The sequence below is a fragment of the Nanorana parkeri genome, unplaced genomic scaffold, assembly GCF_000935625.1.
Source record: "Nanorana parkeri isolate BGI_ZX_2015 unplaced genomic scaffold, ASM93562v1 scaffold8, whole genome shotgun sequence".
Classification (NCBI taxonomy): domain Eukaryota; kingdom Metazoa; phylum Chordata; class Amphibia; order Anura; family Dicroglossidae; genus Nanorana; species Nanorana parkeri.
In genome coordinates, this window is record NW_017306276.1 from 614,296 (window position 1) to 686,384 (window position 72,089).

Sequence of the window (72,089 nt, forward strand, 5' to 3'; positions counted from 1 at the left end):
TTAAATAAATAAATTAGTATTATAAAGGAAAAGTGGCAGTAGCAGTCCAAAGCATCCAAATGTATTGCATCATACATTTTGTAAGGCAAATGGCGCAAAACTGTGTCAAATTGCCATACTACATCAACACTAATGGATAGTGGATAAACCGGAAAATTCTACAGCTCCAGCTAATGTAAATAATAATGACAAATAGTAAAGAGGTTTGTTATCCAACTGGGATTCTGATTTTTCGCCCATTAAAAGTAAAAACGCTTGGCACAGTTCAGTATTTCCTTTTATTATTATACAGCATTTATATAGCGCCCACAATTTGCACAGCGCTTTACAAAATAAAGGGAAACAGTACAGTTAAAATACAATAGGGATGGGAAGGCCCTGCTAATGAGAGATTACAATCTCAAAGGAGGGCCAAGTGATACAAAAGTGTTAAGGATGAGTTGATGGAGAACCTAAAAGATAGGCTTCCCCGAAGAGATGAATTTTCAGAGATTGTGCAAAGTAACAGATTACTCTGGAGAAATCATGTAGGCAAGCATTGAAGGAGATGATGAGGGAGCTAGAGAACAGGAGGTCTTGGGAGAAGCAGACAGGGTGGTTTGGGTGACATTTTGAAATGTGGTTGGTGATATACAGTAGTTTGGGGCAGAGTTGTTGATGGATTTGTTTCTTGTTGTCGGAAATTTGAATTTTATCTGTTGGGCGAGCAGAAGCCTGTGGAGATTGTCAGAAAGGGGCGGCAGACACTAAACAGTTGGTAAAGTGGATAAGTCTGGCAGCAGCATTCATGATAGACTGAAGGGGTATAGCTTGTGTGAAGAGAGGAAAGAGGAGGAGGGAGTTGCAATAGACGATGTGAGAGGTAATAAGATAATTAATTAGTAGCTTTGTAGTGTGGTTGGTTAAGAAGGGCCATATTTTGAGAATATTACAGAGATGAGGGCTGCAAGATTTGGACAGACATTGGATGTGGGGCCTAAAGGAGAGCTCAGGAATACAGGATTACACCTAGCACCTTGGCATGTGGGAGGCACTGATAGTTGTGCTGTTGATTTAGTTTTGGAAAGATTGAGTTTGAGGAAGTGATTTGACATCCACACTGATATGTCAGTTAGTAAATTAGTGATGCACAAGGAGACTAAAGGGGTGAGCTGAGAAGTAGAGAGATAGATTTGGGTGTTATCAACACAGAGATGACATTTGACTGACCCAGGGAGGAGATGCAGATGGAGAATACAAGGGGCCGAGGACAGAGCCTTGAGGGACCCCCACAGAAAGAGGAAGAGCAGAGGAGGAGATGGAGTTCTAGGTGACACTGAAGGGGTTCTTAGAAAGAAGGAGAACCAGAAAAGAGCATAGTCTTGCAGGCCCATGGAGTGGAGTTTTTGGAGGAGGAGAGGGGGCTAACTGCATCAGAGAGGTCTAATAGTTTGAGTACAGAATAGTGGCTATTGGTCTTAGCAGTAAGTTGTTAGTAAGTATTAGGAGGGCAGTTTCTGTGGAGTGTTGCAAGCAAAAGCCAGACTGTAAGGGCTTGAAAAGGTTATCAGTGAGGTGTTATCTCAGATGGTTGTATGTAGACTAGGCCCTAGAGGTCTGGGAGGGGCTTTTATAGGGGGTGTATAAGTATAGGGGGTGACAAGCGCATGTTTTAGAGGGGAGGGGAAGTGTCAGTGGAAAGGAGGAGATTGAAATTGATGTGACAGAAGTAGTTGTGAGGAAAAGGGGCCCAGGGGACAAGTAGGTGGGTGTCAGAAACAAAGTCAAGCAGCCTCCTCTTTGGCAACATAGTCATAGTATTTGAGGTTGAATAAAGACATTAGTCCATCAAGTCCAACCTATTAGGATCTCCTTCTAGGAGTACCTGTACCCCTGTATATTGCGGTCCCTTAAGAAATCGTCCAAAAGTTTCTTGAACAATTCCACATTATTTGCTGAAATCACCGCCTGTGGCAGTGAGTTCCAGACCCTAACTGATCTTACTGTGAAGAACCCCCTTCGCCCCTTGTGCTGGAATTTTTTTTCCCACCAATTTTAGGTGGTGGCCTCTAGTTTTTGTAATGGAGTTAATTTTAAACAGTTTATCGCTAATGTTGCTACCACCATTGAACATTTTGTACATGGAGATCATATCCCCCCTTAATCTCCTCACTTCCAATGTGAACATGTTTAAATTTAGTAGCCTTGTCTCGTAGCTCTTTTTTTTTTAATTATTATTTTTTTTTTCACTTAACTTTATTGCTATCACACAGGAGAAAACAATTCCCTGTGTGATAGCAATTGGAGGTGACAGGTTCTCTTTATTAACCCTGTCACCTCCAAAACAGGAGTTCAAGCACAGCACTGTGCTAGAACTCCTGTCACAGCTGAGATGGGAAGAGCACAGCTCTCCCCTCTCACTGTGTACATCGGCGGCAGGGACAGGAGATAGACTCGGCGGCCGGGGGGTGGACGGAGTCCAGAAGACAGAGCCAGCAGAGAGAGGTAGGTAGGTGGGGGGACTGCAGCACACATTTTACAAGTGATTGCGGCGACATCGCCGCAATCACTTGTTAACGAACGAGCGGATTCCCCACACTACATTTAGTCCTGCCTTCCCAAAGCAGGACTAAATGTGGAAGGCAATTTATTGCCCGGCCGCCCCGAAGCCTGGCCTCGGTGACCTTGTGGGGAATCCGGGCCTGCACATGGTATGTTAAAAGATGGCAGGAAATCTGTACAGTGGAGATCTCAGGGGAATGGAAATGAGAAAATGTTGATTGCAGATTGCAGCTGATGTCGGGGAAGTAGGGTGTCTGGTGTGGAGGTGAAATTCAGTGGAGGTCCTGGTGTAGTTATTAAAACCCAGAAGTATCATCCCATCCACGTGAGTATCATTAGGGGTGCCGCTCTTTGCGAATCTGCCGCTCCATGCAAACGCCTTGTTTGCCTCTCGGCAGATACGCCCCTGAGAAGCAGGAGGGTGAGGGAGGTCAGATAGGAGTGAGATTTTTATGAAGGCACAAGCCCCAGTGTCCTGAACGTGATGTTAACATGTGAGTTTACAAAGCAGGAGGTGGTGAGTGCAGTGATAGGGAGAGGGCAGACATGAGTGTGACATATATACTGTAAGTTGTGGTGTGGAGGAGAATTTGAGGAGAGATGACACTATTGTTAGCAGTGTTATAAGGTGGTGAGATTAGGAATCAAACAGGAAAAGAAAAAGCTTGATGGAGAAATTCAGGTTTACTTGCAGTTTGTCTGGAGTGGAGCACTGTGGTTTGTAGATGCTTTCTTGTTCTGCCTTAGTGGAACTGTCATGTTGAACCACCTTGATACTCGTGCAGATATTAATTAATATTTCTGCCCAAATAATATTTGGGCAGAAATATTATTTGGCTGGTGCCTCTGCCCCTGCCTGTGCCTTCCCATAAAAGTTGAACTTAATTTATAAGGAGATGATGGGGGAAAATATTGGTCAATTATTAAATTTAGATCTGATAAAAGACACGTGGATGAAAATTATTTTTTACATTATTTTTACTTTTTTTTCAGCAGCAGGTTATTTTGCTGCGTCATTGGTATTCCCCCTTCTGTGTCGCAGGTGTTCCTGTTTTTTTAAAATTTGTTATAATAAGCCATTGCACAACAGTTCATAGTGCACCAAGCGCCACATTCGATTAAGTATTGCACACAAGCACCAATTTCCCATCCCAGATTCTCTAATAAAATTTTACAATAAGCCCTGCATCATGTCTGAAAGACCAACAAGGAGTGGTAAATGCACCCATGCAGCTATAAAAAGGCAAGCATCCTCTCTGTCCACAGGCAAAAGTGGTGGTCGTGGACATGGTCCATCCTCTGCAGGCAGGGCATGCTTGTCCTTTTTTTCTGCTGCTGGCCATGTTATTCAGCCACAACATGCAGAAGAGGCGGTGGAGTGAATAACTAAGCCATCCTCCTCGTCCTCTGTCACCCAGGCTCATACTAGTTCTTATTGCACCGCAGCTGCCAAAGCGGCCTATTCTGCCTTGTCCACAGCTACTCCTGCTGTAGCCTCACCATCATGCATGTAGGAGTCAGCTGAATTGTTTGAACATAGCGTCAGTCCCATGTTGCTGGAGGATGCGCAGCAATTACAATGTTGATGTTGGTCTGATGTTGGTTCTGAGGTTGAGGAAGGTAGTAACCTGTGTGACGGGTATATATAATTAGAATTTTTAGAGCAGGGCCTAATCCTGCACTCGTCAAGAATAACTCTGAAGGGTTACGGTGAGAAGGCACCACCAACACTAAAGGCCAAATTTTAAAGCACCTGTTGTTACTTCTAGCCAATGTCTGCAAACAGTGGCGGACCTAAGGAACAAAGGGCCCTGGTGAAAGATTTTTTCTCAGGCCCCCCCCCCTTATGGAGCAGGGGGCAGATGTGGAGGACAGAGCAGGGGCAGATGTGGATGGAGCAGGGGGCAGATGTGGAGGACAGAGCAGGGGCAGATGTGGATGGAGCAGGGGGCAGATGTGGAGGACAGAGCAGGGGCAGATGTGGATGGAGCAGGGGGCAGATGTGGAGGACAGAGCAGGGGCAGATGTGGATGGAGCAGGGGGCAGATGTGGAGGACAGAGCAGGGGCAGATGTGGATGGAGCAGGGGGCAGATGTGGAGGACAGAGCAGGGGCAGATGTGGATGGAGCAGGGGGCAGATGTGGAGGACAGAGCAGGGGCAGATGTGGATGGAGCAGGGGGCAGATGTGGAGGACAGAGCAGGGGCAGATGTGGATGGAGCAGGGGGCAGATGTGGAGGACAGAGCAGGGGCAGATGTGGATGGAGCAGGGGGCAGATGTGGAGGACAGAGCAGGGGCAGATGTGGATGGAGCAGGGGGCAGATGTGGAGGACAGAGCAGGGGCAGATGTGGATGGAGCAGGGGGCAGATGTGGAGGACAGAGCAGGGGCAGATGTGGATGGAGCAGGGGGCAGATGTGGAGGACAGAGCAGGGGCAGATGTGGATGGAGCAGGGGGCAGATGTGGAGGACAGAGCAGGGGCAGATGTGGATGGAGCAGGGGGCAGATGTGGAGGACAGAGCAGGGGCAGATGTGGATGGAGCAGGGGGCAGATGTGGAGGACAGAGCAGGGGCAGATGTGGATGGAGCAGGGGGCAGATGTGGAGGACAGAGCAGGGGCAGATGTGGATGGAGCAGGGGGCAGATGTGGAGGACAGAGCAGGGGCAGATGTGGATGGAGCAGGGGGCAGATGTGGACGGAGCAGGGGGGTAGATATAAATGGAGCAGGGGGTGATATGCTTGTGATGGGATATATAAGAACACAGAACAGAACATAGTTGTACTTGAAACTTTCTCGTACAGCTTTGTTCTATTCCATGTTCTAACATGGCAAGTCACCTCTCCTCTCCTCAACTGTCTGATAACATCCTCCTGACTGGTGTCAATTCACACAGCCGGAGGAAGCACGGGGAGAGAGGGGAAAAGCTTTGAAAGGGAAAGTAAACTCATCGAGCAGCCAGACGCACTGCGGGTCTCCCTCTGCAATGTCAGGCGGCAGCTGCTCGCTGGGTCCTCACGCCCGAGGCCCCAGGGCTGCCCTATTAGCTGCCAATCTTGTGTTCGCCGCCCGGCCTGCTTGTCACTGCCTGGCGCCCCCACACCACCACTCAGTGGGCCCCACCACAGCCGAGGGCCCCGGGGCGGTGGCACCGGCTGCACCGCTGGTAGTTCCGCCCCTGTCTGCAAAAGAGACACCAGAATTTATCAAAAAAATCTCTAATCGTGTTCCAAGTGTCCTAAAATGTAGCCTCTTTATACAGGCTGCCTCCCCAAGCAGTTGTTTACAAGATTAAGGGAAAATCAATTACCGGCAATTTAAATGTCATTTTATTCTTTATACTTTACAGGCAGTTTAAGAAGACCCTCAAGGCACGATATTTAAAGGAATTTTTCATTTTTATTGTTTCATTTTGAGCAATGTTAAAATCAGTGCTCCTTTAAAACGGTATTTTTTTAAAGCGTTTTTTTTCATTGATACATGTCCCCCAGGGCAGTACCCGAATCCCCATACACCTTTTATGGCCAATAACTTGCATATAAGCCTTCAAAATGGGGACATTAGCATTAACCTCCCTCTCCAAGGCCCACAAAGCTGATGTCCACTCCAGTAATGCAATGCTGAATAACTGTTATTAAACATCTTCATACTGGGAAGAGAGGGTATAGGGATCCTAGACATCCAGGGTGTAACAGACATAGACTCCAGACTCACCAGACCTTTCTAGCATCTCAGTGTAGATCCACTTTGAATACAGCAAATAGTATTTCAATTATCAGATGAGCAGGAGATGAGTACAGATCCTCAGCAGGAGAGACACCAGCCATGCTCCAGAGGTCCTCTATGTCCCAGGCACCTCCAACAGACATCAGCTTCTCTGGTTATCCTCCTCTGGCAAACAGCACAGGCCTCCACCATACTGGAGGCCTAGGGGAACACTTCCCACACTCCAGCCTATGCCCACCCACAGGCCTCAGGCCTAGCCTGGGGGGCAGCTGGACAGCATCCAGCCCTAACCCATGGCTGGTCTCAACTAGTCTCAGCACAAAGCAATTCCCTCCAGTATATGTACCCTATCACAGCATGCACCACTGGTTGAGAGAAACCCAGTGATTGGCTGCTGCACTGGACATACACTTACAGTGTCCCTCATTGGCTGTCCCACAATACAGCAGAGTCACACTCAACCCAGAGGGGTACAGTCAATGCCAGACACCTGGAATTACCAGATAAATGCCACTATAATCCAACCAGGCTGACTACAACCCTAGCAATCACATGTCTAGTAGCCGCCACACAGAAGGTGATGGCGGCTACACTAGTCATGTGATTTCTGAAATTAATAACTTCTTTCTGCTCCTGCCAGATATTATTGTGTCTCACACAAGATTTAAGATCTCAAGATTTCACAGGCAGTCAGGGCAACAATAACAATTGAATTAAGCAAGGTAGATCAGTAATCCTATCTATGCGGTCTAGACAGTGGTATTAGCAATGCTGATATGCAACTGGGATATTATTTACAGACAACGACCTTTAAATGTGATGACAATCTTGAATGGAATTTGTGAATTGTTTTAAAAGTGTAGCATTATTTTCCTTTAAATGATTAGTCAATTGTATTTATTTTTACTTGTATTCTTCCTGCCAGGAAGTGCAAGGCTGAGTGTTAGGCTTGGAAGCCCTAACAGAGACTTTTCGGGCCTGACTCTCAGGGGTACATGAAGAAAACGGAAGTATTTTTAAAATACAGTTTCCGGCTCCTGCTTACATCCTGAGGTAAGGCAGGTGATGGGTCAGCATCTACTCTTTGCCTTACAGCCTAACACTGAGCTTTCAGCGCATACAGGGAGAAATACAATTACATAACAGCATACACAATAGTCCCTGAGAGGTCTGCACTATCATTACAAATTCAGAATGGAGTTTTAGATGTTTACAAATGCCAATTCCTGATTGGTTCTTTGCAAGCTTCTTAGAGACTGAGGCTGCGTTCATACCTGGGCATACTATAGGCGCGTTTTTTCTGCTTGTTTTTCAGCATGTTTTTTGCGCGTTTTTTAGCACGTTTTTTTGTAAAGTGAAGCGCCCGCTAGACGCTCGTTTTTATACCTCCCTGGCGGTATGATTTTTAATTTTTTTTCCTTTTATTTTCTCTATCTTCGTGTTTTTTTTAAACTTTCAAACTTCCCGCCGGTTCCGCCCCCCTGCGACACGGACGCTCGCAAGGGACAGAACCCGGAAGCCGGCAGCGGCCGGAGGACACAGCGGGGATCGCGGACAAGGTAAGACCTACGCTGTATTCCCGAGTGTGGCTTGGGGTTACCGATTTGTTAACCCCGAGCCACACTCGGGAATAACAATGGATACGTGCTGAAATACGCCCCAAAGAAGCTCCTGTACTTGTTTGGGTGTAGGGCGTTTTTCAGCGCGTTTCCACGAGCTGAAATACGCCCAGGTGGGAACCATGCCCATAGGAAATTATTGGATTTCACTTGCTGAGCGTTTTTCATCACTTCAATCAGCACTGAAAAACGCCCAGGTGTGAACCCAGCCTGAGAAGTAAAAAAAATAATGACAAATGGTAAAAAACGACAAACTGTATATATTTACATTTATTTTTTCATTATGAAGCAGAGACAAGTAAAACATTAAACATGATATTTATATATATATCGGTGGAGATTGTCAAGGCACAGGATTAAAGATCAATTGCAAGGCGTTAAGTACTGAATAACACTGTTAAGAAAGTGATTTGTTGTTTTTTTTTACACCAGTACCGTAAGTAAGGGATGACATTGTCAAATATTAGTATGGTTAGTGTGCTTTCCTGTACACTGATGGTAACTTGTAGCTGGACTTGAACTTTAATATCTGAAAGTGAAATTATTATTATAATTCAGTTTCAGGTATGGGATCTATCACCCAGAATACGTTTTTTTCCTGAAACACTCACGTACTTATACACACTTAATGACTGTAATTTTTCTGTTTTTGATTAACAACCACATACTAAAGTGGTCCTAAATTAAACTAATGAAGATTTACTGCCTGACAAGGAACATCTAGAAAAACTTTTTGTGCATAAGCAGGACCCTGATGCTGGGACTGCTATGTTGGGCTGCAAAAACACATCATTGCAACATACAAAAACACGTTATACGCATTGGTGGGCTGTGATGCCTATCATTTTTAATGGCACCTCAACACACCTCATCAACATGCATGCATTGAAGTGCACCACAATGTGCAGTAACACACTGCCATGAATGTTGGTGCATGCTGTTACAAAAAATTGTGTATGCAGCTTTTTTGGTGCTTAAGGCAGCTCTTTCAAGTGAATCCATGTTGAAGAGCCGCATAATGTGCATTAATGCAGTGCAACAGTGTGAACACAGCCTTAAAGATCTACCCTTTGACTTGACTCCCTTCTAAAAAATAGTAGTGCAATCCCTGTACCTTGGCAGTCCTGTTCTGTACCCCCGTAGCTGTATATCTGAAGTGTATGACCATCTTCATCACTGATGCCTCGAAATTCAAGTCTCATGAGGTTTGGTGATCTTACTACGGTGCTACTCACTGATACCCTTTGCTGTAGAGGAAGATGTTACTGAGGATCCACAGTTCAAAGATCTCGCTGCTTACACTTCCTTAATTTTCTGGATCTGTGCATTATGCATCTCTACATCTCTATTATTAGATAATGAATTAACTGCATGGGGCCTACAGGCAATACTAATAAATTGTTATTTGCCATTTAATTGGATTTTATGGGCACAACTTCTACAATACAGCTCATCTTTAAAGAAGTCACCCTGCTCCAAACAAAAACATTTCCATAATTTCTTTTGCAGAGCTGTGATAACCTTTAAATTCTACATATTAACAATTTTGTCTTAGTGTGTGGAGCTGGAAGGGCTGTCAATGCACAAATCTGAAGGTGATCTCCTACACCAGACATCCCCGATAAATTGTTGTCTGTGCTCACCCTACTTTAAAATCCATGGTAACCAGTGTGAGCCAGGATGGGTCTGTGAATACCCTCACCATTGACAGTTATACCAAGGACATTTGATAAAAAGATCTGGGTCTATAGCACAGCAGAAAGAGCAAATCCACTCACAATCCACGTAGACTTTCTGGAGTTTTTCCTGGGGTTTTGTCTAGGTGGTGTAAGATAAAATGATTTGTATCTGGTCTTATTAGAAAGCATACAGCACATTTGCACATTGTTCTTTGTCTTATTTCATAAAGGTCATGATGTTTGTTTCACAAAAAAAGAAAAAAATGTTTTTTGTTTTACAAAAAAAGGTCATGATATTTGAAGATAAGCATTTCACATGTGTATGACTAATTCCTGATACCAAGTTTTTTTTCGGCCTATATGGTAAAGTGCCTTGCTTCTCAAATGAATCTTTTGGCGGTTTTTGTAATAGATTATGCTGCTATTTGGCCATTACATATGATGGCTCCCTTTGGTTCCTAACCTTAATACTGCCAAGAGGCGATGGCTGTCTGTTGTTTGAGCTATGTAGCATCTTTTGGCTTCTCATAGCTCTCAACGCACACCCTAATATTTTACTGATTTACTCACAAGGGTCAAGAAGTGGCAAGAAAAAAAATGTTTTAAAAACTAGTCAGAAACTGTAAATATTGTGCTTTTGTGCTGCCACTTTTGCCAACAAGTGCCTTATGGAGGATATAACCTGGACTAGAGTCAGTCATTTTATTCAGAATCTTAATTTAATGAACCAGTCCATCCAAAACTGATATGTTGGTTATAGGTGTGTGTAAGATTATTCATAAACTGGCTAACTATAGTGATCAGGGACTCTGCACAAGGACTTTCTAGAAGTATTCAGCCCTGCCGCAGGTAATATAACAAGTGATAAATCCAGTAGGATAAAATAATAACCCCGATCAGGACAGGAGAACAGGCACAAAGATGAAATATCAATTTTGTCAGGACTGATCCTTTAAGCGGATGGTTTATTTGGTTTGGTCATGCTCCTATTGGTTGCTTATATTTAACCAGTTTTTGTACAGTTCATAGAAAAGGAGCCAATTTCTTTTTTCCATATAAAGTAAATAAAATGACATGCACAAGTACATATACTACATATAAAACTTTGCAACATATTGTTTTCCTTGCTATCCCTCTAATAAACAGGTAAGACTTAATAGCTTGAAACACATATATTAACCCACTGATTAAACATATGGTAGACTTGTGCTAGTTTGTCCCTTAGCTAATGTGCATGCTAAAAGAAAAATATAATTAAAAATATTTCTTTCAAAATAATCTCTTAAAAGTAACAAACTTACAGATGGACCAGTAAATGCAAGTACAATTGCCAAGTATGATAGAGGTACAGTGTGTGGCAGTTTATACACAGGAGTAAAAGCACAGGTTAGTGTTTAGATCAAGAGCTCTATAATATAAAAGGCTTTGATCTCCCAGAGTGTCCTGATTAGAGGGAGTGCATTTGCTTCATAAGTTTATGTAACAAGAGAAACATTCAAGTTGACTGAAACTGGGCACGAAGCAGATGAAACGGATAAATGACAAAAGCAAATATGAGCTAAAAAGCAGGGTCATTTCAAACAGAATACAGGATGTGTGTTCAGATTCAAAGGTGTTATCCACATGCATGATTTTCAGCTTTCCTGTCTTTAGGAATTCTGTTTTATCGCTGCTTATGAAGAAAGGTTAGAAAAAGAAGACCTCTGGGAAGAAATACTACATACTTCTAAGTTAGTGAAGGAGCTCCCTGCATCACTTGTGTATTCTGGATAGGATGACGTTGAGGATATAATATTTTTTAGTCTCTGAAGAGCAATGATTAGCAGCAAAAGAAGAAAGGCCAATAGGCTAAGAAAGATGGACACGTAGACGTAAACGTTTGATAACCGGTTAGGTGTTGATGATGCAGAATCCACTGAGGTTGAGAGAGAGGTAGGGAACAATTCCAAAAATGTTCCATTACCGATGTCTTCTGGTAAAACTGCCGAAGGACCAAATCCAGACATGGTGGCATGGGCAATGTGTTGACTTTTTGAAAAGATTCAACTCATGACATCTTTGAGAGCCACCAGTGATGTTAGGAATCAGTCATCCAGTTTCCAGAAGGAAAGGTCAACCTGAAATATATAATACATTTTAGTTGTATATTATTTGCAAAAGATATTGGCTTTTATATATATGCAAAAGATTTTGGCTGTTAGCTTTGCTGCATTGAATAACGCTTTTTCATTAAAGGTGCATTTTACCCAGAAGCTAGACAGTTATTTTAAACGAAAGAGACACCAATACCTTGTACAAGCAGGACAAAATGACAGTTTTTCTGCAAAGGACCCCCTCCTTATACTCACTTTGTCTGTGTCTTCCTCACTCGCAGTTGGCAACTGGGGGAGTGGTGACATCTCTCCTTTCATCATGTAACAATGCTCGGGTCTAGGACTGGCTGCTAGGCCAGAGCACTGGCACAGGGGAGGAAGTCACATGCTCTCCCCATACCTGAAAGCATACCTGAAGCAGCAGAGCGTTCTATTAAGGTGTGTATAAAGGGTTGTGGTGTGTATAAAGGTCTTTGCAAAGACCTTGTCACTTTAGCTATCAACTGGTATACCTCTTATGGTCCAGAATAATTTTTACCTTTTTTCAATATGGGCTTAATAATTTGGCAATAACTTATGAAAGCAAAGTGAAACATATATCTTTTTTTTTTTTTTTAGGCAAAACTAGTGTCGCTGTTTATAAAAAGTGTAAATTTTATTCTATAATGTGCCCTCTTTAAAATTACTTTAAATTTATATTTCTGGTCACAACAAAGTTATTCACAAAAAATAAAAGCTTTTTAGAAAATGTAGTGTATTTTTTATTAATGTGTCAGAAATTAACAAAGAAAGCAAACATTTGTTTTAAAAGGAAAAAAAAAAAAAAATGTAAAAAAATATTCAGCAGAAAAAAAAAGAAGAGAAAGGGTAGAACGACTTACAGGGCTATTCACAAAAGGGTGAAGAGTTTAGAGAAGGCAGGAAAAGTGAACAATCTAGGACAACAGAGCTGAACTGGAAAGTGAGCTGAATTGGAGAATTTTTCCAAAACAGCTATTTTGGCCTAGATTGTTCACTTCTCCTCCCTTCTCCAAACTCTTCACCCTTTAGTAAATAGCCCTGTAAATTAGCGCTAATTAGGTGTAACAAAAGCTGGTTAGAAAGTTTGCAGACTTTGTTTCAGTGCTCCTGCAATACAGATGATTACTGACAGCTCCAGAGCCAAAATATTAAGACCAGTAGGTACCAGGTATGCCCAAGATAGTTGGTTGAAGGGTACCGGGCACTAGTCCATTATTGGTTATTTCCCCTTAAAGTGAACCAGTCAAGACCTAGAAAGCATCTAAACTAACAATTCTGCCTAACAGCAAGCAGCATGTGGGGCTTTGAAGCATCTGCAGTGTCACCTACTTGGACAGTATTCAAGGCCCAGTGTACAACATAAAGAAAATGCTTATTACTAATCATTACCAGTGTTTGCCAAACACAGATCAAATATAACAACTGTATTACATTTATTTTTTTAAGATAAAAAAAGAAATTTTATTAAATATAACTGTCATAAAATACATATTAATCAAATGTTATATATATATATATATTTTTTGTTAGTCCAATAAGAAAGGTATCATTGCACACTGCAATACTGCGTTTATATATATATAGTGGCATTGTGAGGCAATACCACGGTGTTAGGTGGCCTCAAAGTCACCCAGGGTTCTCAGCCAGAGGGGCTGAGTAGTCTACTTTTATAAAGTTCTGCTTTCATAAAGAGTGCCAAGAATATGTAACAACCCTTACTGCCTTTCCCAATATAAAGCCAGTGTTACAGTAATAATGTTCAGTTCAGTTAGTTAAAATCTTTTACATCTCACATGAATTTCACAAAAACATCCTTTACTGCTTTACTGAACCCAATCATAGACTACTTCAGTAGGATCCAAAAATGTTTCTGCTATATGATTTCTTTTACTGGTGTTGCAAATCACTGCAATGGCTGGTGCGACATATATGACTAAACAGAGGAAGAAAGGGCATGTGATATCACATTGCTGCTTGATAACGTCCAATGCATTATACATAGTGAAGTATATGAAGTGAACTATAGTTATAGTGACGTGAACTATACACTGAGTGGCCTGATTATTATGACCACCCCATCAGTACTTCGTTGGGCCCCCTTTTGCCTTCAATACTGCGGCGATTCTTCTTGGCATTGACTCCACAATAGAAAGGTGATGCGAGGAATCTGACACCATGCCTGATGAATAGCATTGTCCAGTTCTGTGAGATTTGATGGTTGTGGAACCAGCTGCCTGATGGCTCTTTCAACTTTGTCCCACAAATACTCAATTCGATTGAGATCTGGTGATTGTGGGGGCCACCTAAGCAAGGAAAACTCTCCCTCTGGTTCTTGAAACCACTGCTGCACAATACGAGCACCATGGCATGGCGCATTGTCTTGTTGGAAGAAGCCATCTCCATTGGGATACGCCATCAACATGATAGGATGAACTTGATCAGCAACGATACTTTGGTATGTTGTGCTATTCAGACGCTGTTCCACACGAATTAAAGGGCCCAAATCATGCCAGGAAAACATGCCCCAAACCATAACACAGCCCCCACCAACTTGATGGGTTGTACTCATGCATGTGGGGTGCATGCTTTCATGCTGTTTCCGCCAAATTCTCACTCTGCCATCTGCATGATTCAACTGGAAACGTGATTCAGCGGACCACATTACTTTTTTCCAATGCTCGACTGTCCTATCCTTGTGTTCCTGTGCGTAAGGGAGACGTTTTATCTTGTTAACTGCAGACAGCAAAGGTGTTCGAACAGGCCTTCCGCTTCCATATCCCATACGATGCAGTGTACGGCGTACAGTGCGTTCAGAGATCATTTGAGAGGATCCCTGATTTAAGATCTGCAGTCATTTAATGCACTGTTGCCCTTCTGTTGTCTTGTACCAGTCTTGCCACTCTCTGTTCTGCCCTAACATGGACCAGTCGCTGACGGCCACAATTCGCACGTTCAGACCCAGATTTTCGGCAGACAGTCCAGTCTTTAAACACTTTAACAACAGCTGCTCTTGAACATTTAATGAATTCTGCTGTTTTGCTGATACTCGCTACATGGCTCCGAGCGCCAACAATCATCCCACTTCAAAGGCTGATAAATCGCATTGTTTACCCATATCTTCAGATTAAAATGACTTCTACTGTCATGGTAAGCAACCTGCTTCCCTATTTATAATGGTCTGGCCCTCTTGCAACTTCAGCGTGAAATTATAGCTAATTTGCCTACAAACGTCAGGTGGCCATAATAATCTGGCCACTCAGTGTAGTTATACTGTATAGTTAAGGTTGAATAAAGACACAGGTCCATCCAGTTTAACCTATGTGTGTGTATGAGTTACTTAGAGTAACTAAGATTTCCCCTCTACTTCTGTCCTGGTGACAATCCTCAAAATCTTGGTTTATCCGTCACTTTTTGTCCTGGTTACACTTAGATATTCATAGTGCTCACTAGAATTATGTCATACATTGTAAAATTCGGCAGTCCGGATGTCTGGTCACATCACATTTTTTAAAAATATTTTTCTCCAAAGGTGGGTGGCGCGAGTCTTGACTGCAGTACAAAACTCACATAATGACGTGTTGCAGTACTGTGAGCCTAGGCCAGTGTGATGACGCACCCCTACGATGTGCCAATGACAGCCTGGGCTCACAGGAAGTTGGTTGATATTAGTTGTTATTCAGCTTGGAAGAGGGGGGCCAGCTAGTGGCAGAGAAGATTTTCGGCAGGGGAGAGGGCCCTTAATAATGAAGGGTTTCCTTATTCAAAACTGTTCAGCCACTGAACATTTTTGCTGTGCATGTGGAGGCATAGGCTGCTACATCTCACCTTCTGTAAACTTTATTTGAAACGTATAGATATGTTTTTGGCTTTGCAAGCCCTGACATTCTCAGAAGCAATTCCATAGCTATTTGTCTTTCACTGTGCAGGTCTCTGTGAGTTCAAGGACTGCAGATTTTGCTCATTACGGTAGTCCTATCACATTGCTCATTTCATGTTCTGGTAGCCTAAAGGCCAAACTCATCCTTTGTAGCAGTTGTCACTAGAACAAATTAAGTATTCATTGTGACGCGTCTGCATTCTATGTGTGTGCTCTGAATTGCAAATTCTATCTTTAGAACGTCTAATGAAAGTGCAGCAAATGGACATATATTTTAAGCAACATACAGTTATTTGTACATGAAACAGATTTATTTTTATATGAGTTTGAGCAGAATTCATATTCACTCATACACAACATATTTGGATTATTAAAAAAAAAACTTTGTAACTTTGTAATGTTTGAATTATTAAAATCCTCATGTCACCATTTCCATATATATACTTCCTTTTTAATTGATGGATGATTAATGAATACACGGATGTTTTACCTCTCTACCCCAATGTTTCATTAATATGTGGCACACAAATGACCACGGTTTGGGATACATAGCATAGGCAATATGTCTTCCATCTCATGGAAATCTGATATGCAACATTAGTAAAATGGGTTCCACTGTAATAATTTGTAATGACGTAGAACACGTACAGTTCTCTATATTTCTGGAAACTAATACATCTTGCACACTCATTTTCATTTAATATGTATTATCTGTGTATTATTCTTTTATTTCTGTTTTATTATCTATGTAAAATAATTCTACTGCATTGTTTTTCTGTGCATAAAAAATAAATGCACTGCATTTCCATGGAACATAACCTTGCTACTATGGTAAATAATCAGAGATAACGATTTGAAGTCGGCTCTGTTCTATAATGTTTTATGCATACACATTTGGGGTTTTAAAATGTCAAACCATTTTGAATTACAACCATGGCTATCTGTGAATTCCGACTCTATGATCTAGTGCTGGTGCTCTGTAAAATTTAATTCTGTACTAATTTTATCTTCAATGATATATTGTTATAGGAAAATGATTCTGGAGGGGAATAGGAGATATTGATCTTTCCATACATACACTCAATAATGCTGCTGACCAATCTGCCAGGTCAGGGCAAAGATCACATCTGTCATCTCCTGTCCATGAAACATGAGCAATAGCTTACTATTTTATCTTGAGGAGAAAGCTTTAACCTTTACTATAACAGACCTGTATGTGCTGCTTCCTGTAATACTTGTAAATACACAGAGATTTTCAAAGTCCACTTGAGGTCTCCTTTTTTTACTTTAGTGTCCTTCACCCACACATGTTATGATTTGTGACTGAGTTTTGCTAGGTATATCTTAAAATACCTTTTTACTTAATATAATAAGTAATAATAATATTTAATAATAGTAAGCAATAATAGTAGTAAGCAATACAGTAATAATGCTGTTTCCTGCCCTCACACTGCAGTGCCCTGTGCTGGCATAACTGAGTAACAGCCACACCCCTCCTCACAAATCCTCACACAGATTTGTATTGCAGAGCAGGGAATGGAGTGTGTCTATCAAATTCTATTACTTACTGCTGATTACTGAGAGCACTTGGTGAGAGCACCCTGGTACCATCATATTTGAACACCCTGCATAGCTACTGCAACAGGAAACCAGAGGTAAGGCTGGAAATGCTGGTTGTTTGTACAATGTAATCTGTTTTTGTGACTTCAACTTTTGTTCAACATCATTTGTTTATTTACAACCCTTTGCGCTTCCTAATTTGATGGACTAATGTCTTTATTCAACCTCAAATACTATGTAACTATGTAATTGCTGGCTCAAACCCCCTCAGCTCACCTTGACCTGAACTTTCTTTCCAGAACAAAATCACAGTCTCCAGCAACTGTCCATCTACTAGCTTGGAGAAGGGAGAAGAGAAGGTGTAAAGAGGAGTATAATGCTTTGATGTACATTGTATTTATGGAGACACACACACGGTTTACTAGCACACACAATGGTAGCTCCATTGCAGCCTGCAAGGGAAAGGAGCCACCCTAAAACAGGAGATCAGCTCAGATACTCTGAACTTCCTATCTAGTACAACATCACAAGGGACAGAGCAGTCTCGGGGACAAGGAATACTAGCAAGTCTATTGGCAGGGAGGAAGGAGGAGCAGGGGAACGTCTTGTCTTACTGTGCCTGTGTGTTTGTGGAGACACACATAGCTTACTAGCACACACAAGGGTGGATCCATAGGACCTTGCAAGGGAAAGGAGCCACCCTAAAACAGGAAGTCAGGGCCAGTGCTCAGGGGATCAGCTGATTCTACAGGAAACAAAAACATTTAAACATGAAGAAGCAACATCCATAGTAAGTGATTTAATCAGCATTTAAAATAGCTTAAAACCTTTTGACTTTAAAATCCCTTTAAAACTTTGTGAAAATACACTAAAATCTTCTTTACTAAAAATCGCATTGTATTTACTATTACTAATAACTAGTACAATTGTGGAACAAACATAAGAAGAGACCCATATCAAAACTCTAAACATTTGAAATCATGTTCCAATGCTCACTTGGAAGAGTAGATATAGTACTCATGAATTGTATTTGACTGCTTATCATGCAGTGACTGTTGTACCGATATAAGATCATATTAGGGTGAAATGAGCCGCCGTATAGGCAGAGAAACAAATGACAAACAATCTTTGTTGTTTCATGGAAACGCTAAATTAAAAATGAATTAGACATGGAAATGAAGGTGTGAACGACTTCCAAATGTGTTTCGGGATCCAGCACACTCAGATGCACCCATGTACAGAGTATAGAAGAGTGATGATGTATGATGCTGTTTATTGTTTTGACAAGTCAGGTCTCTTTGGGATTAATCATAAATGATTAATTAAAAGACGTGCACCGGGACAAGCTGGTTTCAGACTGAAGCAGAGAACAGCAGAGCTAGCAAAAGTCTGGCAATGTTTCAGTAGGCTGAAGACTCTGCTGACTATGTAGATATTTCAGGAGTTCAAGTAGGAAAGTTAGTAACAGAATAAAAGAAAAGAATGAAGCAGACGGACCAGAGATCTTCACACAGGGTAACATAAAAACAAGGTTACAGATACACTCCAGTATACACTGACATGTCTATTCACGAAAGGGTGAAGAGTTTGGAGAAGGCAGGAGAAGAGAACAATCTAGGCCAAATTTAGCCGATTTGGAAAAATTCTCCAATTCAGCTCACTTTCCAGTTCAGCTATGTTGTCCTAGATTGTTCACTTCTCCTGCCTTCTCCAAACTCCTCACCCTTTTGTGAATAACCCCGTGTAGGTTTGAGATACGTAAAGGAGTACAGCCTACCTGATCCGCATTTCTGTTTTTCATCCGTTACTGTTGTGTACCAACCCACCACACTTTTCTGTTGGTAATGGGGTGGTCTGAGAACCCCTGCTTATGATGCAGGAGAGATATTCTCAGATACATCCACTGCAGCCTCTTTGCTGTCTGTCACATAGAGAAAGCCTGACCAAATAATAATTTCAATACTACCACTTTTCTTACAACCTTGCATGCGTAAACCTGCCTTAGAAGCTTCAATGTGCTTGTTTATACAAGAAGCAAAGAGACAGGAAGTTGCACAACAGGTTTCAGGAAGTACACCCCTAGTGATCCTTTGTGTTTCTCTGGATTATGACTGTAGTGAAAGTGAGTTGCTTTAGCATAGTCACAGGTTTTGCTCAATAGTATTAGTAGCTCACTAGTTTCACTTATTTTCAAGTATTGTTCATCAACCCTTCCTTTCTTCCATTTTTCTCACCTGCTGTACTAGGCTGGGAAAAGCAAGATGAATATTTATTTAATGGGCCAAATTTCCTGTGCAGACACCCTCTAAGTTGCTTGCTATGCTATGCTGACTATATTGGGGATGATGTAAGAAAATAGGAGAAAACATACGGGTCTATTCACTAAGCTGCCGAGGGCAGCCGAGTGAACGACCAACCCCAAGTGAAGTGAGTCGAACACTGTTCGGCTATTCACTTCAGGCTGGTACGACTGATTTCAGCCGTATATCGGCTGAAATCAGCTGTACATCGGATTGCTTCGCATGGCTTCGGGTCGGCCGATCCGAAGTGCAGAAGGAGTTCGACTCAGCCGATCCAACATCTGGATCGGCTGAGCCGAACCTCCAGCAGGCTACTCACTGCTGTTCGGTCTATTCTTATAGATGCCGAACAGCAGTGAGTGAATAGCCAAATGCCGCTGAGTGAGTTTAAAAAAAGTAAATAGAAAACAATGACAGCTAGCTCTGCCCAACAGTTTTCTATTGTCTTGCGGCTCTGCTGCCGTCAAAAAAAAAGAAAAAAAAATCTCCCGGGTGCTCTGGGAGCCTTTCACTCCCGGCCGCCCAGGAGAGAAACACTGATTTTTCTTTTTTTTTCTTTATTCTGACACGGAGCCGTGTCAGAATAGAAAAAAAAAACAAAAAAGTTTTTGCCGATTGGAATGCATTGCTACATTCCTTCTGGCTATTTCAATTTGCAATAGACCTTTGGCTTTCAGCGCGGCTCTGCCGAGCTGATGCATATGCGTTCGGCTCAATTGAGCCGCTCGGCCACGTTCGGGAGCTGTACGGGCTATAGTGAATAGCCCGTGCAGCACCCCCTCGGTTCTACTGAACCGAAGGGGTCCTGGGGCCGAAGCAAGCCGAAGGATCGGCCGAAGCTACGGCTAGATCCTTCGGCAGCTTAGTGAATAGACCCCATAGAGTTCCTGATAACAGTGAAGGAATTAGTCTTTTAATTTTTTTGTAGATAAGCATGTAAAGTACACTAAATAAAATCAGCTTGATGTAAACAATCTTATACATGTCAGCATACATATTGTAATTATATTTTTATTTTACTGATGGGAACTGATTGACTTACTATTGTACTCTGTATGAGGCCAATATATTATCTTAATATTTGGTAATCAGGAAGCAGTCTGATGGCACGGGCTAGTGCTCTTTCTAGTATCTAGTCTACTAATATCTATATTTAATACAATACCAAACATATGAAATAGGGAAGAGGGGAAGAATAAAAGAGAAAGAAGAAGGAAAGAGATGATTAAGAGGACAAGAAGTATACACTTCTCATTGTGTTGTGGTGCAACATTTCAATCTAGGTGCTCAGGTGTGCCCCGGAGTCTCTACGATTAAGCCCATTTGGGTGAAATGTGTTAGACAGATGGTGCCTAGGCAAGAACTGCAGCATATACTCCAGATCTTTTCTTGCTGAAGGCCAATACATTTATTCTAATAACTAGGGATGCACTGATACAATTTTTTTAGGTATCGAGTACCGTTTTTTTTTTTTTTTCGTTTTACCGATACAAGTGCCATGTGCCCTGATTATCAGGAAGTCAGGTGGCGAATCATGACAGCCACCTGACTTCCTAGGAAGCTGGTGTTCCACCGAAAGAACACCGGCTTCACTTCCTGAGGCTACTTGGATTTCTGACCAATCACGTCATGACCAGCCTCCTGGCTTCCTGATTGGCTAGGAAGGTGTCTTCACTTGTTGTTAGGCAGCATGGCTTCCTGACCAATCGGGTCCAATCAGGTCATGACGTGCCGCCCCACTTCCTAATTGGTTAGGGAGCCAGACTGACTTGCAGAAAGTGATGCTGGCTTCCTAGCCAATCAGGAAGCCGGGCGGCACATCATGACCCACCTCCCGACTTCCTGATTGGCTTGGGAAGCTACCAGGTGGGTCATTACATGCTGCCTGGCTTCCTGATTGGTTAGGAAGCCAGGCTGCCTAGCAACAAGTGAAGCTGGCTTCCTAACCAATCAGGAAGCCGGGAGGCTGGCCATAAACCACCGCCTGGCTTCCTGATTGGAAAGGAAGCCGGCTCCATGCTCCCTCTGCTCTGCTCCATACTCCCTCTGACCGGAACCTCCTGTATCAGAGGTAAGTATCGGAGCATTTGGGCAAGTATCAGTACTCGCCCAAATACTCAGTATTGGCACAGATACTGATACTAGTATCGGTATTGGTGCATCCCTACTAGTAATTATATTATTGTACTTAAAAAGGATTTCACACAACACTTAATAATAATTTTTTCGTTGCATGGGATTTGTAAAGTCATGTGATTCACTACTGAGAGAGAAGAGACATAAGCTGTGGCTTTATTATCATGGGTGCAAGGTCTCATTTACTTCTGGGCTACATAAAGTCCAAGAACATAGCTCAATATGATTTTTTTCAGAGGCTTCTGACTGCCGCTATGTGCTGGAGAAATACTATGTATTCCACTAATACCATAGAGAGGTACAGGATAATTATGTGACAATCTGAGGATTGTACACTGCAGGGTTGGGGTGTGATAACTGCAATTCTGCATGAATGAAAGAAGAGGACAACATGAAAGTAGGACCAGCACTAACAGGGGAGCAGAACTTTCAAGGATGGTGTAATTTTTAGCTGACTTGACTGGTGCCCTTGATCTGGATTTTGAAGGAATTTCATTTTTTTACTTAAAAATAATACATGTAGACTTCCTTTAGTAAACGTAAAAATCGCACACAGAAAGAGCGCTACTACTGTAGAAGAATGAACTCACGTTTCTGCTGTCAGCATATAGCATGGCGTTTGTCTCATGTTCGTATGGTGTAAGGAGTGTCACCACAGGACATCTACTGTGACCGATGGTCGTTGTCAACAGGGACTCAGCTGGCCAGGCTGAGCCGCAGCGGCAGGGACAGGAGGTGATGACTATGCCGGACCGCTCGGGGACCTCAGAGGTCTGTAGGAGCAGTGTGTCCACCGGGTTGAGGAAAAGCTGTCACAGTCATGCAGTGGGAACTCAGCGAAGGGAAATCTCTGTCAGGGTGTAAGTGTTTCGAGGCACTGCCTCTTTCTCAAGCCTGAGCAGTTAGTACGACCTTAGTAAACGTGATCTTTTCCAAAATACATAATCTAAATGTAAGTAATGTGCGTAGCTTTAGGAGATACCCAAAGACTATCAAACACATAAATAAATGACAGAAACAGTGGGACACATGCTTTCTAATGCATGGTACAATCAACAGTGGTTAGTTAAATATATATATTTAAAAAAATAACCAACAGTAACCACTCCACCCATAATACGGGTACCCACTTAAACCAAAGGTCTCAATATTTGTGTTTGACAAAAGAAAGGGCATTTAAAGTGACTCTAAACTTAGGCTTTAAATCATAAAAATGCGTTTAAGTACCTTACCTATTAACGAAAATGTATCTTATTTGTGTATCACTCGGCATTAGATCCTCAAATCATCTCTGAATTGGTGCTGACACTCTCCTTCCTTCTGGAGGGTGGCTACATTTGTTCCCCATGGTCCCTCTGTGTGTTGTAAAGTAGTCACCGCTCCAAGCTCACTCCTGTGATGGACTACAATCTCATGTTTAGTTTATTAATTTGTATTGAGTTTGTAGTCCATCACGGGAGTGAGCTTGGGGCGGGGGCTACTTTACAACACACACAGGGACCATGGGGAACAAAAGTAGCCACCTTCCAGAAGGCAGGACAGTGTCAGCACCAATTCAGAGATGATTTGAGGATCTACAGCTGAGTGATGCACAAAAAAACTAAATTTTTGTTATTAGTTAAGGTACCTGAATGCATTTCTAAGGTTTATCTCCTGAGTTTAGTGTCCCTTTAACTATACAACTGTCTACTATTATGCCATCAAGACAGGTTCTGATGTCTCTACAGGGTGCACACTGTGTGAATCCTAAACTACTGACAGTAATACCTTCATATGTAAAGAAGACACAGACATTGACACTCATACAGCAGGGGGAATTTATCAAAACACAATCTGGAGCAGTTGTCCAAGGCAACCAATCAGCTTCTCTCTTCAGTTTGTTCAGTTAAGGTTTAAAAATTAAAGAGAGAAGCTGATTGGTTGCCATGGGTAACTGCTCCAGATTTTGTCTGCTCCAGTTTTGATAAAGTCCCCTCAGGATGTTTTGTTCTGTATGTAATGACGAGGACCAACACTTCTATATATTTAAAGAAGTCCTTATGCATTAGTCCTTCTGTTTAGCTGCCATCCCACCTAAACAACCAAGGGTTTACCAATTAAATTAACATACTCATATAGCCCCGGATATCTAAAGACCTTTAGGGTCAAACTGTGAAGGCTTTCTAAATGCACTTTTTTAAAATTATTTTAATTTCAGCCATTATTTTAGATTAGTCAGTGCCAACAATATGGGAACAGAACAAATCATTGCATTTGTCTAAACTGAAACTTATAAACTGATATACCAAGCCACAGCTATAAAGCTGCCAGCAAATTGAGAAGCATCTTCTGGCCTGGTTTCATTGGCATTCGCTGCAAATCTATCAACAGTGAACAAATTACTGTCACCAAAAGTTCATCCCGGAAAATGTTAATGAATGTTTTAAATACAGTAACTACTAGCACTCTCCATGGTGCTGAACCTGTATTTTTTACACATATTCCATGCTTGCATTGTTAAATTGTCCCTCACCATAGCACTCCGTAGGAGACGTGCCGTACGACTAACTATATTGTTACTGGATGTTTTGTTGAAATTAAACCACGTAATTGTGTGCTAAATCTATGTCATTTTATTTTTTAACCCTCCCATATCCAAATGCACTAGAGCAGCATCCAACTTACCTCACATGGGAGGCAGGCTAGTTGCACCTATGCCCTATCATGAGGACACCCCTTCCCTGGGCTGGGGGAGGTGTAAAAGAGCTCTGTGCCCATCAGCATTGGTGCTAGCAACTGGGGCTTTTGGAAGGATACACTTTTTTATTCAGGGACCCGTTTCAAAGCCACCCCATTGCTGACCATTGTAGGGGAAATTCAGTATTAACCCATATATTTTATATTGATATTAATTAGCATAAACATTACTATTGATATTATTAGAATACGGTTACCAAAAGTTTTAGCCTTGCAGAGCATTTCACATGTAACAGATACATGTAAGATGATTCCTCTACTTTATATTAGCATTTCCATCTTATTTTAGGAGTTTATTGAGTTTAAATTAAGTGAAACAATCTTTTTTTTTGTGTGTAGTATGATAACGCAGAGGACAAACAGCATATATTTTGTGCATGCAATGTATATCTGTCCATCTATCTATGACTGTCTCTCTATCTTGTTGGAACCATGCTGTCTGCACAGCGTGGTGGTTTAAGTCCAGCACTTTTGCCTTTCCAAGCTGAAGATATTGCTTGACTTCCCACCAACGCACACTTTGAAGTTTCTATATTTTCTCTTTGCTGGCATGGGCTTTTGCTGCCTGCTCTGGCTTCTTCTGACAATCCAAATAAATACTTTGGTGAACTGGCTTCCACCTAAATTTATCCTAGTATGCTTTGTAGGGACATACGATTGTAGACTTCTCTGATTTAGAAAACAATGAAAGAGGTTCGGATTTAAAAGGAAAAGTTTGGTTTACATTTAGTTTCTATTTTATTTACACAACAGTGTTTTTCAAACCTATTGTTTAAACACTAAAACACAGTATTCATATCTGTCAAAATGTACCAAATTTGGTAACAAACAATGGCCATACTCTTATTTGCCCAAAGTAGACCTCATATACAGGGCCATCTCTGTAATGAGGCAGCCTGAGGTGGGGCCATACTCTTATTTGCCCAAAGTAGACCTCATATACAGGGCCATCTCTGTAATGCGGCAGCCTGAGGTGGTTGCCTCCGATGGTATCTCATTGCCTGCTGCCCCCTTTCCTGATGGAGCTCTCTCTGGCCGGCATCCCACCCAGCTCCTGGCAACCCCGGTGAACTCAGTGAGCTGGGTGAGGGAACAACCACGGCACACTCAAACCCTCCCACTCATGCACCGCCAGCACCCCCCAGTCTCATTGTGCACTTCCAGAACCCCGCTCCTTGTCTCATCGCTCACTGCCACTACCCTCCTCTGCAACCCCCCTTAGGAGGGTCTAAGGACACACCTGCATACACTTGGGGCTCCAAGCCTATTAGAAAACGTTGAAGAGAATTCAGTGTATCAAGTGATACTTGGATCAGGACCACCCACAAGAATTTATTTAGGAAGGTGTAACCAGTGTTAAAGGAAGGGAAAGGACAGGGAAACTTCTAAAACTTGCTGCACAGAACTTAAAATTAATTAGGTAACATAATTACGTATATAATCCATCTTCTAAGAAACACTATGGGGTCTATTCACGAAGCAGCCGAAGGATCTAGCCGTAGCTTCGGCTGATCCTCCGGCTAGCTTCGGCCCCAGGACCCCTTTGGTTCAGTAGAACTGAAGGGCTGCTGTACGGGCTATTCACTATAGCCCGTACAGCTCCCTAACTTGGCCGAGCGGCTCAGTCGAGCCGAACGCATATGCCTCGGCTGAGCCGCGCTGAAGACCGAAGCTGACCGAGTGGCCGGCCATTGGCCGGCCGACAGCCTGCTTCTGACAGCTGGGCAGAGCCAGCCGTGATGTTAGCTCCGGCCACTTGCAGAGAGATCAGCGTCCCTGGTTACCAGCTAACCAGGGACACTGATCTTCAGACAGCAAACTCTCCTAGGCGCTCCGGGAGTCTCCCAATCCCGGCCGCCAAGGAGAGAAACACTGCTTTTTTCTTTTTTTTTCTTTATTCTGACACGGAGCCGAGTCAGCATAGAAAAAAAACAAAACATTTTGGCCATAGGAATGCATTGCTAGATTCCTATTGGCTATTTCAATTTGCAATAGCCAATAGCAAACTGGCATTGCACCCGCAGAGGGCAGGTACAATAGCTAGTTTGCTATTGGCTATTGCAAATGTAAATAGCCAATAGGAATCTAGCAATGCATTCCTATGGCCAAAATGTTTTTTTTTTTCCTATTCTGACATGGCTCAGTGTCAGAATAAAGAAAAAAAAGAAAAAGAGGTGTTTCTCTCCTTGGCGGTCAGGAGCGGGAGACTCCCGGAGCGCCCGGGAGAGTTAGGCTTTTTTTTTTTTGACGGCAGCAGAACCGCCGGCCAATAGAAAACTGTTGGGCAGAGCTAGCTGTCATTGCTAGCTCCGCACAATAGTTTTCTATTTGTATTTTTCTACTTTTTCAACTATTTTTCTGTTCTGCTCTGTCCCACAGAAAGTCCGAGCAGAACAGCCAAGCCGAATGCTGAGCATGTTCGGCCGACCCGAAGCCACGTGAAGCCACCCGATGTACGGCTGATTTCACTGCCTGAAGTGAATAGCTGTTCGTTCATTCACTGCCTACGGCAGCTTAGTGAATAGACCCCTGTGGCAATTAATGCCTTTTTCATACACAATGAAATGCTTTCTTAATATAACTGACTGCTTGAAGTTAAAAGAAAAATGTTGAAACTTTTATGAACAAAAAAATGGTTAAAAAAAACAAAAACATTCTTGCAGAATTAGCCCATTTAGTTTTTATAACTGTATTGTAAAAATGTTGGCACTATATAAATCCTGTACTATATTAAAAATAAGAAGAAGAATAATAACTGTCATCTAATATACTGTATAGTGTATGTAGAAAAATTATTTGTGGAAATGGCTTTGGATTTCAAGACTTTGGAATAGCTGCACCATGAACATTTACAGGGTTATTCACAAAAGGGTGAAGAGTTTGGAGAAGTCAGAAGAAGTGAACATTCTAGGCAAAAGTAGCTGATTTGAAGAAATTCTCCAATTCAGCTCACTTTCCAGTTCAGCTATGTTGTCCTAGATTGTTCACTTCTCCTTCCTTCTCCAAACTCTTCACCCTTTTGTGAATAACCCTGTTAGTCTTCTATCAATTTCAATTTTTTTTTGCCCTCAAAACTACTACAGAAACAAGCCTGCTAAAAAGAGGTGGCACTGGGGCTGTCAATAGTACACGAGTTGTAAATTTTGTATTTCACTGTTTCTGATATTAAAAAGTGCCATAGAGGCTACTGGACATTTTTTTAGACTTTCAGAGCAACCTTGATAGAAACTGTGCTAATTATTTGCTGACTGCAAGGCTTTGATGTTGGTCAACAACTGTCCATAAAGCTTCCTATTTTCATGGCCTGTAATCACTGTGATTGGATTGTTTGACTTCTCACTGTACTGTGTCAGATTTCCAAACCTTGTGAACATTTTATTGGCAGCTGAGAGTTGATGTAGCTGGCAAACCAAGGAGAAACCTGCCTCAGCTGTTACCAGCTACAAAGTTTTGCCTGAAGTGAAGTTTTCTGCTTTTTTGTGTTAATTGCCAGATATTGATGGTGATTTGTCATTGTCATTTGTTCCTGCAGCCCGGGCCTGATAATACTTGAAAATTCTTCACATACGTTCAACTTTTGGCTGGACCTCCTCTTAAGTATTGAAGGAAGGTAATTTTGTTTTAAGTAAGGGCAGTGTTAAATTTAAGACTACTTTCACATTTTTGAATATTTTGTCACAGAAATTAAATATTTATTTATTATAGGTATTTACAGTGGCAAGAAAAAGTATACAAACCCCTTGGAATTAACTGTTTTTCTGCAGTAATTTGCCATAAAATGCGATCTGATCCTCATCTAAATCACAACAATAGACAAAAACAGTGGAGGGAATTTATCATAGCAATGGCGAGTGTTTGAACTCGCGTATGGTCACATGCTATATATTTGCGCCAGATTTATGTTGCTAGTGTAATGTTCATAAATAAGATTAAACAGACTCCAGGAAAGAACACTAGTAACTCCAGGAAAAAAGCTTAACTGTCCCTTCTTGAAGAAGTGGTCATAGGGACTTCTTAGCGATTGTTTTGTTAGGTGATGCTCCAGTTTCAAAGAGCAGGACAAGTGTAGATGTAAACATTTGTGAACTTTCACAAAAAACACACACAAAACAGGCGCAATCGAATAAATAGCACAAACTCTGGTTAAAACGGCTTAACAGATTTGCACATTAAAAAAATTATCTAAGAGGCTAAAACTGTCGCAATTTCTTTGATAAATCCCCCCCCAAAACAATTGTAAATTCTCATGCCTTTATTAAACACACCCATTAAACATTCACAGTGCTGGAGGAAAAAGTAAGTGAACCCATAGACCAATTACTTCAACAAAAACTAATTGGAATAAACACAATTATTTACTACCCAGATCCATTATCTCCAGATGGTGTGAGACCTCACACCTATTTCATATGCATTACAAAAAAACACATCAAAGTGTCAGTGGAGTTTTAAGAGGCGTCAGACTTCAGTTTCAAAATAGTACAACATTTAATAACAACAATTCCATAAAAATCCGGATTCCATTAAAAACATACATGTACAGTCATGATCTCAATTCTGCCTTATTGCCACATTTGTACACAATATACATAATTACAGTTATCCATATGCTTAATTTAGTGAGTAGTATGATGTTTCCATCTTATCCTATTTTGATGAAAATAGGATAAGATGGAAACATCATACTCACTAAATTAAGCATATGTATGTTTTTAATGGAATCTATGGATTTTTTATGGAATTGTTAATACATTTTGTACTATTTTTAAACTGGAGTCTGATGCCTATTAAAACCCCACTGACACTTTGATGTGTTTTTTTTTGTAATACAAAAGCTAATTAGAGTCAGTAGCTTTTTGAGTTTTGAGGTGTAGTTTAAAGCTACTTTGATTGATAAAAGACACTCAAATATTTTAAGATTGCTGTTTAAAAGAAGCATCAACTGATGTGAACCATGTCTTACAATAAGGCTCTCTCTTAAGACATACGATCATGAGTAGTTGATCTGCATAAGGCTGGAAAGGGATACAAAGCAATCTCACAGTGTTTAGGCATCCATCAGTCAACAGTTAGACAAATTGTATATAAATTGAGAACGTTTAGTAGTGTGGCTACTCTTACTAGAAGTGGGCACCCAGCCAAGATGACTCCCAAGGCACACCGCAAACTTCTTAATGAGGCAAAGAGGAACCCATGAGTAACAGCTAGAGGCTTAAAGACATCCCTGGAACTGGCAAACATCCTTGTTCATGAGTCTACATCCTTGTTCATGTTCATGAGTCTACCATTAACCTGCCAGTGTGTCTTTGGAGTGTGTGAGGAAACTGGAGTACCTTGAGGCCACCTATGCAAGCACAAGAAGAACATGCAAACTCCTTTAAGATAGTGTCCTGACCGGGATTTGAACCAGGGACCCCAGTGCTGCAAGCAATTAAGCTACTGTGCTGCCCTATAAAATATATGTATATTTATTAACAGGGTTTTCACAAAAGGGTGAAGAGTTTGGAGAAGGCAGGAGAAGTGAACAAACTAAGACAACATAGCTGAACTGGAAAGGGAGCTGAATTGGAGAATTTTTACAGTTTAGCTATTTTGGCCTAGATTGTTCACTTCTTCTTTCTCCAGATTCTTCACCCTTTTGTGAATAGCTCTGCAAATATAGATATTTTAAACTATGCCAGTAGAGGGAGTTTTGTACAATGCAGCTTATACTATACAAGGCCCCAATCACTTAACCGTCCTGCTTAACAAGTGTTGTGATAGTACATTCTTTTCAGAGCATCGGGGATTCTAGGTAGAAACAAGGTTTAAGTTATTTTATATTATTACTACACACTGATGATATTATTTACTCCGGGCGGGTCTCTTTTAAATATATGCCTTTTGAACTTATGAAACTCACTGACATCCTGTCCTCTAATTGATCAACATTTGTAGAAAGTGATGTGGGATGGAGACAGTGCAGAAACTCCCCACCTTTACCATATATATAAGCAATTATTTTCCACATCAGGCTACATAAAGAAGTCCTGTTTTACTAAAGAGGAGAAAATGTGGAGTTCTGTCATTTTCTTTCCACTAGAGAATCACTCATTCTGCACCATTTAATCCCCACTGAGGCAGCCCATATGTATTTAACAACTAAACCTACGCCACCCTCTTTTTCTCCCTTTTCACCACCCCTTGTGCAGTGTTAAAGGCAGGGACTGGCGAGATTGCCTGTAATGGACATCCCTTCCCTTCTGTTGTTGCAGGCTCTATGCTGCCTCTTACTGCAGCTGACTCAAACAGCAATATAGGCCAAACAACAAGGTTCTCCATTACAACACACCAATTACGTCATATTGTTATTGTACTACTGTCTGATTTTACTTGCATGCAGCCTTTTCTGCATCCAATTACAACCATTTGTTATAAACAAAGACATCACACAGACATTCAGGATAATAATACCCTCAAAACACGTATAATTTAACTATTCAATACTTTTTATGATACTTTCAACTGTATCATTATACAGAGCTCTTTATGACTTTGCAACATTTTCCAAGCTCGGATACTAAACATCTAAATCCAACACAGTTGTCCCTTCTCCCTCATGTATTTTAGGTGTTTTGGGCTATCCTTGCAGTATGCCCTACTCACTCTCCTTTATTGTGTATTCCAACATGCCGCCCTCCCTATCCATATTTGTGCTATGCATGTGCTATCAGAACACTGTGGCCATGTTTGAGAGGTGGGTGGCATCCAATAATGTAAAGAAGATGTCAATTGGCCAATTTTGAAGGCAGAAGAAGTATAGCACATTATTATTCACTTTATTATTGAAAAAGTGCTTGTGGCACATGAAGCAATACATTTCAGTCTATAAAACATGCCGCAGTCTAATCATTTTGGTTGTGTTTTTTTAGAACTGACCTAATATTTCTCTCAAACAGCTACTAGTATATCTGGCATGCATATAAATCACAACTACCCCACCCTCTACTGCATCTCTTGTCTCTGTATAAGTCAATTTCAATTGTCACCTTTTTCAGGTATCCATTCAAGAAGCAGGCAAATATGTGTCTTGTCTAGCCACCCTCTCGTACCTATACTTATCCTAAACTCTGCTCACCAGCTCCACTGATCCTGCCCTGTGTTCTGTAAATGCCCAATACCAAGTATGAAGGCGCAAAAGACATCCCTCCACAAAACCGCACTCAGAACCAGTTGACCGGCCTTGGAGGTGTATGGTTAGTGTGCTTAATTCGCACATACATACCGCACTCAGAACCAGTTGACCGGCCTTGGAGGTATAGGGGTGGTGTGCTTAATTAGCACATACTACATAAAGTTGTCAGGTATATGAACAAAAATTTACATATTGGTTTATGCCTTTGCCCATCAGCCGCTGCAATAGGATAAACAGGATTTTCCTTGTTTATTTAGCAACTCATAGGATGGAATAGTCACAGCTGTCTAATCTCAGACTGTACCTCCCACACTGTGCTATTCCTTGCAGTAGCTGATTGGAAAGCATTTGTATTATACTAATGTACACTGATAACTGGGTGGTATCTGTAGCTTGATAAAAACTGCACAATTTTGCTAATTATTTACTCAGCAAAGCTTTAAAGTGTATGCATTATGAAAAGCCCTTCACTTCAGAAAAATATAAACTAAAGGCAGAATTTGCCCAGAAGCACAGAATTCGCTTCCAACCTCCGCTAGTTTAATAAATGCCTCCTAATGTATATTTTATACACATGGATCCTGTGGGGAAATGAAAATGGATCTGTCAAGATGTGACGACTGCTGCTACCTGAAAGTTTAGTTTGCTACCAGTTCATCCTTTTCCCTTTTAAAAAAAATAACACATGGACAAGCTGCATTTTACAAAAATTAGAAGATACTGGGATTGTCCATAAGGCATTGTTGTATATTTTAGTGTTTGTATTACAGTGTTTTTCAATATTGAAGAGCTTTTGTCAGGATGATGCACAAACACTGGTGTTAACAGGTCTATCTATCTATCTATCTATCTATCTATCTATCTATCTATCTATCTATCTATCTATCTATCTATCTGTACTTTGTCTCTCAGAGGCCCTAGGGCATGGACGCCTATCCCTGTTTGTGTGCCCTTTCCTGTGTATGTTCATTGTTTGCCATTCCCTTTTTGATTCCCTGGTTTGCTTGTGTCAAGGGAGTGATCATTACCATCCTAGATACATTTTCCACCTAGTTATTGCAAGAGTGTTAGTGGGTTGTGGCTCTTGGCAGGATCTTTTGGCATGCCTCCTGCCTCACACATTTCAAGGATAACTGCTAGTGTTATTGCTTGGGGAGAAAGCAGATATCCATTATCTAATGTACAGGTAAAGATCTTCGATATTGCAAACTCCGGCTGGATTTTGTGAGCAGTCAGCAGCTTGATAGGACAGAGCAGCCTTAAATTGGATTTCCAGTTTTGCAGCCAAAGTGGATAACTTGTAATAAATAATAATTTAATACTTTTTACAAGTTTCTCATTCACACAGAATAACTAAATTTTTTTAAATTGCTACTTGAACAATACAAGTTAAATTCTGATAGAAAAGTTGTTCTCTGTACTGAGGTTTGCTCTGGAATGCAAGGGAGGGTGGGCAGGTTAATGTTAACATAACTAACCCAGTGTGTACTGTGCTGGCAGATCTCATTATTAATGAGTTGTAAATTAGATTTGAACACTGTCTGTCCTAATAAAGGGTTAAAGATCTAGAAGCATTGTATGTTAATGAGGGGAAGCTCAGTCTGTCCCTGGTCTTTCCTGAGGACAGACAGAGTTTTCTGTCACTTGGAAACTGAGAGAGAAGCTTGCGAACATCTGCTACACAGAGACATCTAAAAAGTAAGAAAACAATTTTTGTAATTATTATTATTATTTTTAGATATGCTGTGTGAATGGGTACATATAACAAACCCATAAAGGGATTTTCTCAAATTGGAATGTAAAAGTTGAAATAGACTTTAAGTAAAAAGTAAGTAGATGGGGGATGAGGGGGCTCTAGGATGGGGTGAACAATTGGGTGAGTTTCAAGGCCCTTTATAAGCCCTAAAATGTTTGTTGGCCCTGGTCAAAATGCCTACAAGTGCCAAATGTAAAATCCCAGTCCTGTCTAATAACTGTCTATGTGTTCTAGAGTGGGCATACCACGTGTAAGCACTGCACAGCTGTAGAAGGACTCTTTGGAATTTAGTGGCCAAATTTATACAACCAGCGGGTTGAGCAGGTGTTGAGACCCCCTGGACTCTGCTCACTTCTAGAGCACGTGAAAAGTTGTATGCATATTTTATAATGCAGTAACCTTGCCCTGGTCTTTAGTATTCAAGTGGTGTCAGGCAGTGAGCATGTCCTTCCCTAACTACCTTAATGCCACTGAAGCATGCAGAATGTTTTTACCATTTCCTCTTGACACTATTAGGCTAGAAGTGAAGGGGAAGTTCCCAGCCTGATCCCATCTGCATATTAAGAATTATGAGAGAGTTCAGGGTATCAGAAATGCTACTCGTCATCTGTATCTATCTATTTATCTGTCTACCAGAGTGAGTTCATGGTGTCATCTTTAGCTATCTGTTTATCTATTTGTCTACCAGAGTGAGTTCAAGGTGTCATCTGCCTCAATCTATTTATCTATTCGTCTACCAGGGGGAGTTCATGGTTTCATCTGCATCTGTCTGTTTATCTATGTGTTTGTCTTTCTATATTCAAGGAACATACATTTGTACTTGAGCAGTAGTTGTAGGGAGGGTCAAAAAATGTTTGCAATTTTCCCATTTGGTGACTCTGTATGCCACCCTTCTAAATTAAGGAACATATTGCATATGCATTAAAAAGGTAAATCTTACATTATCCAGTTACACTTTTAAGTAAAGAATCTGATTTACTGATCGGTTACAAGTGCAAAGAGGAACCCTCTATGAAGTAACATAGGTAGGAACATGCTAAACTCACCACCACTTATACTACAAATGAGCCTTCTTTTATTCACAGACCATTATCTAGGACATTCTAAACCAGGTCAAGATAAACTTCCAGATTCTGTGAAAGTGCTGACCCTCAGACTGTGGCCACTGCCAAATGCTGACTCGTTTGCAGATCCCCACAGTAATGTTCAGGCAGTAGCATGGTCCAAAAACAAGCTGACATTAGGGCACGAAGTGTTGAGGCAGACAGAGTCATAGCACAGGCACAGATCAGAACAGAAAAACAGAAGAACTCAGGGTCATAGCCAAACCAGCAGTTATTAGATATTGCTTGGTGGGTTAAGGTACCCCATTCTCAATATTTGACATAGAAGATAGCACCTAAATGTTGGACTTTAATGGTAACACACATACAAAATTGTACAGTTAAATATCTTTTTTATTACAAATACATTAAAATATTTTCCTTCTTTAAAAAAACATACACAGAATGTGTTACAAGCCATATATAAATCTTTGAGGGATAATCTCAATTTACCACTGGACCAGCCAAAAACCTTTATTAAAGTTTTACATCTCTCGCAAAAACTGTTATGCATATCATATATACGAGGTAGTTTACAGAAATCTGGTGCACGCCAGCAGTTAGAATTGCAGAACAGAGTACTAAGGTACCAAAAGGAACGAGCAGGAAATTGAACACTATCCTAACACACTAACCAAGATGTCAGCTTGTGAATTTACAAGCAACAGTCCCAACTTGAATGTGCCTATGCCGTATGCCGCATTCTGCATTTCAGACTGCAGATGGCACGGACACATGCCTGGGAACAGTACACTGAGGAAGATGCCAGGACCATAGCTGATCAAAAGACGGAAACAGGACAACATAGTACGATATTTATGTCCTAGGTGTGGGGCCCATATAACGGTAAAAAACATTTCAATTGCCATGTTTGGGTAAAACCGAAAAACAAAAAAATGGTCCAATTATTTAACTATTGTTCTTGCCATAATTGTATATTTGCATACAAATAGAATCTTTACTGTTTACAAGTAGCTCTTGAATATGCAGATATCTGATTAATTATTTAAAGGTCAAAGAGAGAAGACACATATATGGATGAGTTCACCCAGAGCTGACATATTGCTGACAAAATAAGGCAGACACCAGTGCAGATCCTTCTCTCTGGCACTGCAGGAAGCCCAAAGAACACTATAAAACAAATCTATTCTAACTCAAACTGCTGATAATGCTAATTAGACTTAACACAGCCTGACAACTAGATAAAATCTTATCTCCAAAACAAAGCACATGTATTCTGTGCCAGAGAAAATTTTCTGGTGTCTATATGAGCTGAGTTGGCTAAAATAACAATTGCTGCAAAATATATGTATGGGTGAACATAAACACAATGCACTGACACTTCCGCTGACGAGCCTTACACACTCTATTTATACATATAGATGTTTAATATCCCACTAGGCTTTCTTCTCTAATTGTAGCAATTCTCTTCTGAAGAGATTGCCACTAATACAAAAGATCTGCCTTGAGTGATTTCACCAAAGGTACACAAAAACAGAGAGCATGGGGTGGCTATTATATAACTAACCCAGTGTGTACTGTGCTGGCAGATCTCATTATTAATGAGTTGTAAATTAGATTTGAACACTGTCTGTCCTAATAAAGGGTTAAAGATCTAGAAGCATTGTATGTTAATGAGGGGAAGCTCAGTCTGTCCCTGGTCTTTCCTGAGGACAGACAGAGTTTTCTGTCACTTGGAAACTGAGAGAGAAGCTTGCGAACATCTGCTACACAGAGACATCTAAAAAGTAAGAAAACAATTTTTGTAATTATTATTATTATTTTTAGATATGCTGTGTGAATGGGTACATATAACAAACCCATAAAGGGATTTTCTCAAATTGGAATGTAAAAGTTGAAATAGACTTTAAGTAAAAAGTAAGTAGATGGGGGATGAGGGGGCTCTAGGATGGGGTGAACAATTGGGTGAGTTTCAAGGCCCTTTATAAGCCCTAAAATGTTTGTTGGCCCTGGTCAAAATGCCTACAAGTGCCAAATGTAAAATCCCAGTCCTGTCTAATAACTGTCTATGTGTTCTAGAGTGGGCATACCACGTGTAAGCACTGCACAGCTGTAGAAGGACTCTTTGGAATTTAGTGGCCAAATTTATACAACCAGCGGGTTGAGCAGGTGTTGAGACCCCCTGGACTCTGCTCACTTCTAGAGCACGTGAAAAGTTGTATGCATATTTTATAATGCAGTAACCTTGCCCTGGTCTTTAGTATTCAAGTGGTGTCAGGCAGTGAGCATGTCCTTCCCTAACTACCTTAATGCCACTGAAGCATGCAGAATGTTTTTACCATTTCCTCTTGACACTATTAGGCTAGAAGTGAAGGGGAAGTTCCCAGCCTGATCCCATCTGCATATTAAGAATTATGAGAGAGTTCAGGGTATCAGAAATGCTACTCGTCATCTGTATCTATCTATTTATCTGTCTACCAGAGTGAGTTCATGGTGTCATCTTTAGCTATCTGTTTATCTATTTGTCTACCAGAGTGAGTTCAAGGTGTCATCTGCCTCAATCTATTTATCTATTCGTCTACCAGGGGGAGTTCATGGTTTCATCTGCATCTGTCTGTTTATCTATGTGTTTGTCTTTCTATATTCAAGGAACATACATTTGTACTTGAGCAGTAGTTGTAGGGAGGGTCAAAAAATGTTTGCAATTTTCCCATTTGGTGACTCTGTATGCCACCCTTCTAAATTAAGGAACATATTGCATATGCATTAAAAAGGTAAATCTTACATTATCCAGTTACACTTTTAAGTAAAGAATCTGATTTACTGATCGGTTACAAGTGCAAAGAGGAACCCTCTATGAAGTAACATAGGTAGGAACATGCTAAACTCACCACCACTTATACTACAAATGAGCCTTCTTTTATTCACAGACCATTATCTAGGACATTCTAAACCAGGTCAAGATAAACTTCCAGATTCTGTGAAAGTGCTGACCCTCAGACTGTGGCCACTGCCAAATGCTGACTCGTTTGCAGATCCCCACAGTAATGTTCAGGCAGTAGCATGGTCCAAAAACAAGCTGACATTAGGGCACGAAGTGTTGAGGCAGACAGAGTCATAGCACAGGCACAGATCAGAACAGAAAAACAGAAGAACTCAGGGTCATAGCCAAACCAGCAGTTATTAGATATTGCTTGGTGGGTTAAGGTACCCCATTCTCAATATTTGACATAGAAGATAGCACCTAAATGTTGGACTTTAATGGTAACACACATACAAAATTGTACAGTTAAATATCTTTTTTATTACAAATACATTAAAATATTTTCCTTCTTTAAAAAAACATACACAGAATGTGTTACAAGCCATATATAAATCTTTGAGGGATAATCTCAATTTACCACTGGACCAGCCAAAAACCTTTATTAAAGTTTTACATCTCTCGCAAAAACTGTTATGCATATCATATATACGAGGTAGTTTACAGAAATCTGGTGCACGCCAGCAGTTAGAATTGCAGAACAGAGTACTAAGGTACCAAAAGGAACGAGCAGGAAATTGAACACTATCCTAACACACTAACCAAGATGTCAGCTTGTGAATTTACAAGCAACAGTCCCAACTTGAATGTGCCTATGCCGTATGCCGCATTCTGCATTTCAGACTGCAGATGGCACGGACACATGCCTGGGAACAGTACACTGAGGAAGATGCCAGGACCATAGCTGATCAAAAGACGGAAACAGGACAACATAGTACGATATTTATGTCCTAGGTGTGGGGCCCATATAACGGTAAAAAACATTTCAATTGCCATGTTTGGGTAAAACCGAAAAACAAAAAAATGGTCCAATTATTTAACTATTGTTCTTGCCATAATTGTATATTTGCATACAAATAGAATCTTTACTGTTTACAAGTAGCTCTTGAATATGCAGATATCTGATTAATTATTTAAAGGTCAAAGAGAGAAGACACATATATGGATGAGTTCACCCAGAGCTGACATATTGCTGACAAAATAAGGCAGACACCAGTGCAGATCCTTCTCTCTGGCACTGCAGGAAGCCCAAAGAACACTATAAAACAAATCTATTCTAACTCAAACTGCTGATAATGCTAATTAGACTTAACACAGCCTGACAACTAGATAAAATCTTATCTCCAAAACAAAGCACATGTATTCTGTGCCAGAGAAAATTTTCTGGTGTCTATATGAGCTGAGTTGGCTAAAATAACAATTGCTGCAAAATATATGTATGGGTGAACATAAACACAATGCACTGACACTTCCGCTGACGAGCCTTACACACTCTATTTATACATATAGATGTTTAATATCCCACTAGGCTTTCTTCTCTAATTGTAGCAATTCTCTTCTGAAGAGATTGCCACTAATACAAAAGATCTGCCTTGAGTGATTTCACCAAAGGTACACAAAAACAGAGAGCATGGGGTGGCTATTATACTGAACAGTCAGAGTGTTCAAAAACCTATTCTCTTCTCCTTATTTTCAGCAGAAAGAAACACGTCTATTCAGAAAGATGTAATGAATTTGGACCCACTGAGATAAGCAGGAAGGAACTCAGTTCCCCAGGCGCTGAAGCAAGATGTCACATATTGAGGCTTTCACAGGTTATTTATTTGCCGTTTACCCTGAAAGGGTCCCCTTAAAGGGTGAGTCGGCCATTAGTTTAAGAAGGATGCCAGCTTGCTGAATCACACACCTGAAACACACTTCCCAGATCCAGACTTAGTCATGGCCATTAATAGAATCAGTCATGACTGGACCTATGTAGGAATCTGAATAATGTGTCTTAAACTAAAGCCAAACTTCAGGAAGGTGTAAAAAAAACACCCCAATTAAAGCAATGATGTATTCACTGAAAAATGTTCAAATGTATTTTTAAATGCAACTAGAATTTGGCTTGGTATCAGCTCCATGTACAGCAGAGCTCAGACGTGGAAAGGGACTAGCATCTCTAGGAGCTAATCAGGTGTCCTGCATTTTCATGTGATGACAAGGAACATAGAAGAAAAAACAGTGGAAGCAGAGGGGTGACCGGCTGCTACTCTAATGTGTTCATAGACGGGGGTAGGGAGGTAAGATGTCCCTGAGCCCAACACTTGCAGGGGTCAGAGGTTACTTGAATTTTGACAGGTGCTACCCTGTCAACTGCCTGCTCGTGCATTCACAACCTCAGAGCATGCGTTAAAGCATCCAATAACAGAGCCAGTTCTGAGTAATGTAACCAAACACAGGACTCTGTTATTTAATACGATTATGGAAACTTAGTTGCTGGGAGACAACGTATGATGTCATGTGTGATGTTATCAGAAGAGCATCTGTCAGGCTCCCATCCCCATACTTCATTGGAAGTGTCAGATATAGGCAAAGTAAAGGAAGATACATTTGATACCAAACATACCTCTATTGTAAGACACCTGCACAATATGAATCATTTATGACTATTCACGTTCTTGCAGAAGCCCTATCATGACTGTTGGTCAACGAGTGGCTCAATATTCATGCTGGAGTGGCTCAATATTCATAGTGGATTTTTCAGTTGGTATTGCTTGGAGTGAGACTCAAGAAGTCCATGTAATTACAAGAGGAGTGAGACTCCATGGCAGGAGTTGGTAACACTAGAATTTTAGTATAATATAATTGGCTAGATGATTCATCCTGCCATCTATCTGAGCTTTTAACCAAAAGGTTTCTTGCAGAACATCTATTCTCCTCTATAAATCTTATATGCAAGTGCTAACCTAGAAACCTCTACAATACACTTCAGGAAAATGGCACCATTGTTTTTTTTTATAAGGCACCTTGTTGGCTAGGTTTGCTGGGCCATTAACGTGTCATCTTCTGCAGAATGGAAAGACGTTGTGTAAACTGCCCATCAAATGTTTAGGCAAACTTAAAGTGCTGCCTGTATTCTGATTGTCACCAAGGAATATGCACTCCTTTTAAAAGCTTGTAATTGATTCACAGAGTCTAACATTAAACCCATTAAGAGGATGGAGAAGATCAGACAGCAAAATCACATCAACAAGCTTCCTGGAGGCATCCATTTCAACTGACAAGTGTTTGTAAATAATTTACAAATCTATCTGGAAAGTAGAACCAAGGCCAGTAATACCGTCTCTCCTACATCTTTTCCCTTTAATAACCCTGTTATCCCTCAGACTGGAAATCTGATTGAAATCAGACCAAAGTGAAAAAGATTTCATCTGCCCTCAAGAATGCTTCTTCAAATCCATCAACTCAAGAAACATTCCACGTCGAGTTCTGCATTATAGAGGTGCAGAGGGTATACTTATCTCTCAGAGGAAGTCTTGGAGGCAATATAAATGAAGACATTTCCATCCCATACAAAAAGTGAATAAATGACTGCGACAGAATAATAAAAGAAAAGACTAAAACAAGAAATAAAGATAATAATGATGATAATAATACTAATTAAGGGCTGGTCAAACCTCAGGTGCAAAGTATGAAATCAAACAGTGACAGCTGGCGCCTAACTTTTTGGTGCCTTTTCTATTGTTGTTTCCCTGAAACAAATACATTGTGCAATTGTCCTTCACTTGGACAGAATGGTCCCTGAATGCTATATTAATATTTTCACCCTTAATAATATGAAGGGAAAACAATATTTTTGCCAAAGATCTCATTGTATATGAGATTATATAATTATATGCATCATTTTGTTTGGATATCTTATACAAGCTAAAGGACAATACGAATCTGGGAACATACAAATCCAAAGCGATTGGTAAAATAAAGATACATTTTGCATACTATAGTCAAATACTAATATAAAGAATAGGAAGATAATAAAGTAATAACTCAATCATTATCATTTTTATAATACCTAATACTGAAAAAAGCTGCAATACAGAAATGAGGGAATAGCGTAGAAAAATCAGAGAGGGTAAGCAGATGTTTACAGAGAATGACAGTACCTGTTCTTTTCTTGTTTTCCTGCAGTTCCTCAATGAAGTGGTTGGGTTGGAACATGAGACAAAAGGCAGCATTGATCTGCGCTAGATCTCCCCCTGCAACTAACAGCCCAGTATGAGCAGATACAGAGTGGAAAGAGAGGATGGGTTATACCTAGCAGAACACGTGGAGCAGAAGGAGGAGGCAGATGCTGGTGCAGGGGTCCAGATAGGGACCGCTGCAGTATTTCTCTCTGCTGTCTGTGTGTGAAAAGGATACGTTGCTTTATAATGACCATGTCCTGCGTGCATCATGCACGTGTAAGTGCTGCTGCTGTTATTGTTGGAAGGACTGACAGTTCCCCTGCTGTGCATCTGTACAGAGACAGAGAAAAGAACAGAGAAAATAAGTTCTCCCTGTACTAGCCCTTATTGTTCAAAAACAGGTGTCTCACCAATTTATTTTACTGTTGCTGCTTTGGGATTTAAATCCAGAACCAAAAGTCAAACAAAGGGACTTTGTAGTCAGAGCATACAACATGTTGTTACACACGTACAATACAAAAAAAAAACATTTATTACATCCATTGTTAAAAGTATACATGTTCTCCCTGTAAGAAGACCCAGAATTTGTGTTGCAAAAGAAATGTGAACCAGACTGGCTGGTCTTTTCTAGAATAATAGGGACAACAAATTTATAGATATACACAACCATAGGTATACTTCAATCAAAACCTCAAATACAAAATGTAAATGTATTCGGGACGCACAGTAAGGTTTAACACATTAAGAACTGCATTGTCCTTTTCCTATCTATCCCTTTACGAACCTACAGCCATGGGTTTTGTGCCACGGTTATGGCTATATTCCACCCATTCTTTGCAATACACAACTTAGCTATAAAACTGATTGATACAGGTCCATCTGATACCTATACCATGGTTTGCGGCCATCCTTATGCATACCCCTTCGGACCAAATTGTCTCACCTGTCACACCAACTGATCTATAGACAAAGGAGTAACATCATGGATATCTAGCCTCAAGACCCCATACTGATCAATGGCAACTAAAAGCTCTGTTCTCATTGCTGGTGTGTATGAAAATCCTTCCTTGTTTTATGAAGATATCCTAATACTAATTCATGTACCTGCCTTAAGACTGTATTTAGATATGTACAATAAAAACTATTGAACAAGAAAATTGTATTGTCACACCAACCGGAATCACTGCACCAAGGCATTTGCGGCGAAAACAACTGATCCTCAGCCTACACACCTAGTTATTCAGTTTCTCATATATGTATTGCTACAGATAATACAGGAAGTAGAGAGGAAGAGAGGAAGTCAAGCTGTATCTCTAGGAAAAACTTTCAGTTTTGGATTGAGTGCGGAAGGATTAGACCCTTTGCTAGTTGTTTATTTTTTATGTATGTGCCCATTGGGGAGATTCACCCCTCTTTTTCTACCAGGGATCATTGTCACAGAGAATGAAACTGAGGGGAAATCCAAAATTTTACGGTAGTCCCCAATACAAGAGATAAGGAAAAATATTTTAATGGGGACACATTTCACAGGGACAGCTGTTTAAGAGCGGTCCCTCACTTTAGGAGATTTTTTCTAACATCCTGCTGCGTCTCTGGGTCAGGAAGTAAAGGGCCATCTCCCCAGTAGGACATAGAGAGCAAAAAATTAACTGGCAAGGGTTTTAACCCTTCTCTACTCTAAAAAAAAAAAAAGACTATACATACATTTTTAACAGCATAGCATTTAGGAAGTAAACCTGTAAGGTGCTCTCTGGATTTTGGTTTCCGTGGATTACAAAGAGCTCTGATTTTGTTTTTGTTTTTGTTAAATTCTCCAGTGCTCCCTCCTTCCTCCCCGTCGCACCTTTTGCAGCCAATTCTGTTCTCACTGTAAAAACCCTATGCTTTTAGGTATAGGGGGACATATGACCTTCTCCCATGATGCAGTGCTGGGGCCCAGCTGTCTATCATTAGACCCAAGCACTGTCAAAAGATGAAAGGTTGATGTTACCACACTCTCTGAGTTCCCACACAAGATGACATGTATTTTAGAAATGGCTGGGACAGAGAAAGGGGCATTGAGTGCTGTAGAGATGAGTATAAATTGGTCAAGGGAAGAGCTTTATACAGACAATATAATTTTGCCCTGAATGGTGATCATGACTTTGATGCTCCAGTGTAGCTGGATAGCATTAGTAGTTTACCCTCTGCCCTTTCCTCTTTATCCAGGGCTCTTGCTAGTCACTGACATTTGGGGACCTCTACCAAGTTTTCCAGGTATCCTAGGGAGTAATTGTTGCCATCATTCCAAGTATGACAAACACACTTCAATCTATGGTCAGTGGCCATGACAGATAATTCCAGCATCTCGTGTACACCACCTACAAAAGACAATGGTGGAATGGAGGCTACGGTTAGCAGTAGCGGCAAGCAGACCAGCAGCAGCAACCTGAGAACTGTTTTCACATATTTCCCATTGAACCATCGGACCATTTTTCCAAATGAATTGACCATTGAAGATAAGATTATTTTCTGCTTAGTCATCTTCCAAGAAGTTGTTGCAAACTACCGACTGGCCTTTTAGCCTCAAGTGGCCACTTGTATTGGTTCATTGCTTGCCTTTGCAGTCTATTGGACTTATATTGCTCATCGGAGTAAGGTGAGGATGTGTGTGAGCAGGGAGCACTAGATGCACACCCAATTCTGCTTATGATCAGGTATCACTCTCTGCATCTGGTAATGGTATGCTGCACTCCTGATGGTACAAGACCTTTAAATAACAGGTGGGTGCTCAAAGTGATAGCATCAGATGGCGCCATGCCAAAACCAAGGTTACAAACTCACCAGCACTTGAGACATGTAACTGCATCTCACAAATTTATTGTGAAGAAGAGAATCACAGACAAATATGTTGATGGAGTGGTTGTTGTCAGGATGGAGAAGCCACATCAGGGATTTGAGGAGGGGGATAATACAATGGAGGAGCAGGGCAAAAGAAAATTCCACAGCTGCCTTTTTGAATACAACTACCACTTGCATTGACCACAATAAATTGACTTTCTTTGTCCTATGCAGAGGAAGTTATGATTATTTTGTTCATTTTTAAACCTTAGTGCGGGGTATTTTCAACTGCAACCACCACATTTGCATTAACTTTAACAAAAGAAGTGGGCGTTAAAAAATAATACCCTTGAACCTTCAAAGCTCTCATGGCCAAGAAAGATGTATAGGAAAATTGCACCCAAGGTTTATCATGACATCTTGCTAATCAAAACTGAGCTTGAATTCTAGCAGGTGTCAGTGAATTGCTGGTACTGAAGGATTGGCTGCAATCTACTCATAGTTTACCTGTAATCAGATCTGAATTTGTAAAGATCATTTTTGCTAATAGTATTGTAATATAAAGGTGGAACATGCTTCCGTGCTTGAAAACATCTTTTATATAACACTATTTGGGAAACTTTAGTGTTGATCTCAGAAAGATAGGTCTATTTGATGGAGGACTGGAAGTATAGGAAATAAAAATGAAATGATAATAGCTTGGCTAGTAATGTGACAGTAACAGCAGATAAGAAGCGTACGGGCTGTAGGGCGTCATACTGGAAAGGTAATGTTGCAGAATGATCAGTTGTTTCATATACAGTGTCTGGTCTCAGAGAACAATTTGGGATACAGCCAAAATGTATTTTCCTGAGATATAGAGATAGCAGCAGCAAATTTCTAGAAAATGGCCTGTATCTCTTTCTGCAGCACATGACTCATTCCTATATTATGTCAGGAAGAAATGAGATGAGGAGAACATATGAAAGAGCACCAGCTTTGATTCTAACAGTGGCATTCGGCTATTCACTCACTGCTGTTCGACATCTATGAGAATAGGCCGAGCAGCAGCGAGTAGCCTGCCGGAGGTTCGGCTTAGCCGATCGGCTGAATCAAACTCCTTCTGCACTTCAGGTCGGCCAAACATGCTGAGCATGTTCGGCCGACCCGAAGCCACACGAAGCAAGCCAATGTAGGCTGATTTCAGCCTATATACGGCTGAAATCAGCCGTACAAGCCTGAAGTGAATAGCCGAACAGCGTTCGGCTCACTTCACTTCGGGTCGGTTATTCACTCGGCTGTTTACAGCAGCTTAGCGAATAGACCCCTATAAGTTTATGGAGGTCCAGCATTGTCACCCTGGGCTTCTGCAGTACTATCCGGTATGATGATGAGTATTGCGATGGCACCTTCAGCTTGTTTAACAGATTTGGGCCCTTTTCTTATACGACCACAGCTCCTAGACTGCCCGGCTCTCCTGAGGTGTATCTGCCATAGCGGTGCATGCACTACTTTTTTTGAGCGCAACGTAATGCAATGGATTCGGTGTGAACTAGCCCCATTCACAGCAAATTTATTTTTCGGTGCCTGTCCACAAGCGTCCGAAAAATGGATTGCAACGTAATGGATCGGAAGGAACAGTTGCAAGTCAACGGACTCTCCGTTGACTTGCGGTTCCTTCTGATTTTAGTGTGCATGCACCCTAACAAGCAAAACTATTTAAAAATTAAAAAATAATTTTTTTGTACTAGGATTTAATGATACTTTAATTTGACCCCTGGAGGCCCTGCACTGCCATATATACAAATACCTGATGAGGCAGGTATTAAGACAGTACTCAAAGGTCAGATATAAAGGTCGGAGGGATGGGAGGCATAGTTGGGAGTCCTAGATATCATATATATACTAGATACATGGCCAGAAAAGGGTTTTTGATGGAACTAAGGACTGGCAGCACAGGACAAAAAAAATATTTTTTAGATAGAAATTAGTTATTATAACTGTTTTGAAACACTTTTTTTGGACTGTGGCCTGAGCAACAGCTAATATACAATGCTGAATTTTTGTCACATTTGTCATTGACCAGAATGGTATCAAGGATGGGCCATTTGAAGCACCAAAATCCTAAATGATGACATATTCTATGGTTGTCACTTATCATACATACATATATACACACTGGCATACATAAGCTTAAATACTAAGAAAGCTAAAGCTATATATTTTACACATTTTTACCAGCCCATCTATTTTTCTATTATTGTTATTTTCAGAAAATACAGTTAAAAAATATAAATTTTGTACTTGTATTTTGCATTCAGTGATTCCCGACTGGCCAGAATATATAAGGCTTATGATTATAGTAATACATTTTTAGTAATAAGGAAGCACTTTATTATTTAAAAAAATATTTCAATATATTTATAGAAGGGATTTGGATGAAGGATGTTTGTTTTGTAGTACAATTGTAAGTGTACTTTGCATTTAATTTCCAGTTTCTGTTTCTGTTATAGGTTCAAAATTCCATAAAGCATTATTTTTTTATTGCAAACAGTGTATCTAAAAACAAAAACAAACCCTGGCCAATAGCTACAGTATTTATATTATTTATTACTGATTTTTGGTTTTCTCTGGTTTTTAAGCCTAAACAGTGAACTAGATGAATTAGCCACAGGAAACAATAAACTGAAGATTTCGGCTTACAGTTTTTTTTTCCAAGCTGATCCTCTGTGCACATTCTTGTGAATTTTTTCAATTAAAATAAGCTTTGTCTCTGGGCATGCTGTGCTTTTCCAATTGAAACTGCTGTGCTATTATCCTTGTTTTAAGATGCAACAGGCCATGAACACGGTGGGCAACAGGGGAGACACCAACTTACAGGCCCCTCCTTGTATTCCCTTCTAAATATTCTTAATATGGATTTGTTTTATTAGACAAACTACTAAGCTGGTACATTATGTACATTTGCTTACATAATGGACATAATAATAACCCCTAAAGCAACTCCACAACCGTATGCATATGTAACCTTACAGTAATTGTTAGGTGCCAGACCTAATATCACCTATCATAAAATACATTTTATTCAAAATACATGAAACCAGACATTTAAAAAGCAAGTTGTTCTGTCTCAACAAGCGATGTATTTGCACATACCTCCTGAGACTGGTCTGTACGAATAGTATGACAAACTACTGAGCTGATGGTATCCACATGCTGGGTCCAACTCACCAGGAAGACTCAGAGAAGAATCCAATGTAGTTTATTCAGACAACACAGAGGATGTGATTCCTTGTCATTTCTTGGAGGTGGAAAGACATTTCTTCCTAAATCCTTGTAACGTGTGTAGTGCCCTTTTAACACAGTGAGGGAAAGGGGGAAAAAGGATATGGGAAGGATAGGCTGTGAGTGTCAAAATAAGGGCTGTATCAATACAGCAAACTCTCTGTTTCCTGGTATTCAACTAACCAGAACTCTCATCTAACCAGACAGAAAAACCCCTGCGTACTCACTGTTCTGCTGATCTGCGGTATGTATTGTCCTGGAAATGATTGCATGCCCATTTGTCCTAATTTGTTTTAAGTGTGTCTATTTGTCTTCATTTGCTTTTGATGACTGCATTTCAATATTAATATGAAGTCAATACAGAGTTTATGGAATAGTATAGTATAGGGGTATGTTATTAGTTAGACCTATTTGTAACAATAACTCTCAAGCAACCAGAAACTACATTTATCCATATCCTCTATATAGAGGAATAAAGAAATTCAACAAATGCAGACACACACACATTTCCTGAAAACTATAATTATCAGCGATGTCTTTTAAAATCCAGGCTGCCTCTAGGGGACTTTGAAGGTTAATTGACCATGCAAACTGAATTACAATTAAAATGCTGCGGTAAGAGTTTTTAAAAAATATATTTACGAAAAAAAGTCTTCATCAAGAAGTATTCGCATGTGTTTCACTTGAAATATAAATGTCAAGAACAAAAATCAATTTCATAAATATTGATGACGTTCTTTATCAAGAATTGGAAGATTAAGTGGGATTTTAAATCTTTTAGTTCTGTGGAAAGTGTGACAGTATTGTGCACCGTGGGACTATAGCATTAGACCACAATGTTCACCTCCAAATCCTAGGAGCAGATGCTATAGTTCATGGACTTGAGTAGAAAAAAAAGTATTTGTTTATATGCTTTTGCTACATTTCAGATGTCATGATACACCTTAGAAGCACTTTTCCCAAAGTCTAAAATATGTACAAATGGTGGCCAATTCTAGGCATGGTATGGCCATTTTACATTGAGTAGCCATCTGAAGGGAACATAAACCTGGACATGAAGTGTATCCTCATTATGATTCATGGAGACATCAGAAGCAGATGTACCAAAGCTGCAGTTGGCTTCACTGAAACAATATTATTCTGGCAGTGTGAGAATATGGCCCATATGCCCTGTAATGGCCTACTCTGAACTTTGAACAGGGGCAAATTACCCACAATAAAGAGACACTGAACCCATCTTAAAAATGCATTCAAGTACCTTAAAGTGACATTAAAGTCAAAAATATTTTCCCCTCCCCCAATGTTAATTAAAGCACTTACCTTAAATGATTTTTCGTATTCCGATCTTCTTCTTCTTTCCTGTCGTTTTCATCTGTCCCTCCAGCACTGCTGTGGGTCTCCGATCCAGCGCTGACTCCTCTGTCCTTGCTGGCACTTCCTGTCCCACAGTGTCTACATGCGGGTGCATCCCTTTCTCATACTTACCTTGTGTCTCTCCTCGTCTCCCAGCCGAAAATGTGAACTGCGCATGCGTGCGCCCGAGAATTTTCAGATTTTCGGACGGGAGCGTGCGGGGAAGACACAAGTAAGTTTAAACCGCTTTTAAAGTTTTTTTTTTTTTCTTTACACTTTTTTTTTATATCTACTGCTTGCTAGCACTAGATATATGCAAAAACACCTGAGGGTTCAATAACCCTTTAACTATTAACAAAAAAGTATCTTATTTGTGTATCACTCGGCTGTAGATCCTCAAATCATCTCTGAATTGGTGCTGACACCAGGGCTGTAGCTACCATGGGGCGATTGAGGCACTCGCCTCAGGCGCAGCTGAGAGGGGGCGTAGTCAGGGCCAGCCTGGCTGCGCCCCCTCGCCCCTGTTGCCATGGCGAGCACAGGGCGCCATTGGCAACAGGGCCCCCTCGCCCCTGTTGCCATGGCGAGCACAGGGCGCCATTGGCGCCAGACGTCCAACACAGCTTCTCCTCGCATTCCCTGCTGCATGTGCAGAGGACTCTGTGTCCTCAATCTCCATTTTTTCTACTTCAAAAGGGAAATGTCAGAGGTCTGTTTAGACCCCACACACACACACACACCATTAGACATGTGCAAAGCCTAAATGAACGGAAACTAAAAATGTTTTCATTAGTTTCGTCAAATGAAACACATTTTTATGCTATTTGGTCCCACCATCCTGGAGGCAGGGTGCATGACGTCACATGACGCTGTGCGTGCGTGGCATAGGGTGACATAACACATCTGTTGGGGGGGAACAATTTTCTGTTCTTGCCTTGGGCGCAAAAGGAGCTAGCTACGGCTCTGGCTGACACTGTCCTTCCTTCTGGAGGGTAGCTACTTCTATTCCCCATGGTCCCTGTGGGTGTTGTAAAGTAGTCACCGCTCCAAGCTCACTCCTGAGAGACTACAATCTCAATACAAATTAGTAAACTTAATGTGAGATTGTAGTCCATCGTAGGAGTGAACTTGCAGTGGTGGCTACTTTACAGTGGTTTTAGCCAGGGTTGCACGGATACCAAGTACAGTACTCGTTAAAAGTACAAGTACATGTACCGATACTTTTGAGCTCCAAGACTACACTAGAGAAAAATTCAAAAATTAGGAGGCAGCTGTCATTTGTAAGGAGCACACGGAGCTCCTGGGATTTGTACATCTCTGTTTTAATGTACGATTTTGTTTTTATAAATATAAATAAAGGGATGCACAGATACCAGTTTTGCGAGTACAAGTACTGGTACTTGCCGAGTACTTACAAGTACGAGTACTGATACATTTTTGTTTATTGACATGTGACAGTTTTTCTAAAACAATACAGACTAATGATTTCAGGACAGTGGTGGAGTGCCAAAGCCAGGTCCCAGCTGCAACCTCTGCAACCCTGGTAGTTCTTGTGAAAATGCCAAGTATCTGCACTGGTACTCGAAAAGTATCTGTGCATCCCTAGTTATAGCCTTCAAACTGCCCTCCCCCAGCACTTACCTGAAATGCAGGATTCTTCTTCCTTCAGTATCCTGTCTATTTTTTAATTTGGCATGGCTACAAGACTACAATTCCCGTTAGGTATCATGGCAGAGGGACTTGTAGGTCTCAAATGAGTACAAGTATGGCGACATCAGTACATTTGTAGTCCGATGATTGCTTCCTCCAGCCCTATAACAGAAGATTCAAACCTCTGTACAGACCTAAGGCTAGAGAAAGAGTCTGCAGGAGCTTGAGCATTGCACCCACGATCCACTGATTGCAGTTGCAATGCTTTGTAGGCTCCAATACAAACAACTAATAATTTATATTTTTTCTTCAGTGTGTGCACATTTTTAAAATTATTTTTGCAAAAGGTGGAATATGCTTTTAACCACTCGTATATAAACGTCTGCCACTTGAAGCGGTTATACAAAGAACACAGCTGTGGCTGTAGCTGTGTTCTTGGTACTGTTGGTGTTGGTACAAGTGATCCGGTGGCTGTACAGTCGCCTGATTGTTTGTACAGAGCGGTGGTGTATGCCCTCCTCTGCCACCGGCTTCCCCAGGCTCCACTGTCCCCCGTGAGGGCCCAGGACCGGCACGGCGGGTCTCCCTGCATGGATCAGAGGGAGATCCTAGAGCAGGCATCTAGCCTCTCTCCTCCAATCACTGGACCAGGACGTTATGTGTATTACATCACTTCTGGTGTCACAGTTTACATTCTCCGGCTCCTGAAGTCAGGAGAAGAAGCTGGTGAAGCAGATTGCTGCTTCATCAGCTTCTTCAGGGTCCCTAGGTGACACGAAGGGTCTAAAAGACCTCTAATGTCTCCATAAAGAGGACCTGTTACATCATATTTCAACATATTTGCTATTACATAGGGGGATTGTTAGTCCCCTATGTTATAGCAATAAAGTTAAGTGTAAAAAATAATAATAATAAAATAAAAAATTAAAGTAACATATACAAAAAAATGAATTTTTTTTTTAAAGTCCCCACACATACAAACGCAAACACACGCTGTGTGTGCCTCCTTACAAAAAATGGAAATAGCGCCACACATGTTACATATCACCGTGAAAGTTGGAATAAGAGCAATAATTCTACGGCCATCAATCACTGATAACATTAAACTGACGAGCAGTAAAAGCTTTTAAAGTGTCGCTTATGGGAAATGTTGGGTATTGTAGTTTTTTGCGGTTTCACGGTCGCACACAATTTTAAGGCTTGACATGTGTGGAATCTATTTGCCTGATGTGACCCCATCTTTCATATTTTACCAAAAAATTGGGTATTATATTCCGTTTCTGTGCACCAGATTTAATTTTAGTGTATTATAGCCTAAAATACTGTGCAACATAAAAAATTGCAACTAGCATTTTTTTATTCTACAGGGCCTCTGTTTTCAGAAACTATATCATTGTTTGGGGGTCTGAAGCTGTTTTCTAGCCAAAAATTCACATTTTAACATGTGTGTGCAAAAAGTAAGAAATTGCTCCAGACAGCAAGTGGTTAAAGAAAACCTGTACTGTTTTTTGTGCCGGTTCTGCGTATTGAGCTCATAGACCAATCATATTCCTACTACAGAGAGCAGCCAAGAAGAATTACATACTTTCCAAGTGTTCCTTTCCTGCTGTCAACTGCCACTAACATCACAACAAAGTCAATGCTATCAAAATGAGTAGATACAAATTCCTTGTAGCCTGGCCACTGAGAGGGGGCAAACACAACCAGAGGTCTTTGACGGGATTTTAATACTGTGTGCCAAGTATGCTGAACTGGCATTTTTGAGCTCCATGCAGCACTTTCACTTCTTCCTTATAGCCCTTGGCCAGTTTAAGAATACAAATTGAATGAAGAGCCAAGTGGTTCAGTATTTTTTGTATGCTTTCCTCCTGTCTTACTTTGCATTATTGGTATGAAATTCATAACATGTTTTCTAGTTATGAAATTTGGTGTTATGGTGACCCTAAACTCATGAGTTTAATCTTAAAAATACATTCAAGTACCTTAACTATTCAAGTACTTCTTATTTGTGTATCACTCCGCTGTAGATCATCAAATCATCTCTGAATTGGTGCTGACACTGTCCTTCCTTCTGGAGGGTGGCTACTTTTGTTCCCCATGGTCCCTGTGTATGTTGTAAAGTAGTCATGGCTTCAAGCTCGATCCTGTGATGGATTACAATCTCACGTTTAGTTTACCAATTTGTATTCCATCGCGTTGTAGTCCATTCCGGGAGTGAGCTTGGAGCCGTGACTACTTTACAACACACACAGGGACCATGGGAAACAAAAGTAGCCACCCTCCAGAAGGAAGGACAGTGTCAGCACCAATTCAGAGATAATTTGAGTATCTACAGCCGCGTGATACACAAATAAGATACATTTTTGTTAATAATTGAGATACTTGAATGTATTTTTAAGATTTAACTCCTGAGTTTAGTGTCACTATAACACCAAATTTCGTGACAAGAAAACATTTTCTGGATGTCTTACCTATAATGCAAAGTATGACAGAAAAGCATAAAAAACTGGCTCTTTATTCAAAAAATCTGCAAATTGTAGCTATTAATGTCACACACAATCAGCTGGTCAATATTTTATAAGTGTGAGAGGGAACATAACACTTATGTAGGCACGTATTACATAATTATATATTGAGATGTTAATCCCTGCAGTGCCATAGTAGATTAATCATTGGAGTCAGTGTCCACTTGGGGGGTAAATGCTGAACTATCGCACTGAATGATCCTGTTCAATTTTTTTAATTCGATGTGCATGCTGTATGCATTCCACTAGGAAGGACATATAGAAAACTGTGCATAGTGGGGTCAGAATTTAGAGTCAAAGCAAATCCTATGGGTCTAGCCAGCAAATATACAGTGTTTCACGTTCAGCAGATTTTATTGATTTTTGGGGATAGAGAAGGAAAACAGACAAGTGACAAATGCAGGGGAAAATAGATCTTTCATCTTTCTGCCGTGATTTGGTCTCAAAGTCAAACTGCAAGGGCTGCATTCCTGACCTCCATTTTAAAATGCATGCTGTCTTTTATGCAGACCCTCTGGGGTTTATTCCCAAAAGGGTGAAGAGTTTGGAGAAGGCAGGAGAAGTGAACAATCTAGGACAACATAGCTGATGTGGAAAGTGAGCTGAATAGGATAATTTTTCCAAATCAGCTATGTTGTCCTAGATTGTTCCCTTCTCCTGCCTTCTCCAAACTCTTCACCCTTTTGTGAATAGACCCCTCTGTCTTCAGTACTTAAGTCACAGTCTTGGAATAAGTATGCAAACCAGGAATGTCAGAGAAAAGTCAGTAAGTCCTTATTTGCATACTTGCTCTGACTGAATCAATAGGGCCAGTATAAGAGTCAGGCAACTAGCATCAAGGGCGTGTTCACGCCACATGCATAGGGGCTAGCACCAATGTATAGGCAAGGCAATTTGTCTTGTCTTTAATAAGCATGTTAACACCACTGCATTGTGGTAGTGTGCACTGAAAAACAACCATAGCACTCTGCGTTGTGCAGATAGAACCTAATGAAATGTTACTTGCACCATGATCAGCACATCAGCACTGTACCTGTCAGCGCACACCAGGTGCTGTGCATTCACCACGGCTTGATATTGTGAATGGACCCTTACAGAAGTAGAAGACAGCAATGGGCAGCCTCTTTTCTCCTGTAGGTTTTCTTGCTATAGAGGATGTTCACTTTGCAAAGTGAATGTTAGTGAATAAGGTGAAGTTGTGTTTACTTTGAATGCCCAAAATCCAATTTTTTTAATTCCCTTTGCAGATGATGTGGTATTCGGTGTAAGCACAGGTTCACTTTATCAATGGACATTCACTTTCTAAGGCGAACATTTGCTTTGCTAGGTGAAGAGCCTTTACTGCTTTAGTAAATCAACCTGGCTGTTATCAAACCAGAAAGTAAATTTTTCACTTTTCTATTGAAGAATAATTTGTGCTGCCCACTATATACAGCCCATATTTGTAAATTAAGCTACCAAACAGTCTTTGCAGAATATAGGCATAGTCTAAAATCATCAGAAACAACGGCATTTCATTAAAGTGCTTTAAATAAGAACTGAGTGAACATTAGCATGAGTAGTGATAAGTGACTAATGTAAAATTCACTCCCTCAGTGATTCCTCTTGGATCCTGAGCATTTTATAAAGAGACATCTTTTCTTTGGCTTTAGTCCTCTTTTGGGTCAGATGAGTATATTTACTAATGAACTTCTGTGACTCAAGGTCAGAATACTAGCTGGCTTCTGCCCACTATTTGCTGACAGAGCAGACTCGCACTGCAGCCAAGAAAGATCCCAACAATATTGTCAAGATCCACTGACTCATGGATTCCACTCTGCTGCCTGATTGACAGCTGGCTCTGCCTCTCTAGAGCCAGAGTCAGCTGTGCCCACCCCCTCCCTTGTCTGACCCTCCAATGAGTGCTGGGGGAACAGAGAGAGGGGAAGGGGGAACCCCTGCAGGGACCCGTGACTTTGCAGGGATAAGCCGAGAGCTGAGCGATTAGTGGTTTGTGATTCTCGATCTATAGACCTGCACTGTCACATGCCACCTCAAACTATTGGGAAGAGTACATTTTACTCCCAAATAATTCTCCTTTGAAGAGTTTTTTCTCCATATATGCACCTCATCTTCCATTACACCCCCTGCAAATTGTGTTTAAAGGAGAACTATGAGATGAGTGATTTCCACTCACCTCATAGTTCTAGCCGACCTGTGACAATGAGACTGTCACAGGTCGGCTCAGTAGATCGGGAGGTGAGCGAACACATACCAGGTTCGCTCACCTCTCAATCCTGTCACGGCTCTCTGCCGTGACAGGGGGAGGGCTGGATTCCCCTCTCCCCGCTCCGATTTGTCAGCGCTGACTGGCGGAACGGACGGGGGAGGGGGCGGGTACAGCTGTCTCTGCCTCTAGATAGGCAGAGCCAGCTGTCACTCACGAAGCTGGGCGGATCCCGTCATCTACGTCGGGATCCGCTCCGACGTCTCAGTATACCGCGAGCTGTAGCTCGCGGTATACTGAGCTTAGGGTAACGGGAGGACGCTACTTTGTGTCCTCCCGTTACCCTAAGGAGAACTATGGGGAAAAACACTGACCCCATAGTTCTCCTTTAAAGAGTTTTTGCTTGTAGAAGAGCATGCATAGTCCTCCCTACTGACTGCACCACACCCTGCACTACCTTCTGGGCTTGTAAATGTCTTGGGGCAGTTAAAAATAAAGGTGGAATAAACATGTTCGGCTAATGAGATAATGTCCATTTACTCTGACCAACACTTTTTTCTGTTTCTGGGGCATTAGGAGAGTTAGAACATCTGCAAGGGTTTCATTGCTATATTGGTCTCCCGTGGCATCATTTCCACTCACTTTCTGTCTGTGAATACTATCCCTGGTACAGGAAGTGAGTGAAAATTCCCTATTAAGGATGCTGACAGTGAAACAATACATGGAGGTCTGTTTCGAAATTCTCCTACTGATCTATATTTATTTATTTTGCCTCTATTTATAAACTCTTGGTCCCTGTTCACACCATCACATTCCGTGAATGCATTGCTAACATGGAAAAAACGTCTGCTTTTCTGCGTGTTCATGGAACACGTCCAAAACATGCAACAGATTTGGTGTGCATGAGGCACCAATTGAAGTCAATGGGGACACGCTCCAAATGGCAAAAACAAATGCCCGTGAATGCACAGGAACCCGCATCACCTCAATGTGTGTTCCCGCTATGCGATGGTGTGAATGGGGACTAACCCTGCCTCTGCTAATTAGTCCATGTGTGTTTGCTAGTTTGTATAGTTTGATGGGTTATCCAACATGCCCAATACAAGAAAAATTAAATCATAAAAATGAAAGCTAGCTTGCTAGTCTAAGATCAAGGGAGACAGCCATTGGTAAGTAACTCTGCTTAAAGTGTATCTAAACCCAAGATCAGAAATATATTGCAATATATTTCAGTTTACTAGTACTTAGACATGGCGGCTGCATTAGTTTTCTATCTTAGGCCTTTTTTTACACCTGGTGATCCTGCTAGTAACACACTTCCTGTTCTAAGATGACAATGGTCACTCACTGCACTGTATCTATAGAGGAGTATTTAGAGTACAGAACATCCCCCTCTCTCCCCATCTCCACAACAGAGGGGGTCATTATTCTGTAGTATGCAGAAGAGAACTTGGCAGGGCTGATAATGCTGTTTGGAATTTCTGTGCCGTAGAGGCACTGTGTTGTCAGCTCACTACAGCTTACTGAATTTCTGGCAGAATCAACAGATATTTTTGCACTTGGAAAAGATACAACAAAATACTTCCAATTTTATATATACTGTACCAAAAAAGGGCAAATAAGAGGAGATCATGGTTATGGTTTGCATACTCTTAAAGAGCATGTCACTCTCTGTTCTGTGTCATAGGCCTGTGCTTCTTTCATAACCCCATCTGATTGCCCATTACTAATGTCAGAATGACCCACTGAACACTTAGAAAATAGCAAAGACATTACATGGAGGTTATGTCAAGCACCAAAATCATGAGCGCACAATGGGCCGAATCATTTTAACGTGGAGTGCCAAAACTTTCTACATTTCCCACTTTGTGAATTTCCCAGATTGGGCAATCCACTCATTGCTAGCCTTGAAAACATAATTACTGAACATTATTTGTTATCGAGTATATTAAAATGTTGTCCTCATTCAAATTAAAATCGCATTACCAGTCAGCACACAATTATAAACTGATGTTATGAGCTGACATAAACCAAATAAATCTTGATTTGCCCTTTCGTATGGAGTAGCAGGGCATGTCATTTGTCCTGCCAGCTATAATGCAAGCATGTCACAGAATCCTTTCAGACTTGTTGGGCTCAAAGCGGTTACCAGAGAGTTGTGCTGGTTGGAATTGAAAACAGGAAGGAATTTTATAGTCAGCTACAGAAAATCAAGCTTTCCATAAAAATAAGATTTTATGTACAGGACAGAGTATGAGTCACAAAGCACAGCCCTGAGGTCGCAGGAAAGTAAGATTAGAGTAACTGATATTTCTGACTTGGGGTATTATATACTCTCTGCATGCAGTATTAACAGAATGTGTTTAACAAAGCAATATACAGTATATACAATGATTGGTCCAAAAATTAGGACAGCTGCCTGCCTGAATATACTGAATGACCAGGTTATTCCATCAATGGATGTTTTCTTCCCTGAGGGCACGGGCATATTCCATGATGACAACGCCAGGATTCATTCGCTCAAATTGTGAAAGAGGGGTTCAGGGAGCATGAGACATTATTTTCACACATGGATTGGCCAGCACAAAGTCCAGACCTGGAAGAGGACCGGTGGTTGGAAGCAATCCAAGTTTTTCCAGGAAGGTGACAGCGGTGGAGACAAGGTGATTTTTGGAGCGTTAGCTGCAATTTTTCTTTTTAAAAATCTACTGAAGTTATTTTTTACAATAAAGTGCAGTTCTGCGTCAAGTACCTGTAGTTAGCTTTATCACAGTTCAAATGTCTGCTGGAGAGCAATAGCCATTTCGACTGATTGACTTGTTACATGTATCTGCTTTAAAGAGGATCTATAGTAAAAAACTAAAAATAAATATGTATTCCTATATTGAATTTCCATAAGTCCTCTCCCACGCCTAATAAGTATATCCATTTAAGTAAATGTACTTATTCAACTTGCCCATAGGATGTACTTCCTCAATGCACTACCTCATGTTAATGCACTGACATAATGTCACTCAGCACTGTGAATATGCATTTCCTTCTGGGAGAAAAGAAAAGAGAAGGGCGCCCACCCTAGTGTAGATGGTTTTTAATAATGTGAGCTAAAGTACAAGGTAAAAACATACTCACAAAGGAGAATCAGTAAAATCATATGAGATGAGCCAGAACGATATCTGAATATCAGCTGCACAGATGCCTGTGTATCAACACAGGACTCCTTTTGATGACGCGTTTCCGGTGCCACACCCCCTTCGTCAGAACATGACCTATGCCTCACTCATGCAGCAATATAAGGAGATGTGAATCATTGAAAGACCAATGAGCGAAGCTCGATGCTGTAAAGAACAAGCCTCTTCCTTCTAATTAAGCCTGCCGTCTGAACTACAACTCATTGTCTGAACAATGTAACCTTATCATTGCTTGCTGGAAGCAATGCATGATGGGCTATCACATCAAGCAGCAGGGAAAGAGAAGGAAAGCATACAGGGAATGCAGGAAGTTGATGACAGTGATGGGCAGACAGAAGCAGCACTCACTACATAAAAGAGATTTTTTCAAGCAAGCTTTGATTGAATTATCAAAAACAACTCTAGTATATATTCATATTACATATTATAACAGTATAGTATATGCTGGGACTATGTTAACTGTGTGCTAAAAAAGATATAAGCTGCATAATTTATAGCACTTAGAATTTACCAGTACAAAGAAAACTCTAGCAGTTTGTTTTACAGTAAAGAGAAACAAATAAGTGCTTATCTTAAAAGGTGCTACTGTACAAAGTGGATCCACAATGAACTCTTCTGGGGCTTCCATGTCTAGAAAAGTATCAAAATAATTAATCTTCTGGTGTTCGGTTTATTCTGACAGCCTGATATGTAATAAAGGCCCAACCTAGTACCTGAGGGTTAAAGAGGAGTATTCCTAGAATGCCATCACATTTCTTCCAGTCAAGATTTTAAATGCCATTTAAAGCAAAACAAACAGTCTGGGAGGAAATCCAGGTCACTAGCAGAGCTACATGACAGAGAGCCTAGTAATTCAGATATAAAACACTGTCAGATTAATTTCCTTGACATAACTTTTTAATAGGTAATATTTCAAACCGGAAAAATTACTTTGTTATTCCGTTCTCCTGAGAGCTACACATCACCATTAACAGTGACAAATGACCTTTATGATGGCAGATAAAAGTTAACACTAGATGTTGTTTTATATGGACGATAAAAAGTTATCTCTCCTGGATTGTTTGTTTTTATTGTATGTTAATATGATTTTTTTCTTCAAATTACAGTGTTTATAGAAAGGACACAAATCACATGGAAAAGGAAAGTGATTATCTTGAAATTTGCTTGTGTATGAGAAATTAAAAGCAGTTCCAGGCTTCCATAAATGAGCCAGTGAACTGCAAAGGCTGAGCGGAAAACACAGCAGTTATTTTGCTAAATCTAGTTCAGTTATTCCCAATGAAGTCAGATTTCACAAGTTTTTTACAGGGTTGAACTGCTTTTTCTCATCACGTGATTCTGTCCTGTGCAACTTTTGTCTGAATCAAAGCCCATCTTAAGACAATTAGTAGATCAAGAGATATAAACAGGCGAAGGTACTGTATATGCAAATCCAACCTTACCTCTAAAGATTAAAGTGGCACTAAACTCAGGAGTTAAATCTTAAAAGTGAATTTAAGTACATTAACTATTAATAAAAATTTATCTTATTTGTGTATCACTCGGCTGTAGATCCTCAAATCATCTCTGAATTGGTGCTGACACTGTCCTTCCTTCTGGAGGGTGGCTACTTTTGTTCGCCATGGTCCCTGTGTGTGTTGTAAAGTAGCCACCGCTCCAAGCTCACTCTTGTGATGGACTACAATCTCAATACAAATTAGTAAACTTAACATGAGATTGTAGTCCATTACCGGAGCGAGCTTGGAGCGGTGGCTACTTTACAACACACACAGGGACCATGGGGAACAAAAGTAGCCACCCTCCAGAAGGAAGGACAGTGTCAGCACCAATTCAGAGATGATTTGAAGTTGAGTGATACACAAATAAGATACATTTTTGTTAATAGTTAAGATACTTAAATACATTTTTAAAGATTTAACTCCTAAGTTTAGTGTCACTTTAACTCTCATACTGGATGACAAGTCTGCTTTTAACAAAATGCATTGACTTGAGAACTCAACTGTGGCCAAAACTTTTTTTTTTATGTTTTAAGTAGTGTTGAAAGAGCACCTGTCTCTGTTTCACTTGGGGGGAGTCACTGGCAAAAGAAGGGAGGGAAAATCTCTCCAATAGAGAAACAAATAACACTAAGGGTCCATTCACACCAAAATGGGGCCTAAAACCAGAAGTCCATGGAGGTCCATATACTTGCAATTGCATACTTTGTTGCATCTGTTGCATTGCATTTTTACTTTTTTTTTTCTTTGCTTTTTTGTCAATCTTTCTTTTAAATAACCTGTCCTGAGTGGACAAACAGCACTGTATATTTTTTTTGCGTTGTGTATGTTGAAAAAAAGTAGAGCATTCCCTTCCCTTTTTTCAGCGCACTGCAACGCAACTCTGCCAGGCTGTTTTCCACTTTGCAAGATTTCCCCTTACTCCTAGAGACTCTTTATGTGTCAGGGTGTTGCAGAGTGTCACCACGAGAGATAGCCAGGGTTCATCATTCCAATGAGAAAAGAAACATCAATAAAAACTGAGGTTCTAACCATTCTATCCAAAAATAAAGAGGGAGAAAGATATAAGCAAACCGGTGTGTGGAGTGTATTTATGGCGATGAGCGGTGTGGAAAGAGGAGGTGGTGGGGGGTGGGGTGATGAGATGGCAAGTGGGACAATGTTTTGAAATGCGGGGAAAGCTGTATGGGGTGACTAGGTGGGGGAGAAATACAAAGTAAAAAGTAATGTGTGGTGCGGTGAGTGGCTCTGGTTATGGGGGAGGAGCATGTTTTGGAGCTGAGGATGAAGCATGAATGGAAAAATTGGATCTACACCAGCCATCTTTAATATTTAAAAAAAAATAATTATTAGAGTGTTTCACTGAAAAAAGTCAAAATACTGTAGTGAGTATTTAAGCAGCCCCAAAAAGCAAGAGGGGGTCCAGCAGCTCAACTGCAAATGAAGTTGTTGATGTCACACGCAAAAATATATTTCTCCCTGCAAATACTCTGTAATATTTCCCTAATCTACTACATGGCTGTCTAACACACAGTACATCTGTGACTTAATTTAAATATAGACTTTTTGGCATTTATTAGCGGCACCCAACTTTCCATGGAAGCAGTCTATGATATCACTCTCTAATCTGCTAAAGGACTGCATAGCGGCTTAGTGGTTTGCACTTCTACCTTGCAGCACTAGGGGTCCATGGTTTGGACACTATCTGCATGCATTTTGCATGTTCTCCCTGTGCCGGCATGGGTTTCCTCCCACACTGCAAAAACATGCTGGTAGGTTATCTCCTGTGTAGTATGTGGAATAGGGACCTTAGACTGTAAGCAGGGATTGATGTAAATGAATAGTATGTAATGTGATGTGTAAATTGATGGTGCTATTTAAAGTTATAATACATAGGACATTCAAACATACTGTAAGTGTGCATGTGACTATGTAAATGTGTTCAGCAATCATCAGCAGCAGTACCAGGCTCTCCCAGCAAACAGTCTGTGATCTGTCCCTAACTAATCCACGTATCTTCAAACACGCATGGAACAAAGGCTGCTGGGAACCCTGACTTTTATAGGGAGTGACTGGCACATGAGAAAAACCCCCATTATTGGCCCTTCTAAACTCCCTGACCATAGTACAGAGGCCAGGAAGTGCATTGTAGGTAACTATAGAAGGGAACGGACGCATTAGTCTTCCATTTTCTCAAACCATGAACAAACCCAAAGCTTTTCCTTAAAGACAGCCTAGTGGGGAAAATGTGTAAGCCAACAACTAAAAGGGGTTCACATAATGTAATTATTTGCTTTTTATAAAAATAAGACCATTGCTACATTTTACATATACAGTTGCATAACAAACCCCCATAACCACCATAACACAATTCCCAAAGACTACAAGCACAAATGCATATATATTAATTGATATAAATGAATACATACTGTACATCACAAACCACCATAATATAATTCTTATAAATGTAAAAGTTATAAACATGAATACTCATCCTGTATAAAAATGGATATATCACAAACAGCCATGACTCAATTCCATAGAATAAAACACATAAAAAAAAATCATCCCCTGTAAATCCTAATGTATATCCCAGCTAGGGAAGCTGGGTCTCTCCTAGGGACTTGGACACAGTTTTATTTAATTAAATCCTTCTTCACAAATAAAAGAACAGTATCTACATAATTACCATAGGCCCTACAAGACATATATCAGTCAGAAAAGTACAAGTTCATATTCTAATTAGCTGAATGAATCAGTATAGGCATAATACTTGATTTTATGGTAATAAAAATAAGGAAAATTGTTCCTTAATTGTGGCCCCAAATCCCTTTATAAATGATTACAGAAGTCAGAAGATGATTTTGCATAAAATAGCAATGCAGCACCAGTCCAATCAATGATGGACTATCAATGAGGCTAACTAAAAAAAAGCTGTAGCGGCATTTTTAAAGTACCTGAAGCTGAATGGGATAAACAAATAGTGTCTAAATACAAGAGTCATGTGTATTCTTACCTAAATCCTGGTGTCCTTTGTGTATTTCTTCCAGATCTGTGCAGTAATCCAACATGTATCTTTGCCTCTGTGCAGGAGCTTCCTGTAATAAAGACCGGTCACTGCTGCTCTCTCTCCTTGTCCTTGTGTCTGGTCTTGTATCCGCCCCCTCCTGGGCTGGGCTGAACGTATGGGTGCTGGGCTCCAGGGCTGTACAGGTGGATGTGGTTCTGTCCAATGCTGTGCCGGTCCCTGCGAGGAGATGTGGGCCCGGACCGGCTCTGTCAAAGACAGCTGCCGCAAGGTCACCAGCAGGCTGCTTATGTTTACAAATGTAAAGGACTAGTGTCGGCCTTTTGTATCGGGGCATTTTTATGTGAAAATGCCCTGTATCTGACCCAATACCCTAGTACCGGGTCATCCCTAGTTTAAAAGCTTTTGTGGCTATAAAATGGAATCAGTTGGTCCCCTAAGCACTGGTCTTGATATCCTGTTTTAGGGTGGCTCCTTTCCCTTGCAGATTCCTATAGATACACTCTTGTGAGTGCTAGTAAGCTATGTGTGTCTCCACAAACACATAGACACAGCAGGGCAAAACACTCCCCTAATCCCCACTCCTCCTTACTTCCTTCTCCAAGCTAGTAGATGGATAGCCACTAGAGACTGCTCTGTCTCTTGTAATCTTGTACTGGACAGGAAGTCCAGGGAAGCTGAGCTGAGAGAGTTGGAGCAAGACGCTCAAAAACATGATGACTGTGAGTGCTTGGTCAAAAATATCAAGTAATACTTTGAGAGTTTAATACTACTTAAAGGAAAATGAATGAATGAGTGAAATTCATAAAATGAATGAAAAAAAATCACTTGATATAATACTGCAAATTCCTTTGATTACGTGGTTTGCCAACATTTTCCCAAGACAAGCATTGTTACTTCCAGTGCTTCATAGATGAAGCCATGATGGGACAGGAACAGACTCAGATGGCTTCCATGACTCCCAGTGATCTTGAGACACACAACAGAATATACTGGGTGCCAGATTTAGGAAATCCGCAAATTTACATATTAGCAGTCCTCCCGGCTACAGAGACTAAACCAGCACTTTTTATTACGTTACATGCAGAGATCTCAAGAGCTTTGTGCTCTACAACTATGGTATAGGATTTTTCTAGACTGGAGTTCTTCTTAAAACTAAAGAATGTGAAACTCCTCTAAATAAAAGTTCAGCCATCCAACTTGTAAGAGATCAGCCCCGTTGTCTGGCAGTAAGCATTCACTGGCTGATTTTGTTTTTATTCTGCATGAGACGTTGAACTCAGGTAACTGCTAGCTTTGGCCACAGGGGTTTTATGTAAGAGGTTGTTAAAGTGTTTGCACGGGCTTTTAATATTAGCAGTAAAACGTGTCATGTCCTCCTGGAGTATTAAACATCAAAGGGAAGGCTATGGCTGCAGTAGGCACTGTATAAAATCAATGACCAGCAAGTGACATCCGTTTTTATGACTGAAGCATAATGGACATTTTGACAAGTATATCACAAACGCAATAAATTTAGCAGGGTTATGGAGAAATTTGCGATGCATATTACACGTGTTTTGTTTGTGGTTATATTTCTTTTTTTTTTTTTTTGTTACTTTCACTGGGCAGTTTATTGCAGGGAATTCAAGCTTATGCCATAATTTGCACCAATACCGTTTTTTCAGTATCGAGTTCGAGTACCAATATTTTTTTCCGGGTGTTTCCGATACCAAGTACCGGAAGTTCCATTAAGGAAGCCAGGTGGCGTGCAATGACTCGCCACCTGGTTTCCTGATTAGCCGGGAAGACAGGCAGCGTGTAAAGGCTCGCCACCTGGCTTCCCGATTAGCAGGGAAGCCGTCTCCATGCTCCCTCATCTCCTTTTACTTCTTGGAACTCTGGGTATGCCTTCTGGAACAGGTAACAGAGCACATCATCTGAGGGGGGAAAAATGCCTTTTTACAGGGATCTCACAAGATTTTGTAGTTTACAGGAGAGGTTTCCTTAAAAGCATTGGTAATGTAGTCTTTGGAGGATGCATCTGTGAGGCGGGAATATTCATTAAAACCAAATCCCTAATACTAGTCCCCAAAGCAGATTTGTGGTTCTAGTGGATGATTATTAATAGAACTGGGGACTCTGTAATTTTGAAGAGGTTGAGGGTCCTTACATTTTTTTTTCTTCTTTGTTTTGCTATATGAGATTTTTCAAGTATTGTTGACTGAGACTCTAGATTTTTATGCAGTAAAACGTCTTCTGTCCCTCTTATTGTGTATGCACATGTCTGAGTAACTGGTGTTCCCAGATCACCATATTACTGGCATCAAGGAGTTTGTGAACAGTTGCATGGCCTGGTGCACCACACTTAGGGGTGGAACTATAGCCTAAGCAGCCCATGTGGCTGCTCTGGGGCCCGGGGTGTGGGAGGAGTACTTAAAATGTTGCTTCTCTAAGGAATTCCATGCTGATGTTCCCTGCCCCAGAAGAAGTTAAAACCTCTCTGAGCAGCATAGAGTGAAATCTTTGTTGTCTTCATCGGCTGTGTTCTGCTGCTGTCTCCTTTGTGGTTTCTTCCCCGACTACTATGCTAGTACAGGGCATAGCAGCCAGTGGGAGGAACTACATCACCTAGTGGGGAACACTTTCTCCAACACACCGGAAAGGGTAAGAAAGCTGTGGTGCCTGAACATACTGACAAAGCCCCGGTGGGCGGGGGGCGAAATGCGTAAACATGATGTGCTTGATCCGCAAGTTGGACGACCGCACACATGACAACCTTACTCTGGACTTTTTGAAATGATGAGGATAATGAAAAGGGGTGAGCGTATACACTAACGAGCATTACCGGATCATTTGAGACAACCGCAACCTAAAAATCTACAGGACATGAGACTCTGAGATCAACTGACTAAATAGGGTCTGAGACACTGAAACTGTGAGTAAATCTGCCCCGTACAAAATGGGAACACTCACAAAACTACATTATAGGTGTTTCCCTCTGAGTATCTCATACTTTTAAATGGAATTTGGTTGCAGTTCATTTTGCTTCCCGGAACTGTGGAATCTTTCACACGCTCACTTAATATAAGCGATCTTGATGCATCTATGTGGATATTGGTTGCTTGACAAGCCCCTCTGCTACTCTACCTGCTCGGAATACTGAAAATCGCCTGACTAGGTCACCTGAAAGTCTGTTTCAAATATTATGGAGATGAGCGGCTAATTGATAAGGATCTTGCGGGAACATATGAAACACTGTATCCATTACAGCAATAAGAGGATTTCCTCATGAGAGAACTTGTTTTCACTTTTTTATTCTTTGTTTCAGAATTTGTGTCACTTTCGTGATTTAAACATTATCTCATCCGAAGTCCTGTGTTTAAACAGTTGCTAATCATATGTGTGGGGCCCATCTGGTTGAATGTGAGAGTGAAAGTTAGTTACAGACAACGTTGTCATTTTATTGGAATATGGGAAGAAGCAACTTGATGGTGCCTTGGGAGGGATGAAATCACTATTCCTGGGTCTGTGGTTTAATAGTGACCAGCACCCAATAATTGTGCACCTGTGCAAAACCCTCATGAAAAGGGTGCGGGCTATTCTTCAGGGATCTACCTGGGAGACACGAGGTCTCCACCCAGGAGTCAGAGTGGAGTCCAGTGCAGCAGAGAGCTGAGGGTTATGAACCGATTGTGCAGAATGGCACGATGTCAAGGCTGTCTGGAGGGAACAGACAATGGCCTAATGTCTAAGTCCGGACCAGCGGGGCTGCAAGTGCAAAGCCAAGAGGCTGGATGTGCATATGGTTGTGTTGCCAAGAGATACTTAAGAACCCCTTAAAGTGACATTAAAGTCAAAAATATTTTCCCCTCCCCCCAATGTTAATTAAAGCACTTACCTTAAATTATGTTTCTTAATCCGATCTTCTTCTTTCCTGTCGTTATCATCTGACCCCCAGCACTGCTGCGATCCCGATCCAGCGCTGACTCCTCTGTCCTTGCTGGCACTTCCTGTCCCACGGTGTCTGCATGCGGGTGCACGTCGTCCATATACTTACCTTGTGTCTCTCCTCGTCTCCCGGCCGGAAATGTGAACTGCGCATGCGCCCGCCCCAAGGTGCTTTGCGACCGCCCGAGAATTTTCAGATGGGAGCACGCGGGGACGACACAGGTATGTTTAAACCATCTTTTAAAGCGGTTAAAAAAATGTTTTTTTTACTTTTTGCATATATCTACTGCTTGCTAGCAGTAGATATATGCAAAAACACCAGATGGTTTAATAACCCTTTAATAAAAGTGGGCAAGGAAGCCCTTAAATGAAGATTTCAGCTCTACTGTTTAAGCTAAATCTTATAAAATATTATATATATATATGTTTAAATTTCAATTTAGAAATGTTGTTCTTGAATCAAGCGTACCTCTAACATGCAGACAATACCTGAAAACAAGCAGGCTAAACATAAAGCTTTCAAATCCTGCAGATTGTGTGCTTTAATGAATCTGCTCAGGTTAATTGCAGTCTTGGGTAATAACACTCTCTGGGTTTCATTAAATTACCTTCAAACAAATGACAACGAAGGTACATTCTCTGCATTTACTGATTTCATTCTGTTAAATAAAAACAAATTAACAACTGTTCATTACAGTGTCAAAAGATTAGAGCGTTGCAATTAAATTGCTGCATATGTAAAGTTTGATTTTACAATTATAGGTGCGACAGCCTTGTTTTTATACAAAGGTGCGCTGGAGTGCATCTGGCATTACACTTATAATAGATAGCAAATCTACACAGCTGTGTCAGTCAGGGAGGAAAGTGTCTGTGCTGACCTTCAATTCTGATTGGTGGTTGATTGAAGCAAGACGCTTGTTAGATAAAGTCTTCTTACCAGATTTATTTTTCACGATTGCTTGATAGAATTATTCATGTGCATATCTGCATGGACAATTTATACAGTTCAGATCTTCAATATACTTTTAGTGATGAGTGCCATGACTTGCTCATCAGCAAAGAAACGTTGCAGTTACGTAAATGGTTGTCCTAGGGTCAGGCTACTAATTATTGATATTTTAGAGAGGGGTGGATGCCAGTATGGTGGATTACCCAATACACACTTCAAGGCCAGTTTTGTGAATAACTAATTGTCATAATGCCCAGCAATCCATGCCAGATTTTCATGTTGGTCCCTGGTGCTTGGCTGTCAGCCTATGGGATTCCACAGGGCTGCAGCCAATCTGGACACCTCCTCTCCTACTTAGCACTTTCTCACTTGTTGCTTTTCTTTCGAGCAACAATTCGCACCCCTTGTGTTTTCCCGTGATCTCCTGTTCTAGTATATTTTTGGATCCCTGCTCTGTGCTGATTATCCTGTGTCTGTGATCTCTATGTTGGCTATCCCCCCCTTTGCTAGCTTCTTGTGTTCTCATTTGTTGTAGTTCCTGTGTGCCGGACCTACCTTGTTTGTACGTTTCCCCCCACCATCTCTATGCTCTCTTCTGTGTGTCTGTACTTAGCACCTTCCTCTGTGCAGATATCTCTGTATGCCCTAGTCTCTGGCCTATTCACGCTCCCTATGTGTGCTGTGATACTCTGTGCTCCCTGTGAGATCCTGCTGTCCTGCTAGTGGATGATTATCCTCCCCTATGTGAGCCCCTGTCCTTACCTGTGTGTCTGCCCTCTTGAGTGGCTTCTTGTTCCACGCAGCCTCGCTCTTCAGTGTATCCCGAATACCTCTGTTTTGTGGCTTGCCTCCTGCTCTGGCTTCCTGTGTTTTTTTGCTCTGCACAATAGTGCACCACCCTCCTTTCTCTTGTGCATTCCCCTCTGCTATTCCTTTGGGTACACCTGTTGTCTGTTCCCTTCGGTTATCTGTTCCCTGTGTCACGCATGTTCCCTGCGTCTTCCCTCTAGTGCCTCTTTTCTGTACCTTGTGCCCTGTGTCTTGTGCAGTGTGCTGAGTACCCGCTGGCACTCTGCCTGCACGGGAGTGTCAGAGTGCCGCAACCTGGGAGCTGCCCCGCAGCTCAACACCATCAGTGGCTCTAGTGAAGACCAGATGGCTCCTTAGATCCTGCGACTCTGGCACACCTATGTTTTTGTTGTGAGGTAAAACTGTCCCTGCATCTTCAGAGACCTGTATCCCTGAACATTCCTAATTCAGTCATATATACTGCTCTGCAAGACCCGGAGTTTACTATTCCTGGTGCTCCAGTTCCCAAATCGTGACACTAGTTAACGTGTTGTTACATTTTTATGTAGGAGGAAACCATGCACGCTCATGGCAAACATATATAGTCCATTCAGACAGTGTCCCTAGTGGACTCGAATCTTCAATAGCTACATACTCCATTACAAAAAAAACAAAACTTTTAAAGGATAAGTTCACCTTTTGCAAAAATTAAATAAATGCATAATTAATAATATATAAAAAAATATGCATTTATTTAATATTTGCATTGAAATTGTGATCACACGATCAGGGCTGCAGAGCTCAGGCTTCAGTATGTTCTCTCCCAGGCAGAGCTCCGTACAGAAACTCTGTACCTCAGTCTGAGCTCTGCCTGGGAGAGAATGTGCAGAAGCCTGAGCTTTGCAGCTGTGACCGAGTGATCACAATTGCAATGCTTTCCAGGCTTGAATGCAAATATTAAAGAAATGCATATTTTTTTATACAATATTAATTATGCATTTCATTCTTTTTTGCAAATTGTGAACTTATCCTTTAAGACGATGCATTGCAATGCTGCGATAAAAAGGAGCTCACAAACCATGCCATCGTGGCTCATTTTTAGCACCATCAAACCAGGCAGATTTTTAGCAAGCTATACCTGCTTTCCTGTGGCTTTTAGAAATCTATCCATTTTTTAACTGAAATGAATTGAGGAGCTGCTGCTCTATGTAAACCAAGCTAATTGTACACAAAATAATAAATTCCACAGCTAAATATGTGCTGCCAGAGTACGCTGTTTTTGAAGCTGTCCATGAAAATCCTACTATTCTGTAACACCAGGTACAGATTTAAGGCATCCCCCAAAACTGTAATTTTAAAGATTTGGGTATTTTCAAGTTTACCATTGACGATGCATTAAAAAAGGCCTTTTCCCTGCTGTATTTTTTTAAATTGGTACATGTCCCCCTAGCAGTATATTGACCCTGTAATATTAGAAGTCTGTATTTGGTTTTCTCTGCCCATTATTGTTATTTATTTCATGGTTATTACTAAAAAATGATTTTGTTGTAAAGAGGAAGTGGGTAAAAAAAATTAACCTATCACAGTCCACAGGTGTCAAGTATGCTAGGTACACCAATGGGTAGAATCTGTCACCTTCAAATAAACATTTGGATGTGTAGCATTTTCCTCATCAGGAAAAGTTTTGTATTTTTCCTGGAATAAAGCTGGTTGTCTGGATTAATATTACAGCTTTATAATCAATCCACTCTAGATGCAGCCATGCGGAATAATTCTCGTCAGTGCCGGAAGACCTTTCTGACAGCACCATCTATGAAGCTGATAGGCTGATCTCTTGAAATCTGTCAGAAGTTTAAATAAAATACCCTAAATTGCTGATTTTACCTAATAATGATTGTATGAATTTAAAGCGGTTTTACCATAGCGGTGGTCTGCTCTACAGTGCTGTGATCTTACTTCACATGTGAAAGATTGGCTTTAGTTCTATCTGTTCTCAGTTGACCATTAAAGCGACTCTTTCACTTTGCCCATTCAAACAGAACCCTACCCAGCCACTGACACTCACCTTAGCTACCTTCCCCCAAGTTGTCCTAATCAATGCCTTCATTTTAAACTACCACACAATAGTAATTGTATAACATAACATGTACAGTATATTAATGATACAGCACCCAATCTCCAAATCTGAAATGCAGTATTCTGTTTTCTTCATTCAATTACTATTGGTGGATTATTCTACACCTAAAGGTGTCTGCTTTAAAGCATTGCTATAATGGATATATATACTGTGTACACCAAATATCCACATAAAATGCAAAAATGTTTTAAAATTATCATTAGTCTACTGTTAGTCCACTGTTAATCACATGATAAACCCATATCCCTAACTCCAATCGTCTCACATAGGCTTCTATTGAAGAAAGTGGGAGGGGGCGTGTCAGATCAGTTGTTATGCTACTGAGTGCTGATTACAGAGTACACTGGGTCTAACTCTACTACTCTACTGGGATGCACAGTTATATTTAAACACACTGCACAACTGCTGTAATGGGAAAGTGGAGGTAAGACTATGGAAATTGTTTGTTCAATCTGACTGGATGTCCATTTCATTACATATTCCAAAATAGTATTGCTCTTAGCATTTCTGTGTCCTTCAGCTTGAACTAGATTAGTAGATAATAAGGAGTCATTTTTGTTGGCCATTTGGTATATAGGAATGCTATTCATTTATTGGTAACAGTCTAAGACTTTCCATCGTGAAGTTCCTACCATTAATTTCCATTCACAGACTGTCACTAAGTCCTTCGATCGATGCTTAGAGAATAGAGCTCATGTTGTGCGTTCTTTCTTTAATCTCTGATGCACAACATTTAGCCTGATATTCAAAATGTAGCAATATAAATTGTTCTTTTCCCGCAGTGTTGTGTGAACAATATGTTTGCAGTTGGAGGTGTATGAAGGGATATCTGGTGGCAGAAATATGCTCACAATACAGAGCATGGTATAACAAAAATACATCTATTTGGCTGTATTGAGACCTCATGCTGCTATAAGCACACGCCTATGATGTTGATGATACTCTTCTGTGCAACTTCACTAATTGTTTTAAAATTAAAAGCTGATGCTAAATGTGCTATTAGAGGGCTCCTGCTGTCTGCTTTATATCCACAGATACCTTTGGGTTGTACTGACCGCTAACAAGTGAAAAGAGTGATCATTTAATGTTCATTATTCTCTAGTGAGTCTTGTGATTCCTCTCAACATCCCCATACACACGCTTCTCTCTGTAGTTTATTAGCTGCCAATGTCCAGAGGTTGCCAGAGAAGGGAAACAAAAATAAATGTATCATTGTTTGTTAAATTTAGACTCCTGAGGTTGCCTCGCTACGCTGCCGCCCTGTACACAACCCACATTTGCTAATGTGGTCAATGCACATGAATGAGGATGCCATTTTATACAGGTCTTTTTTTTGTAAACAGTTAAATAAACTGATCATTTATTACCCCAAAAAATAAAACTAGGATTCTCAACTGATTATAGCATGACTTTATATGGCTGCTCTAACATTTGACCTGCAGGGAATCTTGTGATTCTTTCCTATGTGCAGCATTGATCCACAAAT

General features: G+C 40.8%; 1 protein-coding gene across 1 annotated transcript; it reads right to left on the reverse strand.

The window, feature by feature from the left end:
• Positions 1–10,836: 10,836 nt before the first annotated feature.
• Positions 10,837–41,527, reverse strand: SERTM1 (serine rich and transmembrane domain containing 1). The gene is made up of 2 exons (XM_018554148.1): positions 41,248–41,527; positions 10,837–11,681 (listed from the first exon to the last, which is right to left on the reverse strand). The coding sequence occupies exon 2, from the start codon at positions 11,568–11,570 to the stop codon at positions 11,238–11,240; it is 333 nt and encodes a 110-aa protein (XP_018409650.1). The 5' UTR covers positions 11,571–11,681; positions 41,248–41,527; the 3' UTR covers positions 10,837–11,237.
• Between the last annotated feature and the right edge of the window lie 30,562 nt (positions 41,528–72,089).

Coding starts and splice junctions, on each gene's coding strand:
- SERTM1 (XM_018554148.1), bottom strand. CDS start 11,570: ATGTCTGGATTTGGTCCTTCGGCAGTTTTACCAGAAGACATCGGTAAT.